Raw genomic sequence first — 72,089 nt, 5'->3', positions numbered from 1 at the left:
GACACAGCCAAGGAGTGACTGTTGGGCATGGCAGAAATGAGAGTAAGGGGTTTGAGAAGATTTTGCAGGCAGGTGATACTGGAGCCATCCCTAAACAGTGAGTGGAATTTCTAGGCAAGGAAAGAAGAAGAGAATTTCAGACAGAATCAGCATGGGCAAAATCCTGAAGGCAGGTGAGAGCATGAAATATCCTGAGACCCAGGGAATTTCACAGCCAAAGCAGAAGGGAGGAGCAGCAACAGATGTGTCTAAAGAAGTAGGAGAGTTCCTGTCATAAATAACCTAGTGACTCATGATAATATGTCTGAATACCTCTGAAAGCAAAAGCAAAAGAATGAAAGGTTTTAAGCAGAGGAGGATGGAGTTTGGATCTCAGGATTTCGTTTCCACACTAGCACTTGCAAAGACGATAGCCCTCCACTGTTGGTGGGTATTATGCCAGGCCTTGTTCTCCTCACTGGCTTCCTACACCAGAGAACTGAGTCATCACCAGGTACTAGGATTTCTAAGAACATCAACCACAAACCATTACCTGAGAAACAGGTTTGTGTTCTTCACAATGGTAGAGACCTAACCGAGGTTCCCAGCAATTAAAATAAGCAAATGTTACTTACATAATGGATTGTTAATTAAACTGCTTGTGTTTCTGAATGTCTTGTTTAAATAGATTGCGATATTTAGAGGGGATTTTTGGTGTCAGACGTGTCTCTTCTGCCTTATGTGTGACTGTTGATCCTTATCCAAAACAAATTGAAGCCTGCTGGATAATATTTGTGTGACAGGCCTGACGTTTTCATCCCTAAGGTTATTAATCAGTTGCTGTATACCAATTCAGGTTCATGTGGAGAAAAAAATAGCTCTTACATGTTACCCACACCTACTCTTCAAGGCTTCTACACATCGCTTGTGTGCTGAACCACTGTCCTTCTGGATAATGTTCCCATTAAGCCAAGTGAGGAAAAGACGAATGTTTAGCTGTGTTAACCTCTCTCCACTCACTACACAGGTAAAATACATCTCTGTTGCACAAATGGGAAAAATAGTGATAGAGTAATTAGAATATCAATTGCTAAACTTTAGAGGCCCTGCCAGGTATGAACATTGACGGAGAGATCAAAGGCTTCCATTTGCACCTGGCTCTGCTTCCGTGTGGTATTGTTACCTTGGATGAGCTTCTTAGCATTTCTGAACTCTTCCTCATCTGTAAAATGGGCTGCATGAATGGGGTTGCTAGGAAGTTTCTCATCAAGATGGAAAGCAAGTATCCTGTTTAGGAGGTAGTGCTATTACTCTTAACGTCACCACCACTACATTATTGGGTTAAAAAAAAAGAATGACTATTGGAAGCCAATTTTTATAGTGTTTTTATTGTCATATGCAGTAATTTGGGGTTTGTTTGTTTTGTTTTGCTTTTAGTAGGAAAGAACACTGGATTGGGAGCCAGACAGAATGGGGCCCACATTTACCAGCTGTGTGTCCTTAGCAAAGTTTATATCTCCGTAGTCTCTATTTTCTAATGAGCATAATGATATCCTCTACTACAAAGAGCTGTTATGGTGATGAAGGAAGCCCTGCACAAGGCTTAGCTAATGCTTTGATAATGCTTATTCTCTGCACCCTATAGAAAAATTGCTGATATTTTCCACTGGAACAAAGAACTTACCTTCAGGAAAGGCCAACGGGATTGGGAAAAATAAACAGTGCCTTCACCTCTCTGGAAAACCTTCCCCAACCCTCCATTTGTCCTCCAAATGTCCTTTGAAGCGTTGCCTCAGGACACTGAGCTTCCCTTAGAGTAGGACTATTCATGTCATGTTTTTTTATTAATATATAACTGACTTACAATATTATATTAGTTTTCAGGTGTATAACATAGTGATTCAATGTTTTTGTTCATTAAAAAGTGTTCACCAGTGTAAATCTAGTTACCATACAAATTATTGTAATATGATTGACTATATTCCTTATGTTGTATATTATATCCCCATGACTTAATTATTTTATAACTGAAAGTTTCTACCTCTTAATCCCCTTCACCTATTTTGCCCATCCCCTCACTCCCCTCCCCTCTGGAAACTACAAGTTTGTTCTTTGTTCTTTGTATAAGTCTGTTTCTGTTTTATGTTTGTTCATTTGTTTTGATTTTTGGATTCCACATATAAGTTAAATTATAATGTAGATATATATTGTATATATTCCCTTTCCATCCATCTATTAGTGGACACTCAGCTTTCCTCCATATCTTGGCTATGCTGCAATGAACATTGGGATGCATGTATCTTTTCAAATTAGTGATTTAGTTTTCTTTGGATAAAAACCCAGAGGTGGAATTGCTGGATCATACGGTAGTTCTATTTTTAAGTTTTTGAGGAACCTCCATACTGTTTTCCATAGTGGCTGCACCCATTTACATTCCCACCAATAGTGCACAAGCGTTCCCTTTTCTCCACATTCTTATTAACACTTGTTGTTTCTAGTCTCTTTGATGACAGCCATTCTGACATGTGTGGGGTGATATCTCATGCCATGTTTTAATCTACTGTTTATTGGGTTGTATCCTCAACTGGACTATAGCTCTTTAAAGAAAATCACTGTATTTTTCATTATTGTCCCTTCAGGACCATCCACATTGTCTAGCACGTGTTCATAAATATTGTGACTAAAGATAAAATGAAAGAAATACACTAAAAGTTGTATGTCTCCATGTGGGCCATAAGAGATAATCAAGATATGTACATTTATCAAGAGTGTACACTTATTTCAGCCAATTTTTTTCAATTCCTGCTATGTATCAGACATCTTAGTAGATTCTAAACTGTTTTTAGAGGTGAGCTCCATAAACAATGAGAAGGAATCTTATAGTTACAACATATGAAAATCAGAATATGTGTTTCAAAACAGAGTGGAAGCTTAAGGATCAGGTATATGAAAAAGAGTTCCAGCCTTTTTTTTTTTTTTTTTTTTTTGCGGTACGCGGGCCTCTCACTGTTGTGGCCTCTTCCGTTGCGGAGCACAGGCTCCAGACACGCAGGCTCAGCGGCCATGGCTCACGGGTCCAGCCGCTCCGCGGCATGTGGGATCTTCCCGGACGGGGGCACGAACCCGTGTCCCCCTGCATCGGCAGGTGGACTCTCAACCACTGCGCCACCAGGGAAGCCCAAGAGTTCCAGCCTTGAGCCTAGCTAGCAAAGGAATGGAACAAGGTCCTCTTTGGAAAGAAGGATAGAAAATATTATGAGTGAAAGCAGGAAAAATACATTTGGGCTACATCAGAAAAGGCTCTAAACACCAGCCTAAGGAATTTTGGCTGTAAACTGCATAAAGAGGAGGAACTGTGAATTCCTGAGCAAGGGAATAACATTGGGAAAGCACACTTCACAGGCCCTTGCCAGGCACCCCCTCGCAAGTACAACCATTGCCTAAGATGGCTTGCTTACACGACTTGGAAGAAGATGATTCTGTGGGGAATGCCTCTGTGATTTCTCTTTCCTTTATTGGAAATCTGACCTATATTCTCATCCCACCTGTTGGTTACTGTTGTATCACCTGGAATTCAGCTCAGACCTGGTACTTAAACATAAAATAAACCCGAATTTTAAAAAAAACAAAATATAATAAAATAAACACCCCTCTCCGAAAAGAGAAATCTTTCCTTATCTGACAACCCCAGGCTCCTGCCTTCCTCTCTACCCACTTCCCCCACTTCCTTCTCCCTGTTAAGAAGTGTTAATGGACTGTTAGAGATAAAATGGGCCCAGCTGTGGACCCAGCCTTACACTACCCAAATAATTGTACAAACATATCATTGCAAATTTTTATGATGCCATGACGGAAAAGTGTTGGGTACTAAGAAAGCATGTAACAAGGTAATCTAATCTCTTCTCAGAAGTCAGGGATATTTTTATTGTGAAATGGTTGCTTAAACCTCAACAATAAGTACAAACATCATTTGTGTGTATGCTCATGTGTGTACTCATGAGGGTACTGCCTCCTTCATACACATGTCCTCATGCATGTGTTCATACACATGTACTCATGCATGTGTATGAAGGAGGCAGGTAACATTCTTAGGAAAGGACAATGGCATGTATACATATTCCCAGGCATGGTGAAAGATGGTTCTCAAACACTTATAGGATCAGGTAATATTCAACAAACATCTGTTTTGTGTGCTAGGACTTTCAGGCAATAAGAAGAACTCAGTGCAAGGTCTCCAATCTTAAGAAAAGTACATTAAGAATAATAAATGATCAGAGGCAGTTGAAATGAAACAAAGTGATATAAAATAATAACAAATTTGTTTGACTTACTGTACACTTGCTACATCCCAGATAGCTCTATAAGTATATTACCCCAGCGTATTATTTGATTTTCATTTATGAAAGAATCCCAACACTACAGATGAGGACACCAAGGCTAGAGATATTAAATGTATGTTGTCTAAGCTGGCATGGCTAGTAAACAGTGAATATGAGATTCAATTGCAGAAATATTTGAGTTCAAAGATGCTATCAGAAGCATGGAACATATATTCTTCCAACAAATATTTATAATCTATGATGTGCCAAGCATACTTGTTCTAAACATTACCCTCAAGAAGTTACATTATGGGTTCTAGTGGAGGAGACACACAATAAGGCAAAACGTAAATAGGTTAATTATTTTAATCAGTTTTAGGTATAATTTAAATATAATAAAATGCACCAATATTAAGTTTAAGATTAGATGAGTTTTGACAAATAAATATAGTCATGTAACTACCACTACCCTGATGATTTAGAAAATTTCCATTGCTCCAGAAAGCAACTGCATGTCTCTTTCCAGTCAGTCTCCTACTCTACCCATGGCTCCTAGCAACCAGCGACCAGCTCTTTGTCACTAAGGCTTTTGCTTTTTTGTATACTATTTTTTTGGGGGGCCACACCCCGTGGCATGCAGGATCTTAGTTCCCCGACCAGGGATCGAACTCATGCCCCCTGCCGTGGAAGCACAGAGTGTTAACTACTGGACCGCCAGGGAAGTCCCAAGCCTTTGCTTTTTAGTGATTTAACATAAATAGAATCACACAGTGTGTCATCGTTTTTTGTTTAGCTTCTTTTGCTTAGCATAATATTCTGAGATTTATTTTATGTTGTTGCATATACCACTAATATCTTCCTTTTCATTGCTGAGTGTTATCTCATTGAATAAATATACCACAATTTGTTTCTCCATTCACCAATTAATGGTCATTTGGGTTATGTCCAGTTTTTAGTTATTATAAATAAAGCTACTATGAACAGACAAATATTTGTATGGACATATGTTTCTATTCTCTTGAATAAATACCTCGGAGTGGGATTGTTGGGTTGCATAAATTAGAGTATATTTTACTATATAAGAAACTCCCCAAGTGGACCTGTCATCCATCAACCAAATCCTTCCCCATATCTTCAACCTCTTCTCTCTGTTGCAGTTACCTTCTTCCTTTAGCACATACTATAGGACCAAAAGAGGATGTAGAAAATTTTGTTTGCTCCCATTGCTCTTTTCTTGTCTCTCAGAAACTCCAGCTCCTCCTGAAGTGCACTCCATCAAATTCCACTTTCTTCAACACATCCGTGCTGCTCTCATCTAATATCCTCCTGATCACTTCTCCTATGTCATGGAAGGTGTAAATGCCTGCACTCTTGTCTCCTCTACCATTACTCTTTTTGCCACATATTTTTCACTCAGCAAATATTTACAGAGGACTTATTTTGTGTCAGGCACAGCCCTGGCTACTGGGAATACAGCAATAGACAAAGAAAAGATCAAAATCCTAGCATGCATTCTATTGAGGAGATATATATATATATATATATATATACACACACACACAAACACATACATACATGCTATACTTTTCTCAGAAAATTAAAGCTGAAAAGGTGGGTAGGCAGCTCATTGGGGGGTGAGAGGTAAAACTGTTTTAATTTTTAATAGGATATTAAAGAAATATGCCAAGATGTTGACAGTTGAGCAAGGTGACAGATGAAAGGAAAGGTCATGCAATGTGTGGGGAAAGAGAGTTCCAGGCAGAATCAATCACAACTACAAAATTCTTGAATCTAGACATGCCTAACATATTCTAGAGACAGTGAGAAGGCCAGTGTGGTTGGAGCAGAGTGAGCAAAAGGGATACAGAAGATGGGGTTAGAGAGATGAAGGTAGGAGGCAATCAGTAGGCCATGGTAAGGATTTGGAAGTCAGTTTAGATGGGATGTAAAGCCACTGTTGGGTTTTGATCAGAGGACCAACATGGTCAGTCTTATATTTGTAAAAATTTACTCCAGCCTCTATGCTGAGAATAGAAGATGACAGACCAGTTGGCAAGTTAATGCAGTAATTTGGGAGACAGATAATTGAGGTGATAGTGATTGGAGTCTGTGTATATTTTTAAGGTATAGCCATCAGGATTTGTTGAGTAATTAAATATGGGATATGAAGTTAAAAAATACTTCATTTATGCTCCAAGATTTGGTGCATGGGTTAAGTAGAAGTATGGAGACACCAGTAACTGAGATGGAGAAAACTGCAAGAGGAACAAATTTGGGAGGTAAAACTGGGAATTCAGTTTTAGATGGCTTTTCTTGGCTGTGTGTAACACTCTGACTTCCCAGTTTCATGTTACCCTCATCCAAGGAAACTTACCCTCTGCTCTGCCTATGGTGCTTATCCCTAGGGCATGGTCCTCATGGTCATTTCCTGGGTCTTGTCATCACCAGCTATTGCTTCACCTTCAAAGGATGATTTCAAGCATCCAACTCTCTGGTTACCACCTTGTAATCGCTAGCTCACCCTGTAATGCTCTACTTCCCCTTCTCTTTGGCCTCACTGGGAGATTTGCTCCATTGACCTCACAACAGTGTTGCTATTGTCCTGTGCTGCTCTTCAAGTTTCCACAGCCGTCCTTAGACACCTTAGATGCATGCATGATCCATTATGGTTCTGACACCATTGTGTGTTCATTTAGCTCACTTTCTCCTCCTTCTCCTGTCATACTACTTATCACAAAACTCTGGTCCTATTAAATCCCGATTTCCCCACTACTCTGTCACTATACTTGAATATATCTGGTGAAAAAATCACAAGTGTGCTGAGCATTCTAACTTTAAACTTATGATCACAAATATCTGATGGCCACTCAGCCCTGTTTGACAACCCTAATTTATGTCCTTAATAAATTTGCATGTTCATTCTTTGAGATGACCATTTTATATCTTCTCAGATCTCTCCAAAGATGTTAATCCTCCCTTTCCCCTATTTTCAGCTTATGGTCTTGCTTCTCATTAAACTGAGAAAACAGAAGCAGCTGTGGACTTCCTTGTCTCTCTAACCTCAAATCTATCACCCTGTCTATATTTATACCTGTATATTTTGACTTGCCTCTAATTAACATGGGTGAACATCTCTGTTCCTACGTGAAGTCAAGTCTCTAAACTAGATTCTTCATCCTCTCACTTACTAAAGATTTTTGTTCTTACAATTATGTATTTTTCCCACCTGAATCTTTATCCTCTCATCTACTAGACTTTTCCTGACATCATTCAAACACACCATAATAAAAAAAATCCAAAAAAGTTCACTCTTACCCTACATTTCTATTTAGCTATTTTCCTTTTACACATTTTGATTGGAAACTTTCCCACCAAGCTACTGTAACCACTGTTTTCAAAATCATTAACAACCTCCATCTTGCCAACTTCAATGGCCAATTTTCTGACTCGCCTTACTCAAAATATTCACAGCATTTGACACAATTCGTTTCTTCCTCTCTTTAAATACTTCCTTCACTTGATCTTCAGAGTACCACCCTTTCCTAGTTTTTCCTCTTACCTCATTGGTGACACCATCTCAGTCTCCTTTGCAGAGTCTACCTTAAAGTACCTCAGGGCACAATCCTCAGGCCTCTTCCCTCTCCACGGGTTTCCTTGGTGATCTCATTCTACTCCCATGGGTGCAAATACTACCTGTTTGCTGAGTGCTCCCAAGCACCACAATTACATGTTCAGTTTCCTACCAAGAGTCTCTAATTGTATGTCTAATGGGCTTCTTTGTCTGTACAAGGTCATAAAAGAACTCTTGATTTCTAGTCACAACTGCCACCCCACCACCCCACAAACTCAGACCAGCTTTTGTCCCAGTTTTCCTTTAATAAATGGCACCATTACCCATTCAGTTGCTTCTTTAGTTTGCTAGGGCTGCCGTAGCAAAACACCACAGAATGAGTGGCTTAAACAACAGAAATTTAACTGTTCCAGGGGCCAGAAGTTTGAGATCAAGATGTCAGCAGATTTGGTTCTTTCTGAGGCTTCTCCTCTTGGCTTGCAAATGATTACCTTCTTGTGGCATCTTCGCATATTGGTCTCTCTTTGCATGCACATGTCTCATATCTTTCTGTGTGTCCAAATTTCCTCTTTTTATAAGTCACATTGGATTAGGGTCTACCCTAAAAAACTCATTTTGACTTAATCACATCTTTAAAGACCTTGTATTCAACCGTAGTTACATTTTGAGATACTGGAGTTAGGACTTCAACATATGAATTTGGCGGGGACGAGGCCAGTTAAATCCACAACAATTCTTTTTTTTTTTTTTTTTTATTGAAGTAGAGTTGACTTTACAATATTATATTAGTTTCAGGTGTATGGTATAGTGGTTCAGTATTTTTATAGATTACATTCCAATAAAGGTTATTACAAAATAATGGCTATAATTCCCTGTGCTGTACAATACATCCTCCTTGCTTATTTATTTTATACATGGTAGTTTGTATCTCTTAATCCCATACCCCTATCTGGCCTCTCCCCCACCTTCCTTCTTCCCACTGGTAACCACTAGCTTGTTTTCTGTGTCTGTGAGTCTATATCTGTTTTGCTATATGCATTCAATTGAGGATCAGACGTAGAATGCCAGAAAATTACAAAAGGAACAACTTAGTCTCTTGCACATCTTTCCTCCAATTCACCATATCACTAGAAAGAAAGGGAGAGTAGAATATAGATAACACTAACTTACAGTTCAGTAAAGAAAACTAAATGCTAATATTTAGAAGCTACAGGAGGGACTTCCCTGGTGGTCCAGTGGGTAAGACTCTGCACTCTCAATGCAGGCGGCCCAGGTTTGATCCCTGGTCAGGGAACTAGATCCCACAGGTCATAACTAAGAGTCTGTATGCCACAACTAAAAATCCCACATGCTGTAACCAAGACCCAGCACAGCCAAAATAAATAAATAAATAAATAAAAATTAATCTTAAAAAAAAAAAAGAAGCTAGGGGAGAGGCGTAGAATTCTTTCTCACAGTCCTTATACTATAGATAATATAGATAATATACTATGAGCTGTGAATCATTTCATTCAATTCTTGCAATAGCTGGTGAATAGTATTCCTATTTGACAAATAAAGACCTTGAGATAAAGATAAGTAAAGTAAAATATTCATTGGCAATGTAATGGAAGAGTTTGAATTTATTTCCATTTTTTCCTGACTCTAAAGCCTGCTTAATGTGTATAACTTTACCATGACTTCCATGTTCTAGAAAAGAAACATCTCTGATCCCTATGCTTTTACAGTTTAGCTGGTAAGACGAGGCACTTGAAAAACCAAAGATGAATACAAAATCTTATATCAACAAGACCAAATTTAAAGTTTCTTGATAATAGGGACTTTGTCTCATTCACCAATGAAGCCTCAGCACATAGTAAATTGCCAAGAACCAAGAGTATATTCAGTGCATATTTGCCAAATGAGTAAGTGAATGAATGCATGAACAAACAGCGTGTTGGATACTACTCATTCAGCAAGCTATTTAATGAGTGCTTACTGTATACCAAGTTATATATCCAGTACTGCTTACAGCGCTGGCACTTACAGTGGTAAACAGAGCAAATATTGTCTAAATTCCATGAGGAAGACAGGCATATTCCCAACAGAGGCAAATGCACATGCCCTAGAAGAATAATCATCCAGAGAATGGCCCAAAGGAGGGCAAGATCCCCCATGATTCACATGCATAATAACCAGCCCAGCCTCACTTGTGAGAATAAGATACCCACTGTTTTCTGAGAACTGTGGAAAATCATTATTAAAATAGCTAATACTTATGGAAGGTTCACATCTTGAAAGGCATTGTTTTAGCAACATTCACGTATAACTGCATTTATTTCTCACAACATCCTCATGATCTGAATACTATTATTATCCCCATTTTACAGATGAGGAAGCTAAGGCACAGAGGAGAGTAGCAACATGCCTAAGGACACAAAACTAGTTGATAAAGCCAGGATTTGAATTCGGAGAAGTTAGTTCCAGAGCTCTTACTCTTATAGAATGCAGTAATCAACCTCTCGATATGAAGAAATAAAAAATAAATTTGTAAACCAAATATGGAAAAATGTAAACAGTTGTTGAATCTAGGAAATGGGTTTATGGGTGATCAATGCACTATTTTTTCTCAACATTTACGCATATTCAAACACTTTCATTATAAAACAGTTGAGGAAAAAATACGGTTTTTGAGGACTTCACAAAAATGTGATTAAAGAGCCAACACACACACACACACACACACACACACACACAGTTCGGTAAAGGAGAGTAAATGCTAAGAACCTAAGGCAGAGCAGGATTTATCTGTTGGCGGGTCCATGTCTACCCCACTCCCAGTTTCTGATCTGTTTGAGGGTAAGAACTGTGCCTTGTGAGCACTGCATCCAGCACCCAATGCTGGATTTAGAACATGATTGATGCTTAATGAATGCTCAGTGAGCAAATGAAAGAAAGAACGGAGATGGGAGATACAGTCTGATATAGGATAGGGAGATGGTTAAACCATAGCATGTCAGTTTCTCAGGGGCTGTAACAAAGCAGTGCAAACTGGGTGACTTAAAAGAGCAGAAATTGGTGGTCTCACAGTTCTGGAAGCTAGATGTCCAAAATCATGGTGTCAGCAGGGCCATGTTTTCTCTGAAAACTGTAGAAGGGATAATCCTTTCTCGTCTCTCCCTAGCTTCTTGTGGTGGCTGTCATTCCTTGTCATTCCATGTTTTGCAGCTGGATCACTCCCATCTCTGCTTGCATCATCTCATGGCATGGCATTCTCCTGGTATGTTTCCCCCTCCTCTTCTCTTAAGCACACCAATCATATTGGATGAAGGGCCCATCCTATTCCAGTATGACCATATCTTAACCAATTACATCTGCAACAACCCTATTTCCAAATAAGGTCACATTCTGAGTTACTGAGGATTAGAACTTAAACATGTCTTTTGAGGAGGTACAATTCAACCCACACACAGGTACAGGGAGAGACGCATGGAGCGAGAACATCGATCCTAGCATACTTTATCTCTCCAAAATGTCCAGGAGGACACAAATCCAGCCAGAATGTTCCAGCATGTAAGATGGAGAACGAACATAATATATACTCATTGACAATACAGACATTGCAAGGAATTTTACAGCCCCTGCCAATCGAATGCCAGCAACAGCTGGCTCCCACCAGCGCCAAGTCAGCTTTTCCTAAACAGCTTATGACTGGCTTCTCAGAGGCTGTTTATGTTTTCAGAATATTAAGTAGTGTTTAGTCACTTTCTCAGGGAGGGCTTCTCAGTGCGGTTTCTAAAAATGTGCTGAATGTGTTTCCAAAGAGGAAAGGCGCCAGAGGGCCTTTGGTGGGGCGTGCTGAGCCTTGTAATCACAAACAGATGACAGAGCTTCCTGGCTCTGACTTTAGCTAGTGAGGGTCCTGAACACCAGCTCACAATCAACCTGAGTATAATCCCCATGGTTTACCTTACAAGAACTGTCAAAAATTGTCATGGGCTCTTCAGTCCTATCGAGTCCCCGACTCTCCAGGGGACTTGATTTTCTGATATGGTCAGGGGGCCCAGTCTTCCTAGCCCTGTGATTAAGAATCCATAAAAGGCCTGCCATGGCCTTGAGGAGCCAGTAAAGAGACCCCTCCCACCCTGAGGCTTTGGCCCTGCACCTCTGCATAATCCACCAGCACCTATGGGCTCTCCTTTCTGCTAGGGTTCTTGGAGCACAAGCAACAGAATCTTACTAATTTAAACAAAGGGGGGAAAGGGCTTATTGGATGGATGCTGGGTACCCTGTGGGAATACGGGAAGCTTGAACAACCTCAAGCCTCAGGAAGGCAGGAACAGGCACATAGTTAGGGACAAAACAATGAGAGAGTTCTCCTCACAGCATCCTCAAAATGGATGGATACTAGAACCCTGGGTACCTGGTGGTCTCTAGTCAAGATGCCAATTTCTAACCTAGATGGACTCATCTACCCTCCTAGGTAAAGCATAATATGGGGAGGGAGGCACTCTTCAAATGAAGGAGTGCTTCAGAAGAAGGGAGAGGAAGCAGTATACTGAGCGGACAGCAGCAGCAGCTCCCATGGGTGGACTGAGGCATATGTGTGTAGAAGACTCACAGCATCTGGCCCAATGGCCAGTCTACCACAGCCTGCTTTCTCAGAGTCACGTTCTGGTTTCACTGCAAGGTCAGCAGGCCCTAGGTCTGTCTTATGCACCCAAACCATGGACAATGAAGGTCAGAGGAAAACCCAAAGAGAAAGATGTCTAGATAGGAATTCCTAAATGTAAGCCTACAGAGGGAAAGAAAAAAATATTTAATATCCCTGTTCTTCTATCTCAATCTAGATGGAAAGTGTAAGAAAGTGTAAGAACAGTGAGCTCCCCTTTAACTGTTGCAGGAGAGAGATCAGTTTTCTTGGTCTGGCATCTAAGACTCTGCAGCAGCAACTTTCTCCTGCCAGGACACTTTCCAGAATGTTCCTTGTCTTTATTCTGGATTTCCATAATACACTGTATGTGGAATCATCTGCCCTCAATGCGCTAGTTGTATGTGCCGATATCTAGGAGTCCTCAGCAACGGCAAGGCTTCCTTGAGCAAGAGGAATTCCCCTACTTCTCCAAGTACTGGCCATCATGTGGGCAGAGGGTGGAAAGAGAGCACAATCTGGAAATCACACAAGGCAAGTTCAGCAGCAGAAAGGAGGCCTATTAAGGGCAATGTGCTTATTTAGAGGAATAAGAGAAAACTTTAAGCAAGGTTTAAAACTGTAAATTATTTGTAAAATAATAAATGTGACTACATTTAAAAGTAAAAACCAAATTTCTAAATGCCTCCCCGCAAAAAATCCAGAAATAAAATTAAAAGACAAAGAGCAATCAGTGAAGTAAAGACTTGCAACAACTATATCAAAGGGTGTTAATTTTTCACTCCCTAAGAGTTCTTTCAGATTAACAATAAAAGGAGCAGTTGTAAAGGCAGTGTATTTAATTGTTCAACAAATATTATTGTACACCTATTATTCACTCAGTTTAGAAAAACAAATACAAATTGCTTAGAATTATATGAACAGAAGTCTAACCTCACTCGGTGATTTAAAATGAGAGCTAAAACAGCAGGATATTGTTTTTACTTTTACCTATCAGATTGGCAATGATTAAAAGGGATCACAAATATGGTTTGGGCATGATTGGGGGAAAACGGATATTCACACGGTGGTAATGGAAGTAGAGATTGGCATAAACTCTTTGAAGGTCAATTTGGCAAAGGGTTAATACCTATTAAAATACCCTTTAACTCAGAAATTTCACTACAAAGATTTTTTTTTTCTATAGACGTACCCACACATGCTCTCAAAGATATGTGGCCGAGGATATTCATTGTAGTATTGCTGGAAAAGAAATACAAAAAATAAAATTCTCTAAACTGGACAGAATCTACATGTTCATTAATAGCTAACTGTGGATATAAATCATGGTACATTTATAAAATGAAATACCTTGAAACTATTAAAAAAGAATGTCCTAGAATGATATAAAAGAAACGGTAGCTACCAATATGAAAACTTCCACAATATATATTATTAAGTTTAAAAAAATGGAAGGTACATACCAGTGTTTATAGAGCCCTTTCATTTATGTGAGTGTATCAGATGTGGAGACAGGGGTGTGTATGTATGAGTATCTACATTCTAGTCTATTTGCATAGGTTATATGTGGGATAATTTCTATTTCATTTTTTTTCTATTTTCTATCTATATATGAAATTCATGTCTTGCAATCTACAGATTTTTACCATAGTAATTTGTTTTTGGAGCACCACATCCTTGTAGACTATTTTTCTTTCTCTGGAGCCTCTAATTGTTTTTTATTCTTATTCCATATTTTTATCAAATCCTCACATTTTAATCCAGCTCTCAAGCATATGGCACATCCAATAGAGATATCCTTTTAATCTCCTTATATCCAGGAAGTTTTGAATAATTTTTTAATTTTTTATCATTTAAATAAGAGATCTCTGTGTCTGGAATTATTAACTCCACGAACTGGCTGTGCTGACAGAGAGAAACAGAAAGGTGTGCTTGGGTCTTTCCCCAGGGACAGAAAGGCAGCTTCCTTTGAGAAAGAGAATTCTAATCCTTATGCCCTAATAGTCACACCACCCCCAGGCATGATACTCAATGAACAAAATCCCCAAAGTTGGACTGGTACTATCTATTGTGTCTGGTCCATCTTTCTGGTAAGCATATCCCAGGTGAGAAGGGAATATAGTTGACTGGTCAGATGAGAGCAGGTCACTGTGGTCCTAGAAAAATGGTTACCAGAATTTAGAAACAGATAAAGCATCCTGAAATGCCCTAGAAGCACATCACTTCCGAGTTATTCATTCTCTGCTTCAGCTTGCCTCCCAAGTTTAAGTAAAAGTTTCCCAGTTCACAATCTTTACACAGGACACTCCAGAACACTTATTTCAGGAGTTAGGGAGTTCCTCAGACACAGGTAGTCCTGCTGGAAAGGATTACCAGTGGGGCAAGAGGCCCATGCACCTGCTTTGGCTGCAGCATTCCAGCCAAAGAGAACCAGCAGACAGAGACACACACACCAGGGACCAGAGAGACATTTTTTGAATTAGAGCTGGAAGTCATGACTGCAAATTACATGTTAGCACTTTTCTTCCAGACTGTGTTCTTATTAATGGCCATGAAACATTACAGTAGTCACCCCACATCACCAAAAAGCCTTCCTGTTAGCCAACACGGAAGACAGTTGTTTAATTAGAAACATAATATCCCAGCTCAGCCAAGATTTTGGAAGTCACAGCGGCAGAGAGTAGAACAGTAACACAGCCCAGGAGCCATGCACCATGAGTAGGAGACAGTCACCCTGGTATCGTTATGCCTTTTTGGAGGGGAGAGGTCCCATTTTGAATAATAAAAAATAATAGCAGCAACAAGCACTTATATCACGCTCACCATGTGACAGAATCTATTCCAAGTGCTTTTATGTGACACTCATTTAATCCTCACAACAGCTCTGTAAGCCCTGTCCTTGCTATTGCCACATGTCAAGCCAGAAAGCTGAGGCACGGAGAGATGTAGCCACATGACAAAGGCAAAGGCACCCAGAAAGTCAGTGTGGAGGTGGGGTGGCAGCAGAACTCAGGCAGGGTGACTTCAGAGCCATCCTCCTAATCACTCTACCATGTTACCTCTCTGTAATTTAGCTGGGTGCCTCTCCACCAACCTCATGTCAGAGAAAGTATAATGACCGCTGATAATGGCCTTCTGTGTTTGAAATTTTACCTGTTACAACTTGATTTCTATTGCCTCAACTGCTTTGCATAAAGTAGAAAAATCACAGGCAGGTGTTGGAAACAGATCTCTGTTTGGAATCTTCTCAGTCATTTGCTCACTGTGGGACCTTGAGCTGGGTATCTATTATCTCTGGTGACCCCGTAGATAGATATTAGATTATTATAATATTTTCTTACCTGGAAAATGAGACTAAGAACACTCATCTTACAGACTGAGGATTAAATGAGACATTTGTAATGCACTCAGTGGAGGGGTACAGACATAGTAGGTGCTCAATATATGTTGGTTCCTTCCTCTGTCTTAGCTCTTCCTTTTTCATAGTCTCCTGTCTACTCTTTTCCCCCTCAGATTGGAGAGATGATAATGGAAAACCACCTCCTTATTCTTCAACAGCCCCAGACATTCCTTGGCTTGCAGTCACATCATTTCAAACTCTGTCTCCATGGTCACATGACATTCTCTCCTGTGAGCCTCTGTCTTCACATGGTGTTTCCCCCTTCTTATAAGGACGCCAGTCATGTTGTATTAAGGCCCACCCTAATACCTCATCTTAACCTGATTACATCTGCAAAGACCCTATTTTCAAAATAGATAACATCGACGGGTACCAGAAGTTAGGAATTCAACATATCTTTTGGGGGGATACAATTCAACCTATAAGAGGAGTATAAGATTGAAAACACAGAGTAGCATAGCACTGGTCCAGGGGAAACAGATAGCTGAGGTGCATTCTTGATCTTTTGGTGGATTTGCTTCTTTCAACCAGGAAACGAGTCACCCACCAATGCACTCTATGGGGAAAATAACAGTGGATCAGTAGGCCAGAGGTGTTGAGGAAAACTCCTTTCTCATAAGAACAGGAGGAGTAATCTCCTCCCCCTAGCATCTACTATGTACTGAATCCACCCCACTCCACACCACCTCATTTATTCCTTCTAAGAGGCTACAAGTGAGGCAAGTGAACTGACACTTAGCATGATTAAGCAACATGGCAAATTTCAGGGCTGGAATGTGAACCAAGCTCTGTCTGGCTCCAGAGCCTGAGAATTAATGACAGCCACTAAAGGGAAAATCCATCATAGCTGTTCAGTGTTGTACACACAAAAGGAATTAAGGTCATTGCATTATAATATCAATGTGGGCCCATCACTATTATCACCACATGGAAATGGCAACCACTCACTGTGGATAAGCTCAAAGAGGGGATCAGAGTTATTTACTCAATTGACCTGATTTCTCTAACCATCTTGAATCCTCCTCCTCTGTCCTCAGATCCCATCTTATCTCTGGGTCCAGATGGGGCAATCCCTGAGGTGTTTGTGCAGCTGTAGCCCATTAAGATTCCCACAAATTGTCCACAGAGTGGAGTGCTAAGATGTTGTGCAGAGTCTGAGTCTACCACACCTGAGTTGACAAGCCTGCAGTCCTTAACTAGCTCTGTGACATCAGGTGAGCTACCTAATATCATGGAGCTTCTGTTTTCATAGCTGTAAGATGAGGATAATTATTCCCAGTCATAGGGTTGTTGCAAAGATTAAATTAAATGTGGCGACACAAAGAAACACCTGGTACAGCACCTGATACCTAGTATGGGTTTAAGTAATTATAGCTGATGTGATAACATTCTTACCTCTGTAAAGCAATGGGTTCTCCTATATTTTAGCTCACTGCACTAGATTTCTGTAGTCTAATCCAAATGTGGAAGGAGTAGAAAGAAAGAGCACTGGAATAATAAACACAAACCCAACGGGATTTTGCCCAAGGGCAGACATATTTCAAACCAGATGGTGCAGGCTACAGGAAAACAAAAGGACCATTAGTTTCCCGGGACAGCCATAACAAAGTGACACAAAATGAGTGAGTTAAAACAACAGACAGAATGTATTGTCTCACAGTTCTGGAGGCCAGAAGTCTAAAATCAAGGCATTGGCAAAGCCATGCTCTCGTTGAAACCACTAGAGGATAATCCATTCTTGTTTATTCCAGCTTCTACAAGGCTCAGGAGTTCCTCACCTTGTAAATACATCACTCTAATCTCTGTGTCCATCTGCACATAACCTTCTCCTTATGTCTCTGTCTCTTCACATGGCTGTCTTCTTTTAAGGACTCCAGTCATATTGCATTAGAGGCCCACCCTACTCTGGTATAATATCATCTGAACTAATTACTACTACAATGACCCCATTTCTAAGCAAGGTAACATTCTGAGGACTTGGAGTTAGGAATTCAGTATATCTTTGGTGGGGGACACAATTCAACATTTAATAGACCACGGGAACCAAATTCTAAGAAGATGGTTTTCCACTCTCCCCTCCAGGGCCCAGGCTACAATCTGGCTGGTGAGACCATCAAACCCTTAGACGCAAGAGAACTCATGCAAAACTCTTTCCAATTCTGCATTCAGTGATGTCACACTGATAGTCTGAGATCAGCCACGGTGGGAGTATTCACACCGTGACAATCATCAAACACTACTCAGAGAGGCTGCTGTTCGACACTTACCAGCCCACAGCTGCCTAAGGGAGTCCCTTAGTTCATGTGGGATAGAAAAGAGCCAAAATGTGTGGGCTTCAGGAGATTAGAGTGGGCAGTAGTGAGGAAGATTCTCTGGAAGAGATTGAGAAAGTCAGTTCACTTCTAGTAGAAAGTGTGCAATGGAGGTCAGGAGTCTTCCGTGCTTCTCCACAGGCGTGCGGTGAAAATTGAAGGAGGTAAGGGCTTGAAATACAATGTGTTTTTAATAAACATGGGATTATGCTGCTTTGTTCTGGCAGAGACTTGTTTTATTCATCTTAAAAAATACAAAAAGACTTGGGTGTGGCACATGATAGGTGTTCAATATGTGTTAAATTGAAATATTATCATTCCAATCAGAAAAGCAGGTTTTCTGTACCTTGCCCCAGTTTAGTTTCAGTAAAAGTGTAAGTAGGTCTAGGATACTAGCCAATTGCTAAGCCAGGATGACTTCATTTTTTGTCTTCCAGTTTTATTGAGATATAATGGACATATAGCAGTGTGTAAGTTTAAGGTATACAGCATAGTGATTTGACTTACATACATCATGAAATGGTTATCACAATAAGTTTAGTGAACACCCATCAACTCATATAGATCCAAAAATAAAGAAATAGAAAAACATTTTCTGTGATGAGAATTCTTAGGATTTACACTCTTAACAGCTTTCATATATAACATACAGCAGTGTTAATTACATTTATCATGATTTGTATTACATCCCTAGTACTTATTTATTTTATAACTGTAAGTTTGTAATTTTTTATTGTCTTTGTCCAATTCCCTCTCCCCCCAACCCCTGCCTCTGGTAACCACAAATCTCTTTTTCTATGAATTGCTTGTTTTTGAAGTGTAACTGACCTACAACACTATGTTAGTTCCTGTTACACAACATAGCGATTCAATATTTCTATACATTTCAAAAGGATCATCATGGCAAGCCTAGTTAGGAGATACCACCATATTAAGATATTACACAGTTATTGACTGTATTCCCCACACTGTTCATTTCATACCTGTGACTCATTTATTTTGCAACTTGAAGTTTGTAACTCTTATCTCCCTCACCTATTTCTTTCCTTCCCCTACTCCCCTTCCCTCTGGCCACCACCTGTTTGTTCTCTGTATCTATAGCTCTGCTCTGTTTTGTTATGTTTACTCATTTGTTTTGGCTTTTTAGATTCCACATATTAGTGAAATCATACAGTATTTGCCTTTCCCTGTCTGACTCATTTCACTTAGCATAATACCCTCTAGGTTCATCCACGTTGTTGCAGATGGCAAGAGTTTTTTCTTTTTTATGGAATAATATTCCATTGCATATATATATATGAATTCATCTATTGATGGGCACTTAGGTTGATTCCATATCTTGATTATGTAAATAATGCTGCAGTGAACATAGGGGTGCATGTATCTTTCCTAATTAGTGTTTTTGCTTTCTTTAGATAAATACCCAGGAGTGGAATTGCTGGATCATGTGGTAGTTCTATTTTTAATTTTTTGAGGAATCTCCATACTGTCTTCCATAGTGGCTGCACCAATTTACATTCCCACCAGCAGTGCATGAAGTTTCCCTTTTTTCCACATCCTCACCAACACTTGTTATTTGTTGTCTTTTTGATAATACCTATTCTGACAGGTGTGTGGTGATATCTCATTATGGTTTTGATTTGCATTTCCATGATTATTAAGTGGTGTTGAGCATTTTTTTTTCATATGCCTGTTGGCCATCTGTATGTCTTCTTTGGAAAAATGTCTATTCAAATCCTCTGCCCACTTTTTGATCAGGTCGTTTCTTATTTGATGTTGAGTTGTATGAGTTCTTTGTGTATTTTGGATAGTAACCCCTTATCAGATTTATCATTTGCCAATATCTTCTCCCATTAATAGGCAGCCTTTTTATTTTGTTAATAGTTTCCTTCACTGTGTAAAAGCTTTTTCGTTTAATGTAGTCCCTTTTGTTTATTTTTGCTTTTGTTTCCCTTGCATGAGGAGACATATCCAAAAAATAAATATTATTTAGACTGACATCAAAGAGATTACTGCCTATGTTTTCTTCTAAAAGTTTTATGGTTTCAGGTCTTACATTTGTCTTTAATCCATTTTGAATTTATATTTGTACGTGGTGTGACAGAGTAGCACAGTTTGATTCTTTTGCACGTAGCTGTACAGTTTTTCCAACACCACTTATTGAACAGAATGTCTTTCCCCCATTGTATAGAGTTCCTTCCTTTGTTGTATATAAATTGTCTATAAAAGTGTGGTTTCACTTCTGGGTTATTTGGCTCCATTGATCTATGTGTCTCTTTTTGTGCCAGTACCCTACTGTTTTGGTAACTGTAACTTTGTAGTATCATTTGAAATTAGGGAGCATGATACCTCCTGTTTTGTTCTTCTTTCTTAAGATTGTTCTGGCTATTTGGTGTCTTTTGTGTTTCCATACACATATTTGAATTATTTGTTCTAGTCCTGTGAAAATATGCTATTGGCATTTTGATAGGGATTGCACTGGATCTATAGATTGTTTTGAGTAGTATGGTCATTTTCACAATATTAATTCTTCCAATCCAAGAACACAGTATAACTTTCCATCTGTTTGTGTAGTCTTCAATTTCCTTCATCATTCTCTTATAGTTTTCCAAGTACAGGTCTTTTACCTCCTTAGTTAGATTTATTCCTAGATATTTTAGTCTTGATGTGATTGTAAGTGGGATTTTTTTCTAAATTTCTCTTTGCAATAGACTGCAATTAATAGAAATGCAACAGATTTCTATATATTAATTTTGTATCCTGAAACTTTACCAAATTCATTGATGAGCTCTCATAAGCTTTTTGTGGTGTCTTTAGGATTTTCTATGAATAGTATCATGTTATCTGCAAACAGTGACAGTTTTGCTTCTTCCTTTTCAATTTGGATTCCTTTTCTTTCTTTTTTTTTTTTTTTTTAGATCTTAGTTGTTACTAGGACTTCCATACTATGTTGAATAAAAGTGGTGAGAGTGGGCATCCTTGTCTTGTTCCTGATCTAGAGGAAATGCTCTCAGCTTTTCACCATTGAGTATGTCACCTGTAGGCTTGATATATATGGCCTTTATTATGTTGAGATATATTTCCTCTATACCCACTTTCTGGAGAGTTTTTTATCATAAATCCATGTTGAATTTTGTCAAAAGCTTTTTCTGCCTCTACTGAGATGATCATATGATTTTTATTCTTCAATTGGTTAATGTGGTGTATCACACTGATTGATTTGTGGACATTGAATCATCCTTGCATCCCTGGGATAAATCCCACTTGATCATGGTGTATGATCCTTTTAATGTATTGTCGGATCTGGTTTGGTAATATTTTGTTGAGTTTTTCTGGTACCAAGTTCTTTTCTGCCCATAACCAGGATTTGTCACACAAGCCCATCCAAATTTCACTTCTCCCATTGGGTTTCTGTGATGGAAATGAATCCTGACTAGCAGGACAGCCCTTGGCTCTTTGTCCCTAACTTGCTCCTCCAGCCTTGCCTGTTTCCCTTCCCAGTGATCTGTATTGTCATATCACCAGTGGATTCCTGGTCTCAGATTATGCCATGCTCTCCATACTTCCATATCTTTGCACAATCAGATGTTCCTTCGTGGCACTCTCTTGTTCCCTGGTTGAACATCTAGGTTTTGTCTTTTGTTTGTTTGTTTGTTTTTTCTCTTGGTTATTTGCTTCGTTGTATGCTTTTTAATGTCTTTCCCAGCATGGATAAACTTCAAAGATCAAAGTATAAATTCACCGTTGTGTCCCTACCACCTAAACAGATCTGAGAACATAATATATGCACAGTAAATACTTTGTTGAACAAATGAATGCACTTATCCTCAAAATGGGGAGAATGCGGTCCTGATAACAGATCACAGACTTTGATGTCATAACCTTGCTAGACCTTAAACTTGCTGAGGACAGGCACCGAGACTTACCATTTTTAAAGCCCCAGCCCTGTATTCAATGTCTAGTACATGGTGAGTTACCCAGTAAAAGTATGCAGATTGACTTAGCCTGTAATCTTTGGGGGCCTGGGGAGAGCCCCAGGAGCCCCTAAAATCTTAAGGGCACTCATTAAACCTGTTTGTACCTAGGTGACAATTAGTGTAGCTTTTCTTTTCTAACTACTTTCCTACCTTTTTGGAAGAAATAATACAATACTTTATTTTTGGTAATAGTAGCTTACATTTATCTCTTACGAAATTCAAAGTATATTTTAAGTCATTTAGTCCTTCTGAGAATACTACATCATAGCTACTTTGGTTTTCCCCTTTGTACATATTTGGACAGTAAGGCTCAGGACTTTTAAGTGATGTGCCCAAAAGTTCATGGCTGTAGGTGTCAGAGCAGGACTGGAACCTGGGGCCATCTGACAACACTGCCTGTGCACTTGGTCACTCTGCCATCACCTTCACTTAGCTGAGACTTAGCGGCAGGCCATGTGCTCACATTTAGGACAGAGATGTCAATGGGACACCACCCAGCCTTCGAAGGGCTGGGGACTCCAAGGAGAACAGACGATGACATGTAGGAAGGCACATCAGAGTAAGATACAGGAAACAGAAAACTAATCTAGGCTGAGGACAGTGAGTACAGGGGAGATCAGAAAAGGCCATGGGGACTGAATTCGGAAAAATGAGTAGGAGGTAGCCAAGAAAGAAAGCAGAAAGGAATAGAGAAGAAGGGAGAAGAATAGCATTCTCAAAAGAGAAAACAAGGGCAAAAGGCTAATAATAGAACTGTGCATAGCTGGTAAACAGAACTCAAAGAAGAGCAACATGTGAGGCTGGGAGTGTGGAGGGGGAAGGGCTACATCATCAAGATGTCAAAGGTCATGGGCACTTCACCAGGAAGTCAGCCTACCCTGAAGATTCATACATAAAACCAGTATAACTCAGCATCTTAGGCATAGGCTTTTGAATTGGACAGATCTGTGCTGTCATAGACTGGGTTCCCTGGAAAACAGAGCCAAAGATAAGGGCCTATGTGATTTTTTAAAAACTTATTTATTGCAGAAATCAGGAGGGAGGGGGAAAAGGGAGGTAACAGGAGGGTGGACCAATAAAAGATGCTTTCTCAAGCTGGCTACAATGAGGTACAACTGGTTGCTTGATCCTACAGAGTTGTCTTCCAGGAAATATATAAAATGCATCTCTGCACAGCCTGCCCAGGGGAACGATAGGGAAGAATCAATTTACCTGATTTCACCTCCCATTGATCAAAGGTTTTCCATATGGGGCATTAATTCCCTGATTATTCTGGGTATGCACAGGTAACTAGGGGTACTATGGATTTGAGTTCACAAAGAAGCGCCAGGTCAGGAGGCAACAGGCACACTGCAGGAACTCATACTGAGCTTGTTGTTATAGCAGCCCCTGGAACAAAAACCAGGTGAGGCTGAGAGGATATGAAGAGGTACATAAGTTCAGTGAAGAATCTCTCATCACTTACTATCTGTTGAATCTTGTGTGCCGGTTAAAGACAACGCTATGCCTCAGTTCCCTCCGATGAAAACGGGAACAGTAGCTACTTAGCTCATGAGAAGTGCTTAGGATTGTGTCTGACACCTAGAAGATGCTCAATGAATGGCAGCTACTCTTACTATTACTGTCGTCACTGATAACAACAGTATAATTGAACAAACTTTCCTTGAGATTTCTACTTTAATCATTGCTGGTTTTTAATCTATTATTATATATACAGTAGTTTATCATGAAAAAAGCAAGAGTAACCTTGAGTTGTAAAAATAAAAATGCAGCACTTGATTTTAAATCTCTTTGATCTCTGTCCCTGGAATCAAACTTATCCCTCTCTCTGGAAACCTGACTTAGAAAGCACCATGAATGAGGACCCAGAAGGTATGGGCCTCAGTCGCACCCTTGCACACAAGCTGTGTGTCCTTGGATAATTCCATTTGCAACAGCCCACCAAAGGCACTGACTCTGGGCAGGCCCCAGTCTTCCCCTGGGGATCAAGGATCAATCTTGCTCTGCCTTCTAAGCACAGAGACTAAAAGACAGATACAGACTCAAACAGCTGACTGGTATCAGGCAATAAATTCTTTACAAAAATTACAGAGAACCAAGGAGCAAACAGAATCACACAGGACCTCTGGAAAATTGGTTTCCCTATTGGTCAAAAAATGCACCAGTGTGTCCCAAAGTATAGATCATAGACATCTAGTGAAATTGAAATTATTTAGATGGTACATAGATGGGACTTTAAGTTATGTTGAATAATGTAGTGAGGAAGTTACTCTTTTTATAAACCTTCTTGTTCATCCAGGAGAGAGCTTCAATCTGGGCCTTGCTAATCTTCATTTTTAACAAGAAGAGGGCAGGTCAATGGCTCAGCGCTTTTCCTGGCTGACTTGGTATCCATGTATAATTGATAAATTTGTTTAATTTAATTTAACTTATTTTCTACACCCTTTATGGAAGCTTTACTTTCTAACTGAAGATTTTATTTTTAAAAAATATTTAAGTCTTAAAAAGTAAGTTGATTTAAAAACATATTATGTAAAAACGGTAGAGATGGTATGTAAATGTAAGGAAATAACTTTTTTTACTACATCATTCAATACAAAGTAATCACTTGGACGGTTAGCATGCAAATATAGCAAAAATCATGAAGGTGGGATGAAAATGTCTAAAGTTGTGGAAACACTGGAAGGGACTTGCAAGGTCTCCTGTTTCTTAAATATCTTTTTGTCCACTGCACAGATACATATGGAAAACACTTCTTGGATGAGTGCTTAAAGGGAGCTGACTCAGCTAAGATGACGTATTCACCTGCTTCATCCTTCCATGGCTTGGAATGAGGATATGATGACTAGAGCTAAAGCAGCCATCTTGGACCATGAGGTGATCTTCATGATGAATGCCAAATTCTAAGAACAGAATGAAAGGGGCCAGGAACACTGATGAATGTAGAACCACTAAAGCAGTCCTAGGCTATCTACTGCTAGACTTCCTGAACATAAGACTGAAATAAACTTCTTTCTTTTGTATCCCACTATAATTTGCCATTTCTGTTAGATGCAGCTGGAGCTAATCTAACTGATGCAGAATTTAGTTCTTACAAGAGAAGTGCTAAAGAAACAGAACCTAAAATGTGGCATTGCTTTATAAGATAAGGCATTAGAGACAACTATTAAGGACTAGGATATTGCAGGCAAGAAATTGGATGCCCCATGCTATATTATGACAAAATTTTGGCCAACCTAGTTCCTACTGAAAGTTGGAACAGAGCTCACACACTCACTGAGGCTGCAACATTAAGACAAAAGAGAGGAAAATTCCAGAATATTGGTGGATTAAGTTTCTACTGCATAACAATTATTCCCAAAACTTAGCAGCTTGAAACAGCAAATATTTATTATCTCACAATTTTTGTGTGTGGGTTAGAAATCCAAGCACAGCTTATCTGGGTCCTTCTTTTTTTTTTTTTTTTTTCTGGCCACATGACTTGTGGGATCTTAGTTCCCAGACCAGGGTTTGAACCCGCTCCCCTTGCATTGGAAGTGGGGCAGCTTAACCACTGGACCACCAGGGAAATCCCTGGGTCCTTCTTTGTCAAGGTTTCTTTTAGGGTTGCAATTAAGGTATCACCTGGAGTTTCAGTCTCACCTAAATGTTCCTCTGAGATACATTTACAAGTTCACTGACACAGTTGTTGACAGGATTTAGTTCTGCAAAATCTATTAGAATAAGAGCCTCAGTTCCTCACTGGATATTGGTCAAAGGCCCCCTCAATTTCTTGCCATGAGCCTCTCTAGAAGGCAGCTGGTCTCTCTCAGAGAGAGAAAGTGATAGAACGAGAGAGAAAGAGAGAGAGAGAACACCCAAATCCTAATGTCCATCACCTCTGCTATTCTATTAACCAATAGTTACTAAATCCAGCCTGCATTTAAGGGAAGTAGACTAAATAAGTAAATACCAGGAGGTGGCAATCATTGGAGGCTATCTTAGGGGCTGCCTACCACAGTTGGTATGGGACAACATTGACACTTTTAGCAAAGTTCTACAAGAAATAAAGTCAAACAACATCTATCCATTTACAAGAAGAAATCATAGGAAATACAGTTTTGCTTTGTCTGCAGACTATCATCTAGGCTAAGAATCTATAATTGGAGACCTTGAAAGATTATTACCTAACTTGAATCTATTCTCAGTATTAAATCAATTTGCTGGTAAAGTGGGAATAAGTATATTGCTTCTTGACCAAAGTTTCATATGGCTATCATGTTGGGGGAGAAGAATAGACAGAACACAGACATCTCTAAGTAAACTCCAAGAGCCCTCAGGTTTAAAACTTCTAGCTGGACAAGATTTTTGGCTGTGGTCACTCGTACATAGAACTTCCCAGGAGTATGTAGAACAGAAATCTTCTAAGTTGTTACACAGGGCCTGCCTTGCAGGAGTTGTCATATTCCATGGACTGGTGGCTGCGGTGTTTGACCCATCCTCCCGTTTACTGAATGGGAGTTTTCTCTTCAGGTGTGCTGTTGGCTTTAGCACTAAGTATTGGGTGTACGAAGAGTGTGAAGCAGACAGGTTGTCCCAGTTTATGGGTCACTGGGGTTCAAGGAGACTCCATCAGATTTGGTGGAGAGAACTACATATCTTCCGAGATCCTAGACTTCCAACACAGTATGGTACCTAGGGGTTATGATCTACGTAGGGAAAAAGGCAGGTTTGGATGTTGGGAGCTAGAAAGATAAACTGACAGGGAATGTTTGATGCCTACCCATATCTATTGTTCCATTTTGCCTTAGTAGAAGACCCCAGTTTATTCAAGGTGGTGACCCACCCATATAGAAGGATATATTCCCCAGACTTCCTTTCAGTTAGGTGGACAAAGTGACCAGGTTCTGTCCAATAAGATGGGAGGTTCAGTAGCATGTGGGATCTCTGGGAAAACTCCTGAAGGAGAGCTAACTCACCTGGAAGGTACATCTTTACCCCCGAATACCTCTTCATCTTCCTATTGCATGAGATATGGACATGATGGCTAGAGTTCCAAGGAACATGAGATGAACTTGAGGATAGAAACTAGCATTTGAATGATGAAGGAGAAGGAGCCTAAGCCTCTGATGACCACAGAGTAGCCACACCCACCTTGAGTTTCTTACCTCTGGACTTCTTTTATATAAGAGATAAGTAAACTTACCTTATCTAATCTACTGGTATTTTAGGTTTTTACTGTCACGTTTTGCCAAACTGATACCAGCACGTAGTTAAAATCTAGGCCTGTGAACAGAAGTTCTCAGAGAAGTGTCTAGTACCCAGTAAGTGCTTAATAGCTATGAGGCATCGTTACTACTCTAATGCCATATATGGATGGATCTATTTGGCCAATAACTCTAGGGCACGTGTACTTTGTTACCATCTTCATTTTACATATGTAAATCCCAAAGCACATTAACTTATCCAACTTCACTCAACCAGTTAATAGCAGAATAGAGATTCCACCCAGGCATTTTGGGACCAGAATACCTGTCAATAAAGTTGAGCTACAACCATCTACACAATCTACATGCCCGTAGATCACCCTACAATTTCTATGGATCATAGTGTGTTACTTCGTAGTTGGGAGCTCTTTCTACTTGCTGATTGAACTGTAAGGGGTTAGTGAAATATGAACTGCAGGACCATGGTTCCTGCTATCGTGGAAAAAAAACCTTCCCTTCTGCACACATTCTATTTTCCATTCCCAGCAAACCCAGGTCCTGTCTCCTTTTGACCAATCCAGAGCTGGCTGCAGGGAGCTGCCCTCTCTTCTCCCCACCCTAACCCCGACCCTGACCCTTGGCTATTCCGGAACCAGAGTGAGAAAAAGACAAGGGAGGGGCAGCTAAACTGGTACTAATCTAATTAGGTGTCAGGGTGGAGGCCAAGGTAGGGTTGTTGTAAGAGAAGAAAGGAGAAAAGCACAGTCTGAACTGTAGAGACTCCAAGATGAGCTCCTCCTTGGAAGCTGCTGCCTCATTCACACCTTTGTGTCAACTGTTTTGCTTGGCTGATTCCCCTCATGCCCAGCAGAAAGGGCTGAGTTTTACAGAAGGAGCAAAAGTGAATCAGAAACCATTGGAAATCAGAGAAGGGGAAGGAGACTCGAACAGTTAAAGTGCAGCTGGAAGGACAGGGGAGAGCAGCTCCCAAAGGAGGTTGAAAAGGTTGCATAGACACATTGCCCATTTTGCAGTGTTTTTGATTCTTAGTCAGGAGGGAGATAGAACAAAATAATGAATAAGTTAATTATTGAATAACTAAATTTACAAACAAATGAATTGAATAAACAAATCAATGAATGCCACCAATTTTATGAGAATTACATAGCATTCGTTAGGTCTCCTTAGGGTCTTTATCATGAGAATACATTCTCCAAGAACTCTTTGAATCTGATCAAAACTGCCACAAAGAGAAGGCAGACTGTTATTGGTGTCTTTGTAGGTACCCGGGGCGGGGGGGGGGGGGGGAATATCCAAATGCAGGAAAGGAAAAGCCTCATTTTTCCCTCCAAGACCAGCCTTGGTGTCTCCTGTTCCTTAGATGCCAAATCACCTGTTAGTTACTTCCCAAACAGATTGTAATTTTCTCCTCCAAAATGCCATTATTTAGAGAATTATTTGGGTTTCATTAAAAAAAAAAATAGGGTGGAAGTGTGATCAGTCACTCACACTTCGGTATTCATTTGTTTATTCACTAATTCATTTGTTCAACATTTACAAAGTCCAAGTGTCTACCAGTCTTTGTGCTAGACTCAGCCCTTCATTGAGAGGAGAATCACTGATTAGCTTTGATTCTCCTAGAAGCAGACTCTGAGAACAGGATGGATGTGCAAGAAGTTTATTTAGAGGCAATCCCAGAACAACTGGTAGATGAATGGGGGACTGAGGTTGGGCAGAGAAGGAAAGTAATAAAGGCTGTGTTATCATGCTGGGGCTCGGCCCTGTCTGAGAACTCTTGGATGTATTGAAGAACTTGTCTCCTTAGAGATCTTGCCAAGGGGTGATGAAGGTAGGTTACTTATCACCTAACTCTCATCCATCACTGGTTAAGGTGAGGGCTGCTCCCAGGGACCCTTAACCCTCTTGTACTTCTGGTTTTCCTTGCCTGTGGATGCAGAAAAACTGCTCAGGTGGAAAGTTCCAGGTGCCTGTAGTAGGACACCATGTGTGTGCACTAGGATAGTGGATGCCAAGAGGCTACAGGTGGGTTCCAACAGCATCTGCTAGAAATGGACATATAGGTGATTAATTAAGACAGGAGCTAGAATAGAGGCATGACCCAGGGGCTATAAGAGCAGACAGGAAGGAATGTTTAACTTTTTCTCCACTGGGCTTCTCTGATCATCCTCCAATATGTATACAAGCATGCATGTGTACACACACACACACACACACACACACACACACACAGACACACACACACACACACACACCAGCTTCAAGGCTGATTAAACACTTCTCCTAATTTCTTTCACAGTTCACAAACATTCTTTATGAGAGCACATAGCATAACTACTTATGTTCTCCTTTATACTCGGATGAAGGACATTTCGAGATACTGAGACTTGGAAAGATAATGGTTCCTTTTCTTCTGAAATATAATTCAATATAAAAACACTCCTAAACTACATGTAAGGAAGTTCAAACCAGTTGTGATCTTTTCCTATGTTGATAACATAGTTATGTATGTGTAAAATCAAATTATTTCCAAACAATTTCTTAGCGTCTTTTCTTTGTTGGTGCTCCAGGCACATACCCATTAAGTAGTCTCTACACTGTTCCCAATACTTAAGTATCATGAGCATGAGGGGAACCTTGCCTCCTTTAAGATCAGCGGTATCCCCAAGATCTGGTAACATCAGGCACAATGTAAGAAGTCACCGAATGCTGGATGGATGGATGGATGGATGGGGACATGGAGAGATGGGTGAGTTCTATTTGGATAGAGAGAAGTCCCAGGACACATCAGAGGTTTCAAAGAGGTGACTCTGAACCCAGTCTTGGAGGATGATCATTGGAAATCTTTAGATAGAGATTCAGAGTAGGAGGCAGGGATAATGTAACATATATTCTTCAGGTGTTATGAACCACCTTTTAATTTAACTTTGTTCTACTCTCACATTGGAATGCATCAGGCCTCTGGGGTTAGTGCTTCTCAGGGCTTTCTATTCAGCTTGATATGGAAAGACCTCATGGGTGGTCTCTGAAGTTGTCAGCAGTTTTGGCCACTGCCACAAATAATTTATTGCCTCTGCTTCGGTTTTTGCTACTGAGAAGGACAGCCTAATTGGGTCTTCCTGGCAATCCATGTCAGCTAGAATCTTCCTGCTAAGATCCCCTCTACCTCCATTCCAACCATTCTCAGTGCCAAGGCCTAACAAGGATGAACGTTTATAAAGTACATCCCTGCTGAGAATACCCTCTAGTGATTGTTTTCCCCAATCCAGGCATTCCCTGCCAGCCACTTCAAAGGCTTTTGAAGTCACTGCTAATTTAAAAGCAATAATAAGATTGACACTGAAATGCTTCCCAGCTGGTTTTTCTGGACAATAATTCTCACCAGTTCCTTTACAACCTGCTTTCTGTTACAATTTGAGGCTTGCAAAACACGATTTTTAAAACACATTCAAAACAGAACATGTTTTAAAACAAAGAACATGGTCCTAGCACAGATATAAGTGTTTTCTTCTCCATTTAGGAAACATTTCTTAATAATGAACCTGAGTGAATTCAGGTTTGGAGTCCGTGAATCCTAGGTACAAAATCCGACTCTTCTGTTTATTAATTGGTTGCTCTTAGACAAGTTATTTACCTCCCTGAAACTCTTTTCTAAAAATAAGGCATAAAATTATCTTTCTTGAAAGCCGGTTAGGGAAGTAGAGGCCCCAGGGGTGGAAAATGCTGGTATAGGATGCAGATCAGACCTGAGGTCAAATCTCAGCTCTGCCACTTTTCAGCTGGTAACCTTAGGCTTAGCTGGTTCACCTAACTTCCCTGAGAATCTCTTTCTGTACCTGTAAAGATCATATAATAAGATATATCTCATATGATAGATATAAGGATTAGATTTTTATGACATATGAAGCACGGTATCTAGTACCAAGTAAATATTCAACAAAATGTTAGCCTTTATGGATGTGGAGATGAAAGGAGAAAAAGTGTGCAAGGCCCTGGTACAGTTCCTGGCACTGGACAGTGTGCTTGGCAAGGATTATCTACTTTAAAACTGTTTTCATTGTATCAGCTATTGCTTCATAAACAGTCACCCCAAATCTCAGTGATTATTTTATCATTGCTTAACTTAGTTTTACAGTGATTGTATCACTGTAAATATTTTATCAATGTTTAAGCTCAGGCTTAAAATTATAGCAGTTAAATATGGTTCATGAATCTATAGTTCAGCTGCAGGCTGGCAGTTCTCCTGATCTGGGATGGCCTCAGTTGCAGTGGTTGGTCTCTGCTCTGCACAGTTTCTCATCCTCCATCAGGCTAGCCCCAGCTTGTTTACACAGGACCACACAAGGTCTCAAAAGAGAGTGAGCAAAAGCCTAGAATTGGCTCTGCACAACTTCTGCCACATTCATTGTCCAAGGCACATTCCAAGCCAGCCCAGATCCAAAGGCTGGGGGGAATATTGTACCTCTTAAAGAACCAAAGAGCATGGACATGGTAGAGGAGAAAATGGGCCCATTTTTGCAGTCTACCACATTGCCCACAAATAAATTGTAGTAGACACATTAGGATGAGTTCATCAAGAGAACTCATATGCTCTGTCTTCAGGCATAGGTTCATAAACAGACTTTCAGCCTTTCAGAAGTTATCAGTTACAAGATTTTCTTTCTAAAAAAAAAAAACTTGTTAAACAGGTAGTTTGCATCATATGTCCTTGGGAGAACTAACCTGGCTTTATTCACAAGCCGTCAGTAAGATATTTTACAACCTTATGGCACCTTCCCTTGCCTGGAGCAGGAGGGTGGTGAGAGGCAGTGCTATGGATTGTCCTTATGCAGCAGTTGTGATGCTCTTACTAAAGCTAGGATAGGATAATGGGCAGGATGTGGTTCCTGAAAGCCAACCTTGCCACAGGCCCATTTGACCAACCACTTCAGGGTGGGTAGCTTTGCTAAGGATCTAGAATTTATTGGGGCTAAAAGAATGGGTAGAGCCAGGGCCTTCAGGGATGGGAGAAGATCAGAATACCAACCTTTTCCATCTCAGTCATAGGAAGGGTAGAAATTCCAGCTTACTCAAGGGCGAAAGAAGATAGTTTCTAAAATCTGGTCTCATTTGCAAGGCTTTATAGAGACTTTATTTTTAAAGAGCATAGAATTTAAAATCAGAACTTGGTGTGAATCCCAGTTCTGCTATTTGCTGATTCTGTGACCTTGGGCAAATTTCTTACCACTCCTGGCTTCCATTCTTCCAATCTCTAATATAGAGAAAATAATACTAAATTTACAATGATACTATGAGCAATAGATTAAAGAAATACCATATAGAAAGGGCTTGACACAAGGTGGGTTTTCCACAAATATTTAGTCCACATTCCATCCTTCCAACAGCCTGCATGTGGGATCTTCCTGGACTGGGGCACGAACCCGTGTCCCCTGCATCGGCAGGCAGACTCTCAACCACTGAGCCACCAGGGAAGCCCAGAGTGAGATCTTTGAATAATGAATTTTGCATGCCTTCTTTCTGAGGTGGTAGGATCTATGCACTAAAAGGGATTCACCTTTAGGGCTTTAATGAACTAGACTCATATAAATGTTATCTCCACCTTCCAACCCATTCACCCCCATTTGAGGCTAGGTGACCTCAGTTTTTCTCTTCTAGGCTGATCTGAGTAGTCAGCTTCTCCAGAATTACCTGTATGACCTTGAAGAACATGATGAGCTGGGGTTCTGAACCCCAGCCTTTTGTTCCCATATCTAGCTAATCAGGATGGAGAAAGGAGTCAAAACCTCCTCTAATACAGACCAGTCCTAGAAGCTGGCCTGTCACAGACCCAGCCTCGGTCACCCAGGGTAGAACTTATACTGACCAAGGCTGCATTATCTTCCAGTCTGTCTGTGAAGAACAACCTAAGAGAGCTTTTTAGCCAAAATTTACCCTGGAAGATGAATTTTTTTAATACGATTCTAAATAATTTACTGAATATGTAATATGTACAAAACTAGGTGATGTTACAATACTAATAACTAGTATTAGTCTCATTTGGTGTCTACCATGTGTCAGAAACTATATATATATATATATATATATATATATATATATATATATATATATAATTTTGTGTGTATATACTGGAGAAAACTCACAGCCTATGCCATTGATACTAAAACCCCAATATACAGAGAAGGAAATAGGCTCAGAGATGTTTTCACTTGCTTAGCTGGTAAATGGCAAACCCAGATTTGAGCCCAGGACTGTGTGAGTTTTCATACCTCATTCTTTCTACTAAATTATATTGCAAAAGTCCATTAGCTCTAGGGGAAGACCATAGATCACGTCATTAATGAGTGGGGTAGTGTAGCAGAGTTCCAGAAATGCCCCATCCCAAACTTTTCACTTTCTCCTTCCATTGCTCTACAGCAAGGTTTATGATTAAGGATGATTGTATCATTCTACTGTCAGTGACACCATTTACTAGCTGAATAATCTTGGAGAAAATCACTAATATTTGTTGCTCTTGAGTCTCCTCATCTATAAGATGAGCATAAAATGAGTATAATAATATTTATCTACTAAAGTCAAAATCCAAGGCTTTAATATATGTGAAAACAATATGCACATTTTGTTCTTTTATATAAGGCACCAGGTATGTTATTCTATGTAAGTGCATTCTCAGAAGTGGAGATTTATTTCTACTTGGATTGATCTTTAAAGGCTTCATGGAAGCAGTGACATTTTTATTTACTTGGCAGTCAGGGACTGCAGAGGAAGGTGCTCTAGGCAGAGGGCACCCGAGGTATAGGGACACAGAGTTGGGCAGAACATGGTGTTTGAGGAAGAGTAAAGAATAAAAGGAGACTAAACCCCTATGAATCTTTGGTGAAGGGCAGTTATCCTTGCAATTATGTGGCCACACTGTGGGTGACCTTCATGTCAAGGTCAGCTTAGGGTCATGGTACAATGTGGTTGCTCTAGCCACCCTGGGCATCATTGTCCTGCCCCAGGAGTCTTTCTGAACAAGAAGAGGGAGCTAAATGGCTAAGATTGTGGAAATCCTGGAGTGTAATTCTAGAGTCCATTGCCAGAAGAATATGTAAGATATGGATCAGTGAGGGATACAAGAAAGGATCCAGGAAAGAGGAGATCTGACTCCACTTGCACAGCAGCAAAGATCAGCATTATGCAGTATGTAGATGCTTTTAAACAGTCCCATCGTGATAGTAGAAGGAGGAGCTATGTCACCATCCACAGTGTCCAGGGAGAGAAAAAGTACCATATGGGACACGAGGGAGGGGAAAGAGCAGGCAGGTTGGTCCCAGAAGCCAAGGGATAAGTTAATAATAGTGGCTACTGCGTTTTCTAGTGCTGGACCTTCCTGAATGAATCCCCAGCCTTCTATTTTAACTTATGGCTAAGATGCATGGTCAAGTCAAATGTATGCCTACACTTCTTTCCTGAGGCAGAGGGAAGGTTCCTGGCTGTGTGGGGCCTGAGACTTTGCAATTTGGGACCCTCTTTGAGGAACAGAATACAAACCGAGGATTATCAAATGAACTATGAAGCCCTGGGAGAGGCCTGTACAAATAAGATGAAGGGGGAAATTAGGTAAAGAGAACACCAGACAATAAGAAAATATTAACTGGGACCATGGACTCTAGGCTTGGCTCCATTATTAACCAGCCATGTGATAATGGACACATCACTTCCTTCTCTGAGACGCAGCTTTCCTTCTGTAAAATGAAGGTGCCCTCCATTGCCACCCCATCAGTTAGGGTCATGGCAGGAAACAGATGACTCATAATAGGACATAGTAGAAAGATTTACTAGGTGAGGGATAGGTGAGGGTAAAGCATAAGGGGGGCTGGTAGAGTACCCTGTTCTTGCACAGTAGACAGCTGTCACCAACACTAGGTCTGAAAGGACAGGTACTAGACCATAGAAAGGGTGAGTAACTGTTTAGAGAGGACCCCTTGACAGTGGCCTAATAGATGCAGCAAGATTTCTGTAAGAAATGAGTTCAGGGAATAAATACCCCACCATCGCTCACTTCTCATCCACCAATCTCTGCCAGGGCTCCCTGTTGGAGACACTCACCCAGAACTTAGAGGGCTGGGGAACCCATTGATGTGGTCCATACAGGTCAGTCTTTTGAGGCACAGAGGAGGAGAGATAGGATGGAGATGGGTCTGTAGGAGCAAAGACATCAGTAAACGTTCCTGGGTGTCTTCAGATCTGATATACTGGTAGGCTGTCTGTATAGAAGTCCTCCAGAAGTTTTCTGACTTAAAACATGAGTTTGATAGATTTATCTTTTTATTTTCCCTTCCCCACTATGGAGCACCAGTGCTTTAACTTTAAATTCTAGCTCTGGGCCCATCATGCCATCTTTCAGAGCCTTGGTTTCCTCATCTGCCTCACAAGATTGTTGTAATAACCAACTCCCATCACAGTTTTGTGCTTTGTAACCTGTAAGTTGGCATACAAAAGTCAATCTTCTCATCAGAACTAAGTAACGATAATAATATGTAATATTTTTTGAGGTTTGCTCTATGCTCCTGAACTAAATTCTTAATATGTGTTCTTCCAAATAACCCTATAAGGAAGATAGTATTAAACCCCCATTTTACAGATGAAGAAACTGAGATTGAGACAAGTTACCTAATTTGCTCAAAGTTTTATGGGATGAACAGTGCCTCTCAAACATTAATGCACCTCGGAATCAACTTGAGCATGTCAGAATCAACCAGTAGAATGCAGGTTCTGATTAAGAAAATCAGGCGTGGGGCCTGAGATTCTGAATTTCTAACAAGGTGATACTGCTGGTCCATCAATCACATCCTGAATAGCAGGGAACTAAAAAGGGGAAAGTAGAGACAGAAATCCAGTAACCCAGATCAGTCTGGATATTAAACCATTACACAAACTACAGCATTGACACCCCTTCAAATTTAAGGGGCCTGATGGAAGAGGTCAGGCCTGGGGACATTGGTTGTATGAGCACTTAGGTGACAGAATGTAGGGGAGGATGGGTGTGAGGGAAGAGCAGATTATACAACCGAGCCTGAAACCTGGGTGGGATCTAGGCCCCCATTGCCTCCCTCACCCCTTCACACCAATCAGGCTCCAAGTCCTAGAACTTCCACCTCTTCTTTTCCACTCCCACTGTCATGGACCTATTCTGGATCTTAGTTTTCTTGATCCAGCCCTCCAGGTTCAAATCCCAGCTCTGCCATTCATTAGCTGGGTGACCTCCTTATTCTCTCTTTGCAAGATGAAGGAATACCTTCCTCCTAAGATTGTTGTAGGGGTTAAAGTAGTGAACTTGTATTGACAGTGCTTAGAATGATGCCTGGCATATAGTCAGAGCATAAACTAGTCAAAGCATCACCACTGGTGTCCTTGATTCTAGGCCAATTCAGATCCACTCACTCCATTAAAGCTTGAGAAATCCTTCTAGAACCTGGATCTGACCCTGACAATCTCTGGCTTCAGACCCTCCAGTGACAACCTTTGACTTCAGCGTGGCATGCTTGGTCTTTCCCCCGGGTCCTGGTCCCTGCTTGATCTTATACTTTGATCATATCAAAGGACACACCAGTCCCTGAAACGGGCATTTTGCCTTTGAGCCTTTGCATGTACTGTTCTCTCTGCCTGGCCTGCACTCTTGATCGTTCAAGATCCAACTGAAACATCACACCCTCTGTGAGACAGCCCCAGTCCTCCTTCTTTTCCCCCAGATGTGACCAATATTCCAAAAGAGTGCATTGCCCCAGAACACACTACATCCTCTGTTACAGAATATCAGAAGGTGACCTTTCCTCTCCTCTAGATTCTGAGCCCATATCATGTAGCTCCTGGACCTAATCCAGGTCCTGGAATGTGATGGAGTGTTGCTATGGGTCTGAGGAAAGATAAAGAAAACAAGGAGCAAAAGAAGGAAGAAAAGAGAAGAACGAAGGAAGGGGATTGAAGAGGTCGGGGCAATTTGTGCTGCTCTGGAGCTGGGTTTCCTGGGCTACAGAGGTGACGCACAATGACCCACCAACACCAAGATTCACCCTTCTTAGAAAAATATTTTGTTTCCAAAGTTTGTAAAACAAAAATGTCCTGGTAGTTTGGGCTGAACCCACATACTACCCCACACACGCAAGGCTAAACTGCAGGTTTAGGGTGGTGATGTAAGTCAGGGACATTTATTTGTGTACTAGCCTCAGAGTAGTTCTGAAAAGCCTTTGTCCCCTTTCAAGTCACAGGGCAAAAGACTGTTTCTAGGGGGAAACACCTCCTGAATAGCAGTCACTGAGCTTCTAGGAGGTGGAGGGGTTGGGGAAGAATAAAAGACAGGGGTGCTCTCAGGGTCAAAGGTGGGGAGTAAATCTTTATCTGCAAAGCATTAATTCACTTAATTTGCGTAATAAAAGTTGCCTTTTACCTGTCTGTGTGTCTGTAGAGCTGTAAAAGCCTGTTATTGTGGCCTTGGATGTGATATGTAATGAAGATTCTGTGAACCGAAGGGACTCTGGGTGCTGAAAAAACTTGAAGGATTAATATCTACTGTTTATCTATCACAGCAATGTTGTGGGATAAAGACTGGTGACATTATCATTCTACAGAAGCAGTTGAAGGATTTAGATTCCATAGTCATCATCTATTAAGTGGTTCCCACACACAAAAAAAAGGTCCATGATCTAACATGCAGAACCTGAGAATGTGTCCTCGTTTGGAAAAGGGTCTTTGCAGGTGTGATTATGTACAGGACCTTGAGATGAGAGGACCTCTGGGACAATCTGGGTGGGTCCTAGAACCAAGTGACAAGTGTCCTTATAAAAGACACACAGAGGAGAAGGCAATGTAAGATGGAGCAGAAAGAGAAGTGGCCACAAGCCAAGGGATGCCAACAGCAGCCAGAGGCAGGAAGAGGTAAGGACAGGATACTCCCCTAGAGGCTCCAGAGGGCGTACAGACCTGCTGACTCCTTGATTTCAGACTTCTGGCCTCCAGAGAACTTTGAGAGAATAAGTTCTGATCTTTTAAGCCACCAGCTTATGTTCATTCATTATAGCAGCCTCAGGAAACTAATACAGTAGTGAAGCCAGGATTCAAACCCAAGCCTATCTGGCTCTGCTCTGTAACTTGGGACAGGTTATTTACATTTCAGAGACTTCATTTCTTAAACTGTGAAAGGTGGTTAAAGCAAAGATTAAGTGAGGTAATGTGCTCATGTCAAGTTCCTGACATACTGCCTAGGAGGGAGCCCTCAGCCATAACTTACTTGGAGCTTACGGATCAAGGAGGGCACAGAAAGAAATGAACTTCAGAAGACCATGAAACTTGGGTTCAGAAGACCTGACAACCTTCTCTGCCATTTCCTAGCTGTGTGACTTTAGTCAACTTACTTAACCTCTCTGAGACTGAGTATCCTCATTAGTAAAATGGAGATAATATCTATCACCATTTAGTATCTGTTACAGATATTAAATGAGATCAAGTTGAAATCCGGCATAATAAAAATTAGTATAGTTAGTTTTCCTTTCTTCCTTCTTAGTTGCTCAGAATTAGAGGCAAAAGCCAGGTTCTCTGCTTAGGACAAGTTAGATATGTATAAGGCAGGATGTGCCTACATTGTTTTTAAATATTCATTGAAATGTCCAGTTCTTTAAACCTCAGATGGTGTCCACAGTGAGCCTACACTGGGCTATTTGCTTAAGACTCAGAGTTGAATACGGATGAGCAGAACTCATTTTACCAACTTAAAATTGTCTAAAAATTCATGATTTGGGCACTCTGAACTTGAACCCTTTGGCAATTGAATTGGCTTATACAGTTTTGATCACAAGAAAAGAGAATTTTAAAAAGTCATTAAACAAGGTGAAGCCTTATTGGACACAAATTGGCTCTTAAAGAATATTACAAAGATATAAAGCTCAAATGGGTCAGAAATTTATGAAAGTCATTTCCCTCAAATAAAACATGATGGTAATGGCCATTCTGACCGGTGTGAGATGATAACTCATTGTAGTTTTGATTTGCATTTCTCTAATGATTAATGATGTTGAGCATTCTTTCATGTGTTTGTTGGCAATCTGTATATCTTCTTTGGAGAAATGTCTAAAATCTAGAAACAATAAATGCTGGAGGGTGTGGAGAAAAGGGAACACTCTTGCACTGTTGGTAGGGATGTAAATTGATACAGCCACTATGGAGAACAGTATGGAGGTTCCTTAAAAAAATACAAATAGAATTACCACACGACCCAGCAATCCCACTACTGGGCGTATACCCTGAGAAAACCATAATTCAAAAAGAGTCATGTACCAAAATGTTCATTGCAGCTCTATTTACAGTAGCCAGGACATGGAAGCAACCTACGTGTCCATCAACAGATGAATGGATAAAGAAGATGTAGCACATATATACAATGGAATATTACTCAGCCATAAAAAGAAACGAAATTGAGTTATTTGTAGTGAGGTGGATGGACCTAGAGTCTGTCATACAGAGTGAAGTACATTAGAAAGAGAAAAACAAATACTGTATGCTAACACATATATATGGAATCTAAGAAAAAATAAATAAATAAAAGGTCATGAAGAACCTAGGGGTAAGACAGGAATAAAGACACAGACCTAGTAGAGCATGGACTTGAGGATATGGGGAGGAGGAAGGGTAAGCTGGGACAAAGTGAGAGAGTGGCATGGACATATATACACTACCAAACGTAAGGTAGATAGCTAGCGGGAAGCAGCCGCATAGCACAGGGAGATCAGCTCGGTGGTTTGTGACCACCTAGAGGGGTGGGATAGGGAGGGTGGGAGGGAGGGAGACGCAAGAGGGAAGAGATATGGGAACATATGTATATGTATAACTGATTCACTTTGTTATAAAGCAGAAACTAACACACCATTGTAAAGCAATTATACTCTAATTAAAAAAAAAACATGATGGTAAATATGCAAGGGAGAACACTTGCAAAATGCATTTGGTATCTTAAAACATCTGAAGAACTGCAAGAGTTTTTGCTCATTGCAAAGACATTTTGCTGGATGTCAGGGCAGCTACATTAGAACTGAGGGCTCCACTGGGGCCAAGGCTTATTTGCCAAGCAACCTATGGAGCCCTGCTGGTCTCAGGACAAAGCCACAGTGACCACCACTTGTCTGCCCAACCAAAAGGGCTACTTAAGTCTTGGGCACTGAACACACAGATTGGGAGCCACACTATGTATTTATAGTTCTTTCTAGTTAACAAAGAAATACAAAGCAACTTGGGGTTAGAGAATCTATGCCCCCATCTAGAATCTGACACCTCCAGGCCATGTGGCTTTGGCTAAGTCACTTTACCTCTCTGAGTTTTGTGTCATTATTTCTAAAATAAAGGTGCAGCAATACTGTTAGCTGACTGTCAAACAAACATTCCATCTTTTCCTTGCTAACAGTATTTTCATTTGATTCAGAAGTAATTTGCCTAATCTCAGAGGGTAAATCATGATTGGTTTACGGCATAGATCTCATTCAGGTTTGCCAAGGACCCAATTCTGGCCAATGAGAAATAAGGGGAAGTCTAGAATTTCTGGGGATAAAAAGAAACAGCGGACTCAGGAGAAAGGCCCTGGGCCATCACCCTTTCTTTTCCCACTTTGAGTTGTGTTATATGAATCCTTGAAGCTTGAAGCTGTAGCAGCAGCTATTTTATAACCATGAAGAGGAAGACAAGGAATTTCAACAAGGCCAACCCATATTCTTGCTATTGCTGGGGCTGACAATTCAAATGTGAATCTGCCTACTTTCATCTTCTCGCTATATAGGACCTATGAAAAATGGGTATCACATACCAACCTTTCCATATGTCAGGCACTGTTCTACATAAATTGACTCATCTAATTCTCACAACTATAGTTATTGCTAAATCTATTTCACAGATGAAAACAACAAGGCAGAGAGGTTAATAAACCTGCCCAAGGTGACCGCTAGTAAACGGTAGAAGTCGGATTTGAACATAGGCAATGGCCATTCATGTAACCATTCTACCATACTGCTTTCTCTTGTTTGCTAATTGTTTAATTTTGGATGCAGCTAAAACCATACCAAGTTATACAAAGCCTATCCTTCTACCTTGCACAATTTTTGTGAACAAATATTGGTGCCAGTCTATCGCGTAAACTTCAACGCAACTCTAAGAAATATCTAATATTATTCTCAAATGTAAAAATTAGGAAAATGATGACTACAAAGGTTGAGTCATCTGCCAAAGTCCACACAGCAGGTTAGCGGCAGAGCTGGGATGGACGGAACCCTAGTTCCCCTGGCTCTGAAGCTGACTCACTTTCCCTTGCAACGCCCTGCATCCCTATGAGATGCTCATTTCTTTGTACAGTGATAAGGAGGCCCAAAGGAGTCCTCAGTGATGCTGATGAAACCCGAATCCTAGGCTGAAAATCAGTCAGCAGGCCAGTGAAGGGATTTGGGAGCAAATCCCAAAGAGGTGTTCAATACTTTCAAATTCTCTTTCAGTCTACTCTCCTATGATCCAACTCCTGAAAGGTTACCTCTTTCTCCAGCTTTATGACTCAGAAAGACACATGCTCCCTTTGGGACTTAACACTTACAGTTTCAGAATTCATATTCTTTCCCCAGCATGGGTCATTAGAGTCTTGCTGCTGAGAAAGCACTACCAGAACCCATCAAGTCTATAAACTGAGTTGGTCTTTGCAATGCCCTAAGCTAAGTCTGTTGCATTTGGAAGGGGCTGGGAAGGAGATAGAGGGGGAATAAGTCAATGGAGAGCGCACGGGATGGGGAGTGGCCAAAAATCAGCGACCTTGTGACCTGGAAAGCACCAAAGATCATCTGGTTTAACGTTTTCAGTGTATAGATAGTGGATGTGAGATGCAGAGATATTCATTAATAATTGCAAATTTCATTCATATATCAAGTACTGTAATGTTTGAACACATTTAATCTTCACAAAACATCTGAGTGATAGGTGACATCCCAAAGACAAAACAAATGCTCAGAAAGAACAGGTGATTTACCCAAGGTCACAGAGCTGATAAGTGACATAGACAAGCTATACAGGCAAGATCTATATCCTCAGACAACTGCTCTTTGCAGTTCCTCTGCTTCTTGAAGTCCCTAAGGAGGGCCTGACATTGAAAAAGAAATCAAGGAGTGAGGCAGGGAAAGTCTAAAAGAACACTGAGAAGGGAGGAGGGACTCAGGGGCTGGTTGATGGAATGTACAGCCCCTGAGCAATGCAAGCAAAGAGATGTACCTGTGTGCCTGGTTGGAGAGGAGGAAAGGGACAAAAGCTTTAGCTTTATCAGATTCTCACAGCCATCTATTAAGGTCTGTTAAGTACCACTGGTTCGGTGAGATTAAGGGGTGGGGGCAGCAATTAGGGCATGTCTCCAAGTCACAGGACAAAGTAGCGATAAATGAAGGGATTACTGCCTGCCTGTGTGTGTCCTGGTTTTTCCAGCACACACAGTCTGTGTTTTTCCTATTAGGTGAAGTTTCCTCACAGTTTTTGACAAGTTTTAAGAAGTTACCTGACAAAAGAATGGAAAAAGAAATTGCAAAGGGAAATACTAGCGCCATGAAGTTCAGAGGGCACCATTGTGCCTTAGTTGTGAGTGGCTGGTAGGTAGAGTGTTTGGATCCAGCTACACACTTTTGGTGCCTTTGTTGATATAATGAAGCAGTCAATCCACCTGTGAGCTTCCCACCCACTGGAATTACAAGCTAACCAATAGCACCCCTGCCATCTCTTTCTTCTCCCTAAGACAAGTTTAGCAGGGAGGGAAGACATCAGTGTGACAGAGTTTGAGTTAACTATAAACTTCTGGGTACTGCTTCTCCATGCCCTTGTGGTGATATTGGTGACCCATGCCTTGCTCTGACGTTGCTTTTCCATCTGTAAAGTGGGGTGGATGGTAATCACACCTACTGCCTTTCTTTCCTCTGCACTTCAGCCCTGCTGGCTTTCCTCGACCATGACCTCTGATTTTAGCCACTGGCTTTGGTACACACTGCTCCTTCAGCCTAGAACTCTCCCCAACTATTCCCTCATCCTACAGTTCCCTAGACATGTCTCCAGACCCTCATAGACCCAGACAAGTTGCCCTTTTACATTTAATACAGTGATGAACAACTCTTGATGTCATCTCTCTCCCACATCAAGACTGAGAGTTCTCCAGAGGTAAGGGATCATGTCTGTGTTTGTTTGTTATTATAGCCCAGAGCTCAAGCCCTGTGCTCCACACAGAGTAGGCACTCAAAAAATATATGTTGAACTATTGAGTCTCTTTCAAAGCGTTGTCTTAAAGATCAAAGAATGTAGTGTATCTAAAGGAGTTGTATAAAACCCTTTACTTTTTTTTTTAAGCACCAAACAAATGTGAATTATGATAATTATCTTGTAGAGCACATGTACACAAATTCAGTCATACGGGGTGGGGTGGTGGTTTGCCATGCGCAACTTACTCTCCGTCTTGTGCCTAAAGTCAAATGGGGATTCCTAATTCCTACTTCCTTGACCTTGAGCAGGTGAGGCAACCTAAGAGAAGGCACATAAAGCATTCTCTCATTGCCTGAGAAATTGTGATATCAATTAATGATAGTTCCTTTCTTTCCATTTGGTTTATGGGTCATTGTGAAGAAAACTGGAGGCCATGGTCATAAAAATTCTTTATAGAGTGGAAGTATCATTTGACATTACTCATTGTTTTCTGGGGACATGCCAAACTGTCTTTACTTGATTTCACATGATTTAACAGAGACTGTTTCACTTTATTTAACAGATAGGAAGACCTCATCTCCATGCTCTGGTCTCTTGCTCTACCTTTACTTCTCTCTGCGGTATAATCATTTACCTGTTTGATAGCAGTAGTCCTCGGTCAATTGGGTGGAGCTAATCTACAAAGATAACAAACCCTGGGGATTTGGTCTCTCTCATCCCTTCCCCACCTGGACCAGTGAAAGGAGTAATCTAAATTAGGAGATCTGGGCTGTAGACTCAAGCTTTACCAGGGTGTGCTATGCCAAGGCTAAGACAGGGGCTTGGAAGTTAGCCGCCCATTTTCAGCCTCACTCTAAGACAGGTTCTCTTATATAGACTTTATCAATCATAAATCTAACATTTTGGCTCTCCATCTCCTATTTCTCAATTGTTTCAAAACTCAGGCTGTGAAGAGGGATACTAGTTATGGACCCAATCAGAGACCCCCAAAACTGCCCCCACCCCTTGTATCTCATTTTCTAGCACAATGCTAGATGCAGAATAAACACTCACTTCAGGAACGAATAGTACTATCTAACACTTACTAATTGTTTATTGTGTGCTAAGCGCTGCTCTAATCAGCTCACAAATTGTATTCTGTTCTTTGTTTAACCCTCGTGACAGCTCCTTGAGACTGATTTTCATTTTAACTTTCTCATTGTACAGAGCAGTAAATGGCGGAACAGAGTTTATGTTACTTGCCCAAAATAACAGCATCAGTAAGTGGTAGATGTGGGATTTGAATCTTGTCAACCTGGACCCACTGAATGCATGTTTAGCCACTACACAATAAAGCTAGTTAAGGAAAATACCTACAAATGCCATTTCCCTTCAGTAATAGTGTAAAGGCAAATGTCATTTCCCTTCAGTTATAATGCAAAGGGTCTGTAAACATGCTAAAGAAAAAGAAATCTTGTTTTTTTTTTCACAAACTTGAAGACTCAGGAATTGAGGGTGAGAGTAAAACATCTAGTTATTTAACATAAATTTAAATGTTAAATTTTGATGCCTAACATTATGCAAAAGGGGGTAGTTGAGAAAATAGTCTCTGTTTTACATTCACGTATTTAAAAGTTGTATGTAGAAATAATGGGACAGACCAGGAAAGGTAGAAATCTCTCCACATCTCATAATTAGTGAGAACATCAGAAGTAGCTTGCTTAGGAAAGTACCCTTTTGATATGCTCCTCTCTGAGACTGTGTGCTTTGAGTCTCACCCCAAGCTTGTCCTGTGCTTAGGCACATCCATGCTGAAAACTGTAACCACGTACCTGGCAAGGTCATGGTACTTTCAGGCAAGGTCATCTAATGTCTGTTTCACAGATGATCAGACCAACTGGCAGCCATGCTTCATCCCTTTGCTCTCCCAACATTATCTCTTCTTAAAACTCACTCATTTATTCCCAAGCTTGTTTAAATCAATCTTTTAGAAAGATCTAACATAGTGGGTTTATCTGTTTTATTGTAAGATTTTAAAAATTAACAGGTGTTCCATTGGTCTCTGATCTTTGTGTTGAGTCCGAGGGAATTAACTCCACCAAAGAGAATCACAAAACAATTGGAAGGCAATTAAATGACTTTACATTTGCCAGGCCTGCTTATTACTCTAAGAGTTGGCATGAGCTTCCACAGGCATGAAGCATTGAGCTACCTTCTGTTAAGTCTGAAGTCTCTGACCAATTGCCAGATACATGGATAAACTTGACTATGTGGTTTCAGAACTCTCCTTGGTTGTGAAATTTGTGACATTTCACCATGCTTACTTTGTATGCAATGCGCAATTGTAGCCTGAACTTCTTTGGATTCTTTCCCTGGGGGGAGGGAGGCATTATCCTTCTGGGCTCATATAGCAGGGGCCGCTTTTAAACCTTTGGAGGATCTGGGCAGTCTTGTTTTCAAAGGACCTTTGCATACTTTATCACAATAAAATGTATCCCTACCCCATGCTAGTTATATTGCTTCATTTAGGAAACTGCTAAGGATTATAAAGCTAATTCTGAGTTTGTTTTGTTATAAATTATTGACTTTTTCCTTGTGGCTTAAGCTATATATATATATATATATATATATATATATATATATGTACATATATATATACACATATTATATATATATACATATTATATATATAGTATTGTGTATATGTGTATGTTGAGTAAGCCAGCTGACATAATGTAAAGTTTTATAAACATTCAACTTAGCATATATTCATTTTGAAGTTTTCTTCTTGCACTTTGGAGGTGCTATTTCTTTCAGATATCAGACATTTTTATTTAAACTCATGAAAAACTCACAGGCCCCAAACTCTCTACTTCGGGTGTCTAATGGATAAATTGGGTCAGACCCCCATCCCTTCCACTTGGTGTATTGGAGGAAAGTACATTTTCATGGAGGTCTCCTCATCTGATGTAATCTTTCAGGATAGGATCCCTGCTAAAGGTGTAACATCTGTATGAGCAGGGGGCCTCCACATGGTGGGGCCTCGGACATTGCAGAATTGAGATCCACCCAACATGTTCATATTACATTCTCTATGAGAGATCACTTCTAGTTTTCACCAGATGGGAAGTTATGAAAACAAAACAACACAAATCTTGATACCTGCTTTCTTCTTTTCTCCTTCAGCAAAACTTCATCAACTCAAACGCCACTTCATGGTAGACTTAAAATGTTCCTTTAAATAGGGCTGTAATGTGAAGGTTGGTTAAGAACTTCAAACTTAGAATGTTATTTTCTGGGGCTGTAGCTCAGACATAAAATTTTGGTCCAGGCAGTTTTCAACATGTTAGATCTGAACTGAAAGATGAATGTTTCATATATTTATTTCACTTTAAAACCAGAAGGTTTTTTTAATATTATTTTTCTGCACATGAAAGCTGGGAAAAGACAATTCTCCCACAATATTCTCTTTCAAAATTGGGTCCAACGGGCAGCCTAGAATGTTCAATCTAGTCTCCTTTATCATGAGAAGAAAACTGACTTTGTTGAAGAAATAGTCTGAGAGGACCTTCAAGATAGCAGAGGAGTAAGATGTGGAGACCACCTTCCTCCCCACAAATACATCAGAAATACATCTACATGTGGAACAGCTCCTACAGAACACCTGCTGAACGCTGGCAGAAGACCTCAGACCTCCCAAAAGGCAAGAAACTTACCACATACCTGGATAGGACAAAAGAAAAAAGAAAAAACAGAGACAAAAGAATAGGGATGGGACCTGCACCTCTGGGAGGGAGCTGTGAAGGAGGAAAAGTTTCCACACACCATGAAGTCCCTTCACTGATGGAAATGGGGTGGGGGGGCAGGAGAAGCTTTGTAGCCACAGAGGAGAGCGCAGCAACAGGGGTGCAGAGGGCAAGGCAGAGAGATTCCCGCACAGAGAATTGGTGCCAACCAGCACTCACTAGCCTGAGAGGCTTGTCTGCTCACCCGCCGGGGCAGGTGGGGGCTGGAAGCTGAGGCTCTGGGTTCAGATCCCAGGGACAGGACTGGGGTTGGCTGCGTGAACATAGCCTGAAGAGGGCTAGTGCGCCACAGCTAACTGGGAGGGAGTCCGGGAAAAAGTCTGGAACTGCCTAAGAGTCAAGAGACCACTGTTTCAGGGTGCACGAGGAGAGGAGATTCAGAGCGCCACCTCAATGAGCTTCAGAAAGGGGCGCAAGCCACGGCTATCAGTGCGGACACCAGAGGCGGGCATGAAATGCTAAGACTGCTGCTGCAGTCACCAAGAAGCCTGTGTGCAAGCACAGGTCACTATCCACACCTCCCCTCACAGGAGCCTGTGCAGCCGGCCACTGCCAGGGTCCTGTGATCCCGGGACAACTTTCCCAGGAGAACACATGGAGCACCCCAGGCTGTTGCAACGTCACGGCAGCCTGTGCTGCCACAGGCCTGCCCTGAATTCCACACCCCTCCCTGCCCCTGGCCTGAGTGAGCCAGAGCCCCCAATCAGCCACTCCTTTAACCTCCTCCTGTCTGGGCAAAGAACAGACACCAGGGGGAGACCTACATGCAGAGGCGGGGCAAAATCCAAAGATGAACCCCAGGAGATGTACGAACAAAGAAGACAAAGGAAAATTTCTCCATACAGCCTCAGGAGCAGCAGATTAAATCTCCACAATTAACTTGGTGTACCCTGCATCTGTGGACATAAATACTTGAAAAGAAAATGAATCATCCCAAAATTGAGGTGGTGGATTTGGGAGCAACTGTAGACTTGGGGTTTGCTGTTTGAGACTAGTTTCTGATTTTTATGTTTATCTTAGTATAGTTTTTAGCACTTGTTATCATTGGTGGATTGTTTATTGGTTTGGTTACTCTCTTTTTTTTATTACTTTTTAAATAATTTTATATTTTAATAACTTTTTAACTTTATTTATTTTTCTTTCTTTCTTTCTTTTCTCTCTTTTCTTCTGAACCATGTGGCTGACAGGGTTTGGTGTTCTGGCCGGGTGTCAGGCCTGAGCCTCTGAGGTGGGAGAGCTGAGTTCAGGACATTGGACAAGCAGAGACCTCCCGGCCCCACGTAATATCTATTGGTGAGAGCTCTCCCAGAGATCTCCGTCTCAATGCTAATATCCAGCTGCACTCAAAGACCAGCAAGCTGCAGTGCTGGTCACCCCATGCCAAACAACCAGCAAGACAGGAACACAACCCCACGCATTAGCAGACAGGCTGCCTAAAGTCATATTAAGTTCACAGACACCCCAAAACACACCACCAGATGCTGTCCTGCCACCAGAAAGACAAGATCCAGCCTCATCCACCAGAACACATGCACCAGTCCCCTCTACGAGGAAGCCTACACAACCCACTGAACCAAACTTACCCACTGGGGGCAGACTCCAAAAACAACGGGAACTACGAATCTGCAGCATGCAAAAATGAGACCCCAAACACAATAAGTTAAGCAAAATGAGAAGACACAGAAATATGCAGTAGAAGAAGAAGCAAAGTAAAAACTCAAAGACCAAACAAATGAAGAGGAAATAAGAAGTCTAAATGAAAAAGAATTCAGAGTAATGATAGTAAAGATAATCCAAAATTTTGAAATTAGAATGGAAAAAATACAAGAAAAATTTAATACAGACGAGAAGAACTAAAAATCAAACAAAAAATGATGAACAACACAATAAATGAGATTAAAAATTCTCTAGACAGAATCAATAGCAGAATAATGGAGGCAGAAGAACAGACAAGTGACCTGGAAAATAAAATAGTGGAAATAACTACTACAGAGCAGAACAAAGAAAACAGATTGAAGAGAATTGAGAACAGTCTCAGGGACCTCTGGGACAAAATGAAATGCACCAATATTCGAATTATAGGGGTACCAGAAGAAGAAGAGAAAAAGAAAGGGTTTGAGAAAATATTTGAACTGATCATAATTGAAAACTACCCTAATATGGGAAAGGAAATAGTCAATCAAGTCCAGGAAGTGCAGAGAGTCCCATACAGGATAAATCCAAGAAGAAACAGGCCAAGACACATATTAATCAAACTATCAAATATTAAATACAAAGAAAACATATTAAAAGCAGCAAGGGAAAAACAACAAATAACATACAAGGGAATCCCCATAAGGTTAACAGCTGAACTTTCAGCAGAAACTCTGCAAGCCAGAAGGGAGTGGCAGGATGTATATAAACTGATGAAGGGGAAAAACATACAACCAAGATTATTCTACCCAGCAAGGATCTTATTCAGATTGGATGGAGAATTAAAAGCTTTTCAGACAAACAAAGGATAAGAGAATTCAGCACCACGAAACCAGCTTTACAACAAATGCTAAAGGAACTTTTCTAGGCAGGAAACACAAGAGAAGGAAATGACCTATGATAATAAACCCAAAACAATTAAGAAAATGGTAATAAGAACATACATATTGATAATTAACTTAAATGTAAATGGATTAAATGCTCCAACCAAAAGACATAGACTGGCTGAATGGATACAAAAACAAGACCCGTATGTATGCTGTCTACAAGAGATCCATTTCAGACCTAGGGACACATACAGACTGAAAGTGAGAGGATGGAAAAAGACATTCCATGCAAATAAGAAAAGAAATCTGGAGTAGTAATTCTCATATCAGACAAAATAGACTTTAAAATAAAGACTATTACAAGAGATAAAGAAGGACACTACAAAATGATCAAGGGATCAATACAAGAAAAAGATATAAAAAATGTGAACATTTATGCACCAAACATAGGAGCACCTCAATACATAAGGCAAATGCTAACAGCCATAAAAGGGGAAATCAACAATAACATAATAATAGTAAGGGACTTTAGCACCCCACTTTCACCGATGGACAGATCATCCAAAATGAAAATAAATAAGGAAACACAAGCTTTAAATGACACATTAAACAAGATGGACTTAATTGATATTTATAGGACATTCCATCCAAAACCAACAGAATACACTTTCTTCTCAAGTGCTCATGGAACATTCTCCAGGATAGATAATATCTTGGGTCACAAATCAACCCTTGGTAAATTTAAGAAAATTGAAATCATATCAAGTATCTTTTCTGAACACAATGCTATGAGACTAGATATCAATTACAGGAAAAAAATGGTAAAAAATACAAACAGATGGAGGCTAAACAACCCACTACTAAATAACCAAGAGATTACTGAAGAAGTCAAAGAGGAAGTAAAAATATACCTAGAAAAAGATGACAATGCAAACATGATGACCCAAAACCTATGCGATGCAGCAAAAGCAGTTCAAAGAGGGAAGTTTATGGCAATACAATCTTACCTCAAGAAACAAGAAAAATCTCAAATAAACAACCTAAACTTACACCTAAAGCAATTAGAGAAAGAAGGGAAAAAAAAAAAAACCCAAAGTTAGCAGAAGGAAAGAAATAATAAAGATGAGATCAGAAATAAATGGGAAAAAAAATGAAGGAAACATTAACAAAGATCAATAAAACTAAATTCTGGATCTATGAGAAGATAAACAAAATTGATAAACCACTGGCCAGACTAATCAAGAAAAAAAAGGGAGAAGACTCAAATCAACAGAATTAGAAATGAAAAAGAACAACTGACACTGCAGAAATACAAAGGATCATGAGAGATTACTACAAGCAACTATATGCCAATAAAGTGGACAACATGGAAGAAATGGACAATTTCTTAGAAAAGCACAACCTTCCAAGACTGAACCAGGAAGAAATAGAAAATATAAACAGAACAATCACAAGCACTGAAATTGAAATGGTGATTAAAAATCTTCCAACAAACAAAAGTCCAGGACCAGATGGCTTCACAGGAGAATTCTATCAAACATTTAGAGAAGAGCTAACACCTATCCTTCTCAAACTCTTCCAAATAGAGCAGAGGGATGAACACTCCCAAGCTCATTCTATGAGGCCACCATCACCCTGATACCAAAACCAGACAAAGATGTCCCAAAGAAAGAAAACTAGAGACGAATATCACTGATGAACATAGATGCAAAAATCCTCAACAAAATACTAACAAATAGAGAAGCCAACAGAACATTAAGAGGATCATACACCATGATCAAGTGGGGTTCATCCCAGGAATGTAAGGATTGTTCATTATACACAAATCAATCAATGTGGTACCCCATATTAACAAATTGAAGGATAAAAACCATGTGATAATCCCAATAGATACAGGTAAACCTTTTGACAAAGGTCAAAACGCATTTATGATAAAAACCCTCCAGAAGTAGGCCTAGAGGGAACTTACCTCAACATAATAAAGGTGATATATAACAAATCCACAGCCAATATTGTTCTCAATGGTGAAAAACTGAAACCATTTCCACGGAGATCCAGAACAAGACAAGGTTGCCCACTCTCACCACTCTTATTCAACATAGTTTTGGAAGTTTTAGCCACAGCAATCAGAGAAGAAAAAGAAATAAAAGGAATCCAAATTGGAAAAGAAGAAGTAAAGCTGTCACTGTTTGCAGGTGACATGATACTATACATAGAGAATCCCCTTTACCCTCAAAACAAAAAGAATAAAATACCTAGGAATAAATCTACCTATGGAGACAAAACTCCTGTATGCAAAAAACTATAAGACACTGATGAAAGAAATTAAAGATGATACATACAGATGGAGAGATATACCATGTTCTTGGATTGGAGGAATCAACAATGTGAAAATGACTCTACTACTAAAGCAATCTACAGTTCAAGGCAATCCCTATCAAAGTACCAATGGCATTTTTCACAGAACTAGAACAAAAAATTTCACAATTTGTAGGGAAACACAAAAGACCCTGAATAGCCAAAGCAATCTTGAGAAAGAAAAACAGAGCTGGACGAATCAGGCTCCCTGACTTCAGACTATACTACAAAGCTAAAGTAATCAAGACAGTATGGTACTAGCACAAAAACAGAAATATAGATCATGGAACAGGATAGAAAGCTCAGAGATAAACCCACGCACATACGGTCACCTTACCTTTGATAAAGGAAGCAAGAATATACAATGGAGAAAAGAGCCTCTTCAATAAGTGGTGCTGGGAAAACTGGACAGCTACACATAAAAGAATGAAATTAGAACACTCCCTAACACTATATACAAAAATAAACTTAAAATGGATTAAAGACCTAAAGGTAAGGCCAGACACTAGAAAACTCTTAGAGGAAAACATAGGCAGAACACTCTATGACATAAATTATAGCAAGATCCTTTTGGACCCACCTCCTAGAGAAATGGAAATAAAAACAAAAATAAACAAATGGACCTAATGAAACAAAAGCTTTTGCACAGCAAAGGAAACCATAAACAAGATGAAAAGACAACCCTCAGAATGGGAGAAAATATTTGCAAATGAAACAACTGACAAAGGATTAATCTCCAAAATACACAAGCAGCTCATGCAGCTCAATATCAAAAAACAAACAACCTAATCCAAAAATGGGCAGAAGACCTAAATAGACATTTCTTCAAAGAAGATATACAGATTGCCAACAAACACATGAAAGGATGCTCAATATCACTAATTATTAGAGAAATGCAAATCAAAACTACTGTGAGGTGTCATCTCACACAGGTCAGAATGGCCATCATCAAAAAATCTATGAACAATAAATGCTGGAGAGGCTGTGGAGAAAAGGGAACCCTCTTGCACTGTTGATGGGAATGTGAATTGATACAGCCACTATGGAGAACAGTATGGAGGTTCCTTAAAAAACTAAAAATAGAACTACCATACAACCAGCAATCCCACTACTGGGCATATACCCTGAGAAAACCATAATTCAAAAAGAGTCATGTACCTCAATGTTTATTGCAGCACTATATACAATAGCCAGGACATGGAAGCAACCTAAGTGTCCATCGACAGATAAATGGATAAAGAAGATTTGGCAAATATATACAATGGAATACCACTGAGCCATAAAAAGAAACGAAATTGAGTTATTTGTAGTGAGGTGGTTGGACCTACAGTCTGTCATACAGAATGAAGTAAGTCAGAAAGAGAAAAATAAATACTGTATGCTAACACATATATATGGCATCTAAAAAAAAAATAGTTTCTGATGAACCTAGGAGCAGGACAGTAATAAAGACGCAGATGTAGAGAATGGACTTGAGGACATGGGGAGGGGAAGGGTAAGCTGGGACGGAGTGAGAGAGTAGAATTGACATATATATACTACCAAATATAAAATATTTGCTAGTGGGAAGCAGCCACACAGCACAGGGAGATCAGCTCAGTGCTTTGTGACCACTTAGAAGGTTGGGATAGGGAGGGTGGCAGGGAAATGCAAGAGGGAGGGCATATGGGGATATATGTATACATATAATTGATTCACTTTGCTATACAGCAGAAACTAAAACAACATTGTAATTATACTCCAATAACAATGTTAAAAAAAAATAATAGTCCGTTATCTTCTTCCTAATCTTGTAACAACCTTGAGAAGTGTAGATAACATTGTCCCCATTTTTCAGATGAGGAAGCCAGAGTTCAGAAAGATTAAAAACATTGACCAGACTCATCAGAGAGAAAATTTAAACTCAATTCTTGCCATTCTGCAATGTACAAAGCTGCCTCAAGAGCTGATTGAGGAAAAGAAGACTAAAAGTAATATATTCTGTGTATTGTGCCTACTGCTTGTGTTGCTTCTGGGAGAAGTTTCCCATCAAGAAAATTAGATTTAAATGTGCACTGAAGATACACGTCAGAGGTCTGGTTTTTGGTGACCTTGTTGTCTATATTCATTGTGCAGAAAGACTGTCTTATTTGCCATTTTGCAGTGGATTTGCATCCGTCTGTTAACTTTCCCTTCCTTCCTGTTCTAATTCTTACCACCTCATTCCTAAATTCTTGCAGTGATTTATGGTTAACCTTCTTGATTCCAGTACTTTCTCCATCTCCCTTATGTCAGTTTTAGTTACCAATGTTAAGTTAGTCTTCTTCAAATATCCTACGGAGGCCCTATGTGGTGGACACTGTCACATCCTGCCCGGATGCCCCTTCAATTGCTGTCCCAGACTGAGAGTGACAGGCACAGACACCTGTAGTTATCTGCCCCCTCAGGGTTGTCCTGGGTGCAGAGATGTTCCCTCAATCAAGGTTACACTCCTTCCTGGGAGCCCCACATCTAATGATGGGTCAATATGTGAATACAAAAACTCCCTGCCATCTTATCCTAAATCAGGACGACTCCAAAGAGCCATTCTAGCTCCAGAGGCCCTCATGGGGTTGGATGAGGCTGTCAGTCCTGCATCACAGCTCAGCTCCTCCCCATACCCAGTCCTGCTTCCTTCCTCCCCCTCCCCCAGGTGTTCATCCCAAGACAATGCTTCAATAAACATCCTGAGTGTTCAACTGTTTTTCAGAATTGGTTTCCCAGGGAACCCGACCTGCAATGTCTTGGGTGATGGGCAGGAATAGAGGAAGGGAAGAAGAAAGTGGAAAAACAAGCAAGATAAACAGAAAAGGAAGGAAGGAAATTAAGCAGGATTATTTATTTTAAATAACTGGATTTTTCTCTCCTTCCAGTCCTCCCATCAGCTACACTGTTGCTACTATTTCCAGTGATATTTGAACATTTGATCAAAAACAACCTCTGTGATAAGAACCTTAATTGATTTGTTTAGAAATAGGATTCATAGACTAAAAGACAGCACTATGAAAAGATATTCACAAAAATGGTCTGCTCAGATGATTTTGCCCACACTGCCTGCCAGTTACCTGATCAAAATAGTTAAGTGGGGTCTACACAGTTCTAGACACACATATCTATATGGATCCTTTGACACGGATATTATAACAGCACAGGTTTACTTAAGAATCATCTAAATCTACACTGTGGAGTAAGGTACATATAAATCTATTTCACTAAACAGGTGGCTTAAGCAACATTATTCACTCCAAACTACTGATTACATACAATGTGGTCTAACATTTATTTCTGATTACCACTCATTAAAATATTTAGCCAGGTGTGACAGAGAGAAGAGTATCTGTTCTGACTGAGACAGAATTGCTTTTCCATTTTGCATTGACTGAGTTCTGCTGGTCCCTTTCTGTGACCTCATACTGCTGTGGCCATGTGACCTGTGGTGTCCTTTCCTGGTTTCAAGACCCATACTCCCAGTTTTTGTCTGTATGTTTGCTCCCAGTTTAGTTTACAAGTCATCTTAAACAATTGGATTAAGTAGCTTGGTCCACACGATGCTCAACAAATATCTGCCCGTAATTGTCCCTTGGCCTGAGAATGTCTGTTCTGTTTGCATGGCCTTGCAGCCCACTGACTGTATCTGTCTCTCTGATCTGACCACTCTGTGTTCTGAGTTCTTTGTGCTTCATGCCACACCTTTGGGTTCCACACATATTCTACACATTGAAGTGAGTCACTGCTGGGTGCCTGAGCTCATAACACGTCCTCTATAGATAGAAATAGATGCCACGACACTTTGAGTTTCAACATTTGTACCCCCAGCTGCTAGGCTGGGGATTAGCTTAGTCTGGGTGCTCATAAACTGAGGAAATCACACCCATGACTGCGTAGGCTATACTGGTTTACAGTTCCCACTGACTGTCCCAAAGGACACTGATTTTTGTTTGGGTTCTCCCAGGTTCTCAGCTTGAATCTTCTGCTCTTGGGTTACTAAAACCCCTGACATTCATTGTCGTGTGCTTTTCTACTCAACTTAAATGTGATCCTATCTAGGGTCTTTAAGAGGAACCAATAAACAGCTATCCTCTTTCTTGTTTAAGTTCCAAATCAATGGAGAAATAAAAGAAAGAAGGCAGGCAGATATGGTCAAAGTTTGACCACCCTTAAGCTGATATTAGATAATTTAGTTTATATCCCCAGACATTTGGACTTCCTAACCCTGAGTTCCAGAATTGGTCAGAATTACCCACCAGCCACATAGCTCTGAGCAAGGGCAAATGTAATTCTGGAGGAACTGGGTCAAATATGTGTCCCCCACGAAGCCCCTAAGAGACAGAGAAGCTTCTACACATGGCCATTTTACCCTTCTAAACTCTCCAATGAGTTGAGTTACTCCTCTCCTCTTGGGGGAGGAGATCAGGAGTGATATAGTAATGGATTTTTCTCTACATGGATTAAAAACACCAAGAGCAGCTAATGCTAGCTAGTAGCCAATAACCATTCCTGGATGCATCCTATGTGCCAGGCACTTTGCTAAGCCCATTACATTTTTTAACCTATTTAATCCTCCTAACAACCCTATTAGATAGGGGCTATTCCTAACCTCCATTTCAACAGGTGAGAAAACTGAGGCACAGAGAGGTTAATGAGTTTGCCTGGGGCTCTCTGCCAATAAGTGGTAGAACCAGGATTTGAACCCAGGAAGTCAGATTCCAGAAACAAGATTCCTAACCACCAAGCTATGGCAGGTTCAAAATTGACCAGTGATGCAAAATTGCTCTCCCCTAACACCTCCCTTCTCTGCAGTCCAGCTTTGTCCACGCTTCAAGGCAAAGCACAAGCTCTAGCTCCTCCGGGTCTTCTTGATAACAAGCTCCTGAGGGCCCCCTCACCTATTAGTTCTGCAGGGTTCTGGATCTGCATGAGTGGCCTTCACATTTAAATCTGCTCATTGGCAGCTGAACACTGTAGCCTTTGTTCAAGCATGGACAGAAACCAAGGGATGCAAAGGTGAAGCTAGAAATAAGGTCTGATTTGTTCTGATCAGGGATTAGATAACTTTGAATGAATGAAATGATGTAGAGAAAAAAGGGCAAAAAGTAGAATCTGATTTGTATCTTACAACTCACATAGCACTCAATTATCTACCACCTCATGGTATTATTATGAGATCCTGCTCTGTGCCAGGCACCATTCTGAGTCCTAGGGAGAGAGAGCTGAAAACAAAACACACAAGCAAGCAAACAAAACCTCCCTGCTCTCAAAGACCTTATTGGCTAGTCAAGAGGTCCAACTCTAATTCAATAATCACACAAGCACACAGGATTTAGTATTAGGAAAAATATAGAACTGTGGTATGTGAACCAAGGTTAGGGGAAGTGATTGTGTCTAGGGGGCAAGACAACCTTACCTAGGGGTCATTTAGCTGTAAGTTGAAGGATGAGTACTTACTCACTGTTTTAAAATTGGTTAGAGCTGGGGTCACCTTCCAGGCAGAGAGGAGCTAATGTATAAAGGTTTTGAGACAGGAGGCAGCCTGGAATGACAGGTGGATCCCATGGCTGGTGCCAAGAAGAGGCAGAATTAAACAAGGCTAGAAAGGTATATAGAGCATGTGAAGGACCTTGAGATTTATCCTAAGAGCAATGGAGGCTTTGTTTTGTGTGTCATTCATTCACTGAATTATCCATTCGACACATATTTTTGCAAAATCTACAAGGTGCCAGGATCTGTGCTGTTTCTCAGACATTACAAAGATGAACAAGACAGAATCCTTCTCTCTATCTCTCGCTCCATTTGTCAACTGTGGGGAGTAGATAGGGTAAGGGATAATTATAATACATTTTATTGCAGTGAGACAGACTTTGTCTCAAGTACTACAAAAACACAAAATGGACTTTGAACCACATTCACTAAAGGAATAAATGAAGGATGAATGAGAACCAACCAGGCTATTCCTAGCAGAGGGAAGGACATATGCCCCAAAGAGCATGGTGGGTCAGGAACCCCCTTTATGAGTGGGTAAAGGGCTGTGGATTACCTGTCAGGTAAACAATAATTAAAAGGAAAAGAGCCTTAAATGCCATTCTGATGTGTTCAGACTTTATCTCATTGTATTAGTCTGCTCAGACTGTTATAATAAAATACCAGAGACTGGATGGCTTAAACAACAGAAGTGTATTTTCTCAGAGTTCTGGAGGCCAGAAGCCCCCAGTCAAGGTCCAGTGGGTCTGTTCCTGGTGAGAACCCTGTTCCTGGCTTGCAGATGGCCACCTTCTCCCTGTGTCTTCACGTGGCAGAGAGAAATAGCTCTCTGGTGTCACTTCTTATAAAGTCATCAGCCCTAACAGATCTGAGCACCACCCGTATGATCTCATTTTATCTTAACTAACTCCTAAAATCCCTATCTTGAAAGACAGTCACATTGAGGGTTAGGGTTTCAACATATGAATTTGAGAGAGACACAATCCAATCCATACAACCCATGGTCAGCAAAGAGCCATTGAAAGATTTTAAGAAAATAAAAATCAGACTGTTAATTTAGAAAGGTTAGACTGATGGGTGGGTTGAAACTAGATTAGAGCAGGGATGAGACAAGATTGGGAAGGAAGAGAAACTGCAGCACCATTTCTTCTTCTAGGTTAAAAAAAAAAAAAATGATGATGACGTGGTGACAGAGAGGAGGGGCTGAGTAAAAAGGTTGATAAGGAGGTGGGAACTGGTGACTCCCAGGTTTCCAGCATGGGTGATTGGACAGAAGATGATGCCACTCACTAAAATTAGAAGCACATACGAGGACTTCCCTGGTGGCGCAGGGGTTAAGAATCCGCCTGCCAATGCAGGGGTCATGGGTTCGAGTCTTGGTCCAGGAAGACCCCACATGTCACGGAGCAACTAAGCCCGTGCATCACAACTACTGAGCCTGTGCTCTAGAGCCCACGAGCCACAACTACTGAGCCCATGTGCTGCAACTACTGAAGCCCGCACACCTAGAGCCGGTGCTCCACAACAAGAGAAGCCACCACAATGAGAAGCCCACACACCGCATCGAAGAGTAGCCCCTGCTCGCTGCAACTAGAGAAAGCTGCACACAGCAACAAAGACCCAAGGAGGCCATAGATAAATAAATAAATAAATAAATAAATAAATAAATAAATAAATAAAAGAAGCACAGATGAGCAGATTTGGAGGCAGTGGTGGATAGGTGATTGACTTTGATGCATCCATTCTTGTACATCAAGATCATAACTGGGTATAAAGTCAAAATAAAAATAATAATTGGAGATTTATAAAGTAAAAATAATAACTGGGGATTTGGTTGGTTAGTCAATTGAGTAAACTTGAAATTCGTAAGGGATAGAGGCTTATCCAGAAGTGTATTTCTGCAAAGAATATCTTGTCTCTTAGGGCTGATCCTGATTCTTGGTTCAATCAACATGTTCCCTTCTCATCAAAACTCCACTTCCTCAAGTTAAAGTTTTTACTAAATGATACTGCATTAACATGAATTATATAATTCCTTTCTAAAGTGTGTTCAATGGCTTAGTTCAGAGAAATAGAACTGTAGTAGGCTTGGTGACATGTAGCTTTTGAAGAAGGTATTAGTCACCATTTATAGTACTTCTACCACTGGGCAACTCTCTGGTTTTGAATCCTCAGAACAACTCTGTAGTCAGCTAATCTCTGAATTTAGAGATAATCAATGGATGATGAGCATCTTAATCAGGCAGCTTGCATATGGTATTTTATGGATGAAGAATCTCAGACCCAGAGACATTAAGTAACTTGCCCAGATCACAGAGCTAAAATGATGGAGTCAGATTTTAAAACCAGATCACCTGGTTCCAAAACCGATGCTCTTCCACCTTCCCAAATTAATCCTCCTAGTAGAATTTTTACTCTCCACTTTGGAAAATATTGGTTACCACTTTTCCTGTTTTGTATTCTCCTGTGCTTGAATGGAGCCTCCATACAGGGTCACCTGTATACACTCCACTCCCCCAATTCAAATTCTCTGGTCAGTTTCCTACCCTTCCATCCCTGTGTAATGCCAAGTATATTAGTTTCCTCTTGCAGCTGTAACAAGTTCATACAAACTTAGTGGCTTTAAACAGCACAAATTTATCATCTTACGGTGCTGTATGTCAGAAACCCAACACAGGTCTCACTGGGCTAAAATCAAGATGTCAGCAGGGCTACACTCCTTTCTGGAGGCTCTAGCGGAGAATCTGTCTCCTTGCTATCAGCTTTCCTCACCTCATGGGCTCCTACTTCCATCTTTAAAGTCAGTGGCATCAGATCAACTCCTTCGCACACTCCCAGCAGCCTCTTCCACTTTTAAGGACACTTGTGATTACATTGTGCCTACCTGGATAATCCAGGGTACGCTCTCTCTCTTTCTCTCTCTCAAGTCAACTGATTAACAAACTTGATCCATCTGCAACCTTAATTGTGCTTTGCCATGTAACCTAACAAATTCACAGGTTCTAGGGATTCGGATATGAACTTCTTTGGGGGCCATTATTTTGCTGACCACACCAAGTATTTCCAGTTTCTCTGTCCCAGCAATGTTAGAGGCTGTGTTTGGGGAGAGGCACTATGGAGATGGTCCTGATTAACCTACTAGAGAAAAAAAAAAAATAGCGGGGAAGGGAGAAGGCTGTCTAAGGCACATAGGATGGACAATGTAGATGGGAAAAGGGAATTAACTTTAATAAGAAATCACTAGATTCCAGGGACCAACCAGGCTCTCTTAGAGTCTGTCCCCAGCCCTACCAGGCCAATTTTGGTTCTCCTTCCCAGAAACTCCTGTTGGTTTTCTGAATTTGATTTAGGAAGATCCCTGCCTGCCACAGAGAAGGGCATAGACTTATTGCTGGATATCCAAAGGGTCTCTCACATCCCATCAGATGCCTCAGGAGGATTCTCCTTCCAGCTCTTTAACACACATTTGTAGATCCTGAAATCTCACTGAAGATGTTTGTCATCAAACTCTCTGATTGGGAGTAGCCATCAACACACACACACACCATTCAAAGCTATTTCTTTATGAAATCTTTCTTTCATTACAGGTTTCCCTTTTTCCTATAAACCCAGTTTCCCCCAGGTATCCATGCTGTGGAGAGAGGAAGTCTGATTGGAGTCAGGCTGACTTACCAAACCAGGCTCCACCCACATGCCACTGTGTGACCTTTTTCTGACATTTAACCTCCCTGGGGCTCAGTTTCCTCATCTTTAAAGTGGAAATAATAATACCTACTTCACATGTTGATAAAAAATATTAAATGAAATTCTATATATGTAATTGTTTAACCCAGTACCTGGTGCATATTTGGTACCAACGCCCTTTAGTTTCTGTTCTCATCAGGCTCATGAGATAATAATTACATAAACAATTCAATAGCAGCAAACGTCGATTAGGTGTTTCTATGTGCTGGGCACCACCCTAGGAACTTTACATGCATCGTCACATGTAAACCTTACATGTAGCATGACAATTTAATGATGTAAGCTCCCCTGTCACACCCACTTAAAAGATGAAGAAACCAAAACCCAAAGAGGTTAAATAATGTATCCAAGGTCATAGTTAAAGGAAAGTGGAGGGGGATTTAAACCCAGCTGGGTCAAACAATGAAGATGGCATTCTTAACTTACTTAGAAATAGGCTGGCTTACAGACATGAGAAAGAAAAATAGATTAAAAATTTTTTTAAACTTCCCATGCCTTTGCTAGTCTTTCACCTATAATCAGCACTCCAGTTTCTGACCACCAACCAAGTCATTTTCTCCCAAGCTCTTCTACCACCTGGATTCCTAAACCCAGGAAAGGAGGAAGAGAGCTGGCCTGAGTAATCTGTATGGTCACTGAAGCTTCTCTCATCAAAGGGCCAGCGTGGCCAGTTCACAATTAATAGCTAATTCACAATTGCTGATATCTCGGCATCTGTTCTCTAGACCTGCTGATGGTCCCTCCTCAACTCCCGCCCATCAGAGCATTTTATTGTGGACAGCTTCTTTGGAGGCTTTCATGAAGTCTGGGTGTTAAAAGTTCTGGAAGGAGCAGCATTGGGCTAACGGATGGGAAGATAATCTCTCTGGTGTCCTGCTTGAACTCAGCTCTGGCAGAAGCCACTGGCACACCTTTAACCTGGGAGGCAAAGCACATAACTGATGAAAACCCAAGACTGGCAGAGCAGGTAGGTCCCAATGACCTTGAAGGTCTGTAGTCTTTGGCCTGGCTACATATTAGAATAATCTAAGGAGGTTTTAAAAAATACTGATGCTCAGGTCCCAGTACAGAACTGAACTGGAATCCCTAAGGGCGGACCCAGCTATCACTAGTAGTTTTTGAATTCTCCCCAAGTGATCCTTGTGTGTTACTGGAGTTAAGAACCAATAGTGTGTCCAACTGATTCTTTCACAGATGAGGAAACTGAGGCCCTGAGGAGTTGTACTTGCCTAGAAGTGGCAATTGTCACCAATTTGAATTGTAACTTCAGTTCACTAATGTGTAACCAACCTCAGGAATCAATAAATGCTGGAAGAAAATAAAACAAAGTTAAATATGAAAATTAAGGGAAGCAAACAGATTACTGGAAGGAGATGCATTTTGCAAATGCAACTACTCTAAATCTGATTGCATTATATGCTCTTTACCTGTTCATTTTTCCGAATCATACCATTAACCCCTTAGACTGTATTGGCTCCAAAGCAGAACTATAACTCCTTCATCTCTGCATCCCTGCTTCTAGCACAGTGCCAGGCTCAGTTGGGTTGCATTGTGTTCCTCCAAAATATATGTTTCAGTTGGGTTGCATTGTGTCCCTCCAAAATATATGTTTGAGTTCTAAGCCCTGGTACATGTGGATGTGACCTTTGGAAATTGGGTCTTTGCAGATGTAACTAAGTTAAGATGAGGTCATACAGGATTAGGTGGTCCTTAATCCAATGTAACTGGTGTGCTTAAGAGAAGAGAAACAGAGACACACCTTGTGAAGGTGGAGGCAGAGATTGGAGTGATCTGTCTAGAAGCCAAAGAACACCAAGAACTGATGGCTACTACCAGAAGCTAGGACAAGGCAAGGAAGTAATCTTCCCGAGAGCCTTCGGAGGGAGCATGGCCCTGCTGACACCTTGATGTCTAACCTTCAGAACTGTAAGAGAATAAATTTCTGTTGTCTTAAGCCACACAGTCTGTGATTGTGGCAGCCCAATAAGCCAATATAGTCAGTGTCTCAACAGCGTTCCTGGATCCATCTTTGACAATGAGTCCTCGAGATAAAATGTTGGGGTTCACACAAGCCTGCTTCCCCCCTTATTAGCTGTGCAACCTTAAGCAAATCATGTAAGCTCTCTAGGCCTCAATTTATCTACCTATAAGATGAGAATAAAATAGCACATACCTCAGAGAGCTAATACATCTAAAGTGCTTAGCACAGTGCTTGTTCCATAGTAAGTGTTTAATAAATACTAGCTAATATTGTACTTGTGTAATCCGACAACTCCTATACAATCTCCTGGTGATTCTTCTCTGTGCCTATAGCAGCATTTCTCTAACGGTTAGCCAGGGCCTTCTGGACCACATGAAATGTGATTTCACTTCCCAGAGGTTCATGCTTTATCCCATCACCAGGCAGAAAGCTGCTCTGTGTAATAGGTGCTATTGGTGCCTCACCCATGTTGCCTTTGTCCATCCTTGAGGTCACCTACAGACAGTTCAGTGCACACTGAGGGGGTCCTAGGCCTCCCTGACACCTGAGGGTATTTTCTGGCCACAGAACATTCCCAGCACTCCTGGAGCTGCATGGACTCGGGGTTAACCAGGGGGAACAAGGAAGCAACCCTCCAAACACTGAGAGAAGGGATTTGACAGAGAAATATGCCAATTCTTTTCTTCTCAGTAGAACAGATCTGAGGAGGTATGTTTGCTGTGGGTCCCTAACGTGACTGAGCCCCAGTTGGCAGGAACTTCTAGATCAAGGGTCAGCAAACCATGGCTCATGGCCCCAATTCAACGTGACACCTGTTTTTATAAATAACATTTTATTGGAGTACAGCCATGTCCATTTATTTACACATTGCCTATGACCGCCTTCAGGCTACAGGAGCTGAGTTGACTAATGGCAACAGAGCCATACGGCTCACAAACTCTAAAATTCTCTCTGGTCCCTTACAGAAGAAGTTTGCTGAGCCCTGATAAAGATGAAGTACACTTCACTGGGCTCCTTTCCTTCCCTGACTCACTTCCCCACTTCTTCACATTGCTTACTGGGCTTATCTCCCAAGTCCAAGTGCTGTGGTTGGCTTTTGGAAGAATCCGAACTAAGACACTCTGTTAAAGTATCTTCCCCATCTCAACATTCAACTCAAAAATATGCTGTATAAACGAGTGGATGGAAGGTAGAAAGAAGCTGCTAGGGCCCCAGTTAAAGAACCCTATTAAATGGGGCAATATATCTAAGAGGGACCCTGTGACAAGTTAGAAGAAAAGACAAAGATTTGATACATTCCAGGTGCCCCTTCCTTGCCTACTGACCACCCCTAGCTTCTGAAACCCCAAGATCTCTACCTCATAAATAAACTTGCCTCTTGCAGTCATATTCTCTGAAAGGGTAAATAAATACTACTTCCAAGATTAGGTGTGTAGTACACAAACCCTAAGTCTGGGTCTTAGGACAGGTGCTTTGATAAGTTCATTATCTAAGCAAATGAAGATGACTGGGAGTAAAGGGGAGATGGTACAGAAAGAGGAAACACCAGGGAGTCACACACCCAGTGTCTGGCACTGATGTCTTGATGTCTTGTTTTATCCTTTTATCAGCTCTCAGGAGTAGGTGAAAATATTTTTAAACATTTTCCCAGAGGTATATAGTAGGACCAGAATCTGAAGCCAGGCACACTCCTTCTGTCACACTTGAGCCCCTTCCAATATATCTTCCATGTGCCACTCATTGCACTCAGCACCATCTCATACTTTGCCAATGTGGAGGCTTTGTCTGTTTCTGTTTGATGTAGAGGGACCCTGCCTCCCAAGTTTAGGGGATAGTATATCACTTCATTTGAGTGGTAGACAGTCATCTCTGCGTGCCAGGAACTTTGTGAAGCATCGTGGCACGATGAGGACATACTCACGGATCTCCTACAACTATGACTGGGAGCACAACTGACCTTAGACCCCAGCTGCAGCACCTGAAATCCACCATGTTGATGCCAAAACCATGCCCTTCACAGGCTGCCCCTCAAATGACTGGCTGCTGCAGGGGCTTTAAGCCTGACTCCTTCCTGGGACACTCAGGACTCAGGGTATCCTTTATTAGCCAACTTAGGCTCAAGGACTTCCCAGCAGCTTTGTCAACCCTCCCTTAGAATAAACAGTGGTCTGGGATGCTTCCATCCAACATCCTCCCCTCTCCCCTTCACAGGTCCAGACTTAAGATTGGCCTCTGAAGCTTTCCCAGCCTTTCCAAACTCCCTCCCTATTCCCTTTCACATGGGCATTTCCTCCAATAAAATCTTTGCATGTTTAACCTTGTCTTACCTTCTGAGTCTTGAAGGACCTGGACCAACGTGGGTTGGTTTACTCAAGGTCTCACAATTTCTATCTCTAGTTTTTAGATAAAGTACTGAGAAATTCACTAGCCCACAGTCAAGTAGCCAACCAGGAAAGGCTTAGTGCTTAAACTCATTTTCTCCTGACTCCACAACGTATATTCTCTTCACTGGTCACTTTCCAGAATGGACTGTCTCTTTCCTGCACAGAAATCTTCATGGAGACTAGCAGAAGGCATAAGCACGTCCTTCATTACTCATGAAAAACATAGAGGCTAAGAAGAAAATACACAGTGCTTTGAGATCATGTACAATGAGGGTAAAAAGACAAGATGAGGGTTTTACAGGTGTCTTGGGACATGATTCCATGAGGGATGGAAGAAAAAGCCCCAAGACACCCACTAACACAGGATGACACAGTGACTGAGATGCTCAAAGCTATTGGGGGCGGGGCATTCCATTTAATAAGAAACTGTAAAGAACTAGCTGTGCAATCTATGGAAAATAAAACCTTAAAATACTACTTTTAAAAAGCAAGAGAGGGGGGCTTCCCTGGTGGCGCAGTGGTTGAGAGTCTGCCTGCCAATGCAGGGGACCTGGGGTCGTGCCCCAGTCCGGGAAGATCCCACATGCCACGGAGTGGCTGGGCCCGTGAGCCACGGCCGCTGAGCCTGCGCGTCCGGAGCCCGCGTACCGCAAAAAAAAAAAAAAAAAAAAAGCAAAAGAGGGAAGATATAACCAATTAGATTCAGGTCAGCATATCCGGTGAGGGATTTAGGATTTTTGTGAACCTGGTGACTTTAGACTTTATTCTAAACCTCACAAATGGCAAGATGATAGCAGAAAGGAAATGCAGAATAGAAAAATACAGACAGCCTCTATATAGTTGGTAGATAGCTACTACCCCAAATGACTGTGCTCAACTCCCTCGCTCCCAGTCTCATCTCCCAAGGCTCCTGGGAGCCAGCAACAAAAGAGTTAATGCACGGCCTAACCATAACCTCCAGGAACCAGGTCCATGTCCTTGATCAGAACCTACTCTTAGTGATCCAGAACCACTGTAAATAGGAATGTGTTTATCAGATCATATCATCTTCAGTAGGCAATCCTCCCAACCCCCTAAATGGTGTCAGCTGCCCCTCCCTTTGCCCTCCACCCCATAACTCCTCCAGTATTTCCATCATAGTCTGTGCCACTGTGTATCACCTACACTTTAAGCACATATACATACTCACACACACATACTGGGCAGGATTTACATCTATTATTCACTAGCACCATGTTTGTCACATAATAGGAGCTCAATAAAGCCTAGTTGAATGGTTGAGTGCACAGATGGAGGGAGGGCCTGATGTGTCATTGGCAATTGAAAATGTTTTTGTTTTTATCCTGGTCAGTATAACCAAGGCATTTTCTAAAGTGGTTAGAACACATCCGAATATATCTTTCACACTTAGTCAAGTATAATACAGTTTCCAATATACCTCACTTCTGGTTATACCCATATTAGTTGTGTGTCTAAAAGTCAATGACTTAACCTGTCCAACCCGCGTAGAAGCCATGGTATAACCTAGACTTTAGAAGACAGCTCACTCACAAGGCCACTAACGAAGTGACAGCAAAACTGTGAAAGACAGGTCACAGCTAAAATGTCACTCCATTGGTTTGGGATGGGAAAAAACATTTGCTGAGTCCTTGCCATGTGCCAGAAAATTTTTACTTGTCATATCACTTTAGTCTCACAAGAACACTATGAGGTAGTTATTATTATCCCCATTTTACAGATGAGAGAAACAAGTGGCTTGATAAATCTTACCCAAGGATACAAAGTTAATAAGAAGCATGGTCAGGATTCAAACCCTGGACAGCCTAACTCAAAGTAAATGACTTTCTACCTAACCCCCAAAGCAGGTCTTTTGACTCAAGACTATGGTTTGATTTTCTCTCTGAGAAGAAGGAGGCCAGGGATATCAGGCTTTCCTGAATGTCCACTAAGGAGTGTAGAGTTGAAATTGTAGGACTGCATAAGGGATAGGAGTGAACAGGATGATTCTAAGAGATGCTACCTAAGCACACTGGGCTGGAGACAAGCTGCTAGCAACCTGTGTGATGTCCAGTGCCAAGAAATACCCCAACATGTTTTCTTTACAGCCTGGAGTCAGGCAGAATTCAGAGATACAAGACTGTACACTCCCTGAAGACAGAGACCATGCCTTGCTCATCCTTCTATCATAGCTACCAGGCTTAATAATTGTCCATGGACTTCAACACAATTGTATTTTTAAGGCAGTGCTTTTAAATTTAAGGCTTTTTTTTTTTAAGTATTAAGGAAATGGGAGAAGGAAAAAAAAAAAAGCTATGAAAATTGGAGAGGACCCAAAGTATGAAGAGATTTATTTAACAGATAAAAATTAAATGAACTAAAATGCACAACTTGGCTAGCAGACAAAATATAACAAGTATAAGAGCCTATTATTTGAAAGGTGCAAACAAGATAGAAAGCACCATTTCATACTGTTTTTAATATGGTATAAATGTGAGAGTAATTAGAGAAAGTAATCTGGGCTAGGAAATGAGCCTGTCAGCAGGGTCCAGGACCAAGCTGATTCAGAGAAATGGTTTGGGATGGGGAATTTAGAATCCCAAGGCTCCAGATTTAACTCTTGAAATGATCTTGGTGAACCACTGCACTCATTCATTCATCCATCAAACTAGTATTCATGGAGCAGCTGCTATGTACCGGGAGCTCTGCACATAGTGGCCAGGCTACCTGCCCTAGTGAAGCTCTCTTTCAGAGAAGAGAGACCATAACAAGCAGCATACAGTGGAGGGCTTTAAGAAGGGAGGTATAGGAGCACGTACAGAGGCCTGTCCTGGTTTAGGAGACAGGGAAACCTCCCTGGGAAAGAGGTGGTTTAAACCAAGATTACAAGAATGAGGAAGTGGTAGAGAGGCTTCCAGGAAGACAGAGAAGCATGTGATAAGGTGTTATGGACTGAATGTTTAGATCACCACCACCCCACTCCACCCAACTTCTCCCCACCCCACCACCAGATTGGTATGTTGAAGCCCTAACCTGCAAAGTGTTGGTATTTTGAGGTGGGGCCTTTGGGAGGTAATTAGGTTTTTAGACAAAGTCATGAGGGTGAGGGCCCCATGATGAGATTAATGCCCTTATAAGGAGAGGAAGAGAGACTACAGCTCTTTCTTTCTCTCTCTCCCACCTCTCCCTGCCTCTCTGCTGTGTCAGGACACAGCCAGAAGGTGGCCATCTGTAAACCAGAAATAAAGCTGTAACCACTATCCAACCATGTTAACACACTGCTCTTGAACTTCCAACCTCCAGAACTGAGAGAAAATAAATGTCTGTTGTTTAAGCCACCCAGTCTATGGTATTTTGTTACAACAGCCTAAACTGACTGAGACAGAAGGGAAGGAGGTGAGAGAGGGAGCAGTCACCAAGGAATTGAACCAAGTTTAGAGTGTGAGACGGGGGCTGGTGGGTAGGATTCAAGAGAGGGGTAGGCAAGAGACAACCAGAACTGGCCCATATGCCAGGCATCTCAACAACAATAGGGAGCTACGAAAGGTGGGATCAGATTTATACTCTAGAAAGGTCTTTGGGGCAGAAGTGTGAAGAAAAGATTGGATAGATGAAGATGGATTCAGGAAGAGTAGACTAGAAGCTGTTCAGTACTCTGTGAATAAATAATTTAAAACACTTCCCTATGACAGTGACACATGATGTCAGTGGATGAGTAGAAAATTGTGAAGGGAAATCCTGGCAGACGCACAGCCATGGTCGAGGCAAGGCAGGGATCATAGAGGACACAGAGTGTCTGGGAGCAGCAAGAATTTCTTGTGGCCTCAGTATGACATGAGTGAGAATGAGTGACAGGGGAAGACATGAAACACATATGTTCAGCCAAAAGGCAGTGACTTTCCCCTATAGGCCAGTAGAGAGGAGCAGTTAAGGGCAGAGGTTTGGGATCAGAGCAGTCAGAGTTCAAACTGCCACAGCCTGTGTGCCTGTGATCAATTGACTTATGTCTGAGCCTCAGCTTCTTCATCTGTAAAATGGAAACACTGTATTAAGCCAAAGGTTAAGTGCTCAGTGAGTTGTCTTGATGACATGATAGGGGCTTCTGAGGGGTCTGGAGCAGACATGGAAGCAATGGGGCCACATTCTGGGTATTCTTTGGACATCATAAAAATGCATTCTTGCTTTTCTTCTCCAGAGAGCCTCAGGGAGGTTAACCTTAGACATGTCCGGGGAGGTTGAGTGGCCAAAGCACCCAAAGGCTCATGTCATACTAAAATGTAGTTTTTCTTAGGACACAGAGCCAAACAATATGGAAGGTCTATGGGGTCTTTGATTCTCTGTTCCATGTCTTCTTGCACTTAAGGTGCTTCAACATCTTTTCTTGGAAATGACCTGCCTCTTCATACCCACATACCATCCTGTGCCAATAACAGTGCATATCATTGCCTGCATGAGCCTGCCAGAAAAGAGGCTGGTGACAATCAGGTGTTCCCTTTCAACAGGGCAGCCCTCTTCCCCCTCTCCCAGGCCTGGCTGAAGGCAGTGTTCTCACTTGACCCTCCCAAGTGCCAAATAGGCTAGGCAGCCATGACCCAGAGAAAAGGTGCCATCTGCCCTTGGCCTCCAGCAGGTGTGGGATAGGCTCCAGATGAAGTCAGCCTGCCTGCCCTCTGGACCAGTGTTTGCCCTGCTTCACTGTAGGTCTTTCAGCCTGCAGCCTGATCGTTTACATGGCTTGCTAGGTAAGTCCTGTGGCTAAGAGGCAGCCTCAGAACTCTAACCATGGTGATCAAAGCCCATTTCCACTTAGCGGCTGTGTGACTATGGCCATGTTATTTTCTCTGTGTCTTGTTTCCTCATCTGCAACACAGGGTTAATAATGGCGTCTGCCTCATAGGTACTCGCGAGGGTCAAATGAATTAATATGTGTGAAGAATTTAATACATGTTTACTACTACTATGATGATGATGGATGACGATGAGTCCAGGGGCCGCTAAGGGTTGAGGAGGCTGTGTTCTTCTTTGGAAGAAAGCTTAGTGGGCTGCACAGGGAGCCCCTGCCTTGTCATGTTTCACCAGTTGTCACACACTGGAATGTCCTGCCTGTGACCTCTACCATCTACATTGAGCTAGTGCAAAAGGCAAATCTCTACAAGATGGTCATCCATGGTAAGTTTCCCCAACCGTCTGTGAAGCCTGCAATATTAGAGCAGAAAGAACGAATCCAGTCTGACTTCCTCATCTTAGACTAAGGACATCCAAGGACAGAGAGTGGCAGTAACCAGACTGAGGTCACACAGTAATTGGTGGCAGAGCTGGGTCTACAGTCCTGGACTCTTGAGGATTAGCCTCATGCTGTGCAATGAATGTGCAGTGATGGGATCCACAAAGTTACCATAGTTCACTGATGACCTCTCATGCACCAGGGATGAGACTTCACATTTAGAATCTCATCTCATCTTACAAGGACCCTAAGAAGTGGTTGTCATTATCCCCATTTATGGGTGAGGAAATAGTAACCAAAGTCATGACCCCTACAAATGCCCACTATGGGCAAGGCCCTCTTCTTGTGTGTGTGTGTGTGTGTGTGTGTATGCTCTTTGGCTTGTTCAATGCTCAAAACAACACTTTGAGGAGGCACCATATTGCTCCCATATTACACAGGAGGAAACTGAAGCCCAGAACATTAAGTAATGTGCCCAAATCACAGAGCTGGTGACAGAGTTGAAATGTGAATCTAAAAAGTCAGTCCCTAGAAACCATTTCTCAGCTGAAGGAGGATGAAGTTCTTTCTCTTGCCTGTGTAGAGCCAGGATTCGGCCTAAGCCCAAATGACTCTGAGAGCCAGAGTCTTCCATCACCCACACTTATCCCTGGCCCCTCCTGGTGTCTGGCTATGTCCAAGGCCCTGGGGCAGCCAGTGGCATTTCAAGGGGCTTCCCTGAGCCGTGGAGCCAAGCAGAGTAGCATTAACAAATCCTACAGAGTTGGGGCCTGCCGGGTGCCGCTGGAACTGCACTGGGGATTAAGAGAAAAGAACGCGATTTTGTGCCTGCCTGGCCCCTGGCCAGGATACTGAGATTAGTAGAATAACTGCCAGATGGGTTACTGAATCTGTGCGTTCCAATTACCAACATCTAAGAGCCCAGTTCCCATTCCAAACTCAGAGCGACTCTCAGCAAATGTCACCCTTGCTCTGAGAA

The sequence above is a fragment of the Monodon monoceros genome, unplaced genomic scaffold, assembly GCF_005190385.1.
Source record: "Monodon monoceros isolate NGI ecotype Baffin Bay Population unplaced genomic scaffold, NGI_Narwhal_1 Super_Scaffold_20, whole genome shotgun sequence".
Taxonomy (NCBI): Eukaryota; Metazoa; Chordata; class Mammalia; order Artiodactyla; family Monodontidae; genus Monodon; species Monodon monoceros.
This window is presented reverse-complemented; position numbering follows the sequence as displayed.